This window comes from Elaeis guineensis, chromosome 3 (genome assembly GCF_000442705.2).
Source record: "Elaeis guineensis isolate ETL-2024a chromosome 3, EG11, whole genome shotgun sequence".
Classification (NCBI taxonomy): Eukaryota; Viridiplantae; Streptophyta; class Magnoliopsida; order Arecales; family Arecaceae; genus Elaeis; species Elaeis guineensis.
In genome coordinates, this window is record NC_025995.2 from 110459074 (window position 1) to 110531162 (window position 72089).

Sequence of the window (72089 nt, forward strand, 5' to 3'; positions counted from 1 at the left end):
TCTCGGCATCCGTCGGCCTCATCCTTGGTGGTGTCCCTGCAATACCGACAAGAGCGTTAAAGGCCGGACCAAAAGCTGACCAAAAGTCGAACAAAAAGAGAAGCCGGGGGATCGGGCGATACCTATTCGGGGGACCAGACTCAAGCCGGCGTCATAGAGAGCTTGTTCGGTAACAAGCTCCCTCTGCTTCGGTACCGACATATCCTTCAGTCGGTGGAAGTCCTCCCGGTCGTCCGCCTCCACCCGACTGTTGTCGTTGGCCTCGGTTCGGGGTACACCCCAACGAGAAGGAAAGTCCCAAGGAGAAGAGGAGGAAACAAAGAAAAACTGGTTCTTCCATCCATGAATGGACGATGGAAGACCAGTTATGAAGGCAAGACCCTTCCGGGGGTTGAAGAGCCACCACCCTCGGGCTTTAGGGTGGGGTCGGAGCACAAAAAATGCCCGGAAGAGTGAAACGCGAGGGTTGGTCGGCAAGAGCTGACACAACAGCGCGAAGGAAATGATTAAACGAACAGAGTTCGGTGCCAGTTGCGCCGGACAGAGTCCGTAATAATCAAGTAGATTCCGGACGAACTCCGGAATCGGAAGTCGAAGACCCGCGCGAAGGTCTTCAACGTACAGCGCCAGATCGCCAGGCGGAGGGCTGTTGACCCGACCGCCGGCCCCTGGAGCGGAGAGCCGAAACTGCTCCGGGATGCGATAGTGCTCCCGAAGCCGATCGACGTTCGGCCCCGAAAGCGAGGAGGCCTCATCTTCCGGAGCCGATCGGGAGTCGTCGGTCGGGTTCCCCGACCGAGCTCCCTGGGTCGGTTTCCTGGTCATTATGCAGGAACCGAAAGAGAAGAAAGAGAAGAAAGGGAAGAAGGAGGAGAAGAGGGGACCACGAACCAGATGGACCCTCCGAAAGCAAGAGAGCTCTGTCCGCGACGACTGAGAAATCGCCCGGACAGAGTTTCCCCCAGCAAATGGCAAGTGTGGGTCATGGGTCCGGGAGGTCCTATATATATAGGGCCGACCGACGGCCGAGATGCTTCCGCGCCGACCGAAGACCTGCAGATGCGCGACGCGTGGCGCCCGCCGGTTGGCGGGGGGATTCGGCGCGCTTCGTCCCGGGACGACCGCACCGCCCTCATTTAATGCCGGAGGGGACGCCGGCCAACCACCTTGACACGCGGCACGCAGGGCGCGGCTCCGCATTCATGCGCCGCGCCAACTCACGTTCCCGATGGGACGCCTGACAGCGGCCCACTCTCCCGCGATCGGCGCCGAATATCCGGTCGTCTGACGCCGCATCGTCCGGCGCCCGATCTTCTGACACCGATGTAACGTCTGACGACAACAAGACGTGGCGTCTGACACCTGACGCCGACGTGACTTCTGACATCGACTAGACGTCCGGATCGCTTGGCATTCGTGAGGTGTCTGACATCGGATCAGCCGGCGGTACGGTCGGATCTACGCATGCGACAAATCCACTCCCAGTCGTCCAGAATTGCTATCCGAATGAAAGCATCGATCAGCTCACCACCCGACTTAGGAGTGGAGGGGGGCAACTGTTGGAGGATACCCACCGACCGACCGACCGACTGTCGGAGGGCCCGACCGACTGGCGGCCCGACCGACCGGCTAACGGCCCGACCGACCGACTGGCGGCCCGACCGACTGGCGGCTCGACCCTCTCCGACGGACGACTCCGACTGGCCGACAGACCGACCGATCGTCGGTCGGGGTGACCGTCCGACGGATGCCATCAGCGGCTAACTACCGGCCATTCAACGGTCCATTGCCGATCGGGGGTATGTCGGGCGTATCCATCCCGACCGACTAAACCCAGAGGTCTGGTAGCCGACTCACATGAAACTCGCCGACCGACGGAGGAACCCGACGCCACTCTGCTGGCCACCGACCAAGGGTCGGCCGACTCCTCCGATCGCCGTACAGCCGCCAGACCTTGTCAGCTCTGACACGGACATGCGGCGTGGTTACCTAGTGGCATTGTCCCGCCGAGAGCGTGGTCAACCCTGGTGATTAGACGGCCACACGGCGACATGACGTTTTCACGGCGACTCTGGCCGCCCACAGTGAGTTGACAGTTCCTCACTTGTCCGCGCCATTAATGACGGCGCCATACCGTGCTCTACTATATATACCGGGGAAGGCAACAGTGCAAGGGATCGATCCGCCCATCTCTCCCAAAAAACACAGGCTCGCTCCTCTCTCTCACTCTCTCTCTCAGAGCTCTCTGTCTACATTTCACTGTTGCCCAGTCACCTCTCTGACTTGACCGTCGGAGGGTCTCCACCGAAGCCGCCTCCGATCAGTGCGGACTTTCTTTTGCAGGTGCACGCTTTCCGGCGATCAGGCGACGAGGCGATTGGCCGCAACATATATATATATATATATATATATATATATATATATATATATATATTCATATTATTTAATTTATTTATTTTATAAAAAAAAGTCCGATGCATTTTATTTTTCTGATATCAATGCTCCGGTACAAGACAAGAAATAATAGCAACAACAACTCACATGGCCCGTCGCTGATGTGATTGAGGAGGGATCTCACCGTACCGTACCGACGGCACTTCTTATGATGCACGCCTTTCCCAAAATTTATATCAAATTATAAAGTTGTCAGCAATACGGTTTTCCTTTTTCAGGGAATCAGCAATACCGTTTTTATGTGATAGAAAAAGTTGTTTAGAATCATGCACACCTATGACGGGTGCCATTTGCAAAATATTATTGCTCGCGACACACGAACGTGCCGCAATGTTTGCCATTCCCCACGGAAGAGCTAATCCACTAAACTTGCAATCACCCCCTATGCCCAGAACTTATTGGTTGGATCAGATCCTTGCGGTCCACCCGTCCACCATAAAAAAAAATTTCTTTTTTTTTTTTTTAAATATTGGGAATGCAGTAGCAATACTTTCTCACAAGCTATATATAGAGCCGAAGCTCAAGGCCACGACACTGCAAAATCAATCTCTCAATAGATCTCTAGTTCAGAGAAATTAGTTAGCTCACACATGCAAGCGATGGGACTCATCCAGGAGAATCAGCCGGCCAAGGACACACTCCAAAACAAAGCCCAGCTGTGGAACCACGCCCTAAGCTTCATTAGATCCATGTCCCTCAAGTGCGCCATCGAGCTCGGCATCCCGGACGTTCTGCACAACCACGGCAAGCCCATCACTCTCTCCGAGCTTGCCACCTTCCTCTCCATCCCTCCGTCCAAAACCCCCGCCCTCGGAAGCCTCATGCGCTTGCTCGTCCACTCCGGCCTTTTCGCGAGTCACCGACACCAAGGAGGGGGAGAAGAAGAGAGTTATTTCCTCACGCCGACCTCTCAACTCCTGGTGAAGGAGGAGAAGGCGTGTATCTCGCCGTTCGCGCTGACGGCATTGAACTGGATCGTGTTGGTGCCGGGGCGCCGGCTGGGGCAGTGGTTCAGGGCCGGGGCGGCGGGGGAGACGCCGTTCGACATGGCGCACGGCAAGGGGTTATTTGGGGAGACGAACGCGAGGGCGGAGTTCAACGAGATGTTCAACGAGGCGATGGCGAGCGACGCGCGGCTGGTGACGGAGGTGGCGCTTCTGCGGCGGCAGTGGGAGGTGCTCCGCGGGGTGCGGTCGGTGGTCGACGTGGGCGGGGGCACGGGCACGGTGGCGAAATCCATCGCCAAGGCGTTGCCCGAGGTCCGGTGCATGGTGCTGGACCTGCCGCACGTGGTGGCCACGATCGACGAGGAGCAGCGGGAGGGCGTGGAGTTCATCGGTGGGGACATTTTCGAACGCATCCCTCCAGCAGATGCCGTCTTGCTCAAAGTAGGGTATCCTCCCAATTAGAGAATATTGCATAGTTTGCTTATTATTATAATATATGCTAACGAGCAAAGCTATGGTAATTAATTAATTAATTAATTACTCAGAAAAACCACCGAAAAACTCGCTCGGGTTCTTGAGCCAATCATTTAATAGCACACTTCGCGATGCCAAGCGATGATAACACACCACACCAGTTGAGTGCCCCTTTCGGCGATTGTTTTAAGTTACTTGACTTATTTTACTAAATTAATTTATTTAAAAATGGAGTAAATGTAACAACTGTTGGGACAGCGAGGGTGGGATTAAAGCTGATTGTGGACCGGACCTTGGACCAAAATTATATTCACACAAGATTTATATAAAATTTGATATTTTATATGCCTCAGCTCCACTAATGATCAGCTCTAGCTCATATACAAGGATTTGAATTGTGTCTTTCACACAAAAAAAATAGCCGATCTTCTTTCGTAATGTTCATTGTTGGATAGCACGCCATATAGATCTTATATTATGATAAATTTTTTAATTCATTTTCTGCTCCGATCTTGAAAAGATAATTGCATAATCCAATGATGATGGATTTTTTAATAAAAATAAATCAGTCTTTTACCTGAAAAATATAATCCCAAGCTCCTGAGTTGAATAATGTTAGAACTTATTAATAAGTTGAATCTGACCCAGTCAATCTTTGACTTGATCCAACCTAATCAAAATTTTAGATTCGATTTTCTAAATTAACTAAATATTACATGGGATCTCCTCTACTCTGTCTCTCTCTAGTGTACGTGAGTGAAGCTGTCTCGTCTCCCTTCCCTCACCGATCCATCAAGCAAATCTTCACATGTTCTCTCATATGCACAAATTTTTGTTGTTGTCTTATGATTAGGGGGCATTAATGATGATTATCTTTCAATAAAAATTGTTATCACAATGAAGTTATTGGCTGGACTAGATCCACCATCTTAGTGGTGGATCAGTATAACTATAAAACTGATATTTGATGATCCAAATGGGATTATCGACAATTCAAATCCTAAGATGATCTGATCTTTAGTGATCAAAGATCATTGTATTTGATATGTTATGGTCTAGTGATTAAAGATCCTCAGGCATTCAAGAGTAATATGTTTGATATTCCATGGGAATCCAAAGTTATTGAGCATATAATATCAGAACTACCCCTCGTATATTCCATACAAATATATTTATTAATAACATAAAATATACTATAATAAAATATCAATATATTAATTTTTAATAAATTCTATAAAAATATATTAATTATTATTACAGAATTAATATTATTATTTATACTTATAATATATTATTTATTAATACTCATATTTATTTTGATTAAAATATAAGAAAAATAGAAGTATCATATTAAATAACTTTATTATTTAAATATAAAATATAATAAAATATTGGATGGGATCTCTCCTTTTCTTTTTTTCTATCTTATGTACATGAGTGAACCTCTGTCCTATCTTTTTCTTTGCTGATCTATCAAGCATATTTTTATGTGATTGTTCTTTCACATGCATAATTTTTTGTTGTTCTCTCACATATTTTTATAGCATATTTTTATATGATTTTTTTTATTAAAAATTATTGTTATAATAGAGTTATTGGTTGAGCTAGTGGACCACTCCAATCACAAAGGGATAATCGCTTCCTTTCCTTCCTATTTTCTTTTTGTGCTTGTCCTTTTGGGGTTGAATTGATTTATGCAATCAATAATTTCTTATTATTACATGTCATATCTGCATCATAGGCTTTATCCAACTTCGCAATCCGGTCCAAAGAGAAATTCAAATTTAGTGGACTATATTGCAAACCTAAATCACACTTGTTACGTGCAAAGTATTCATTATATTGGTAATTCATTCGATTGGGTTACTTAGAAACGTGGAAACAAACAAAAACAAAAGATTTAAATTGAAGCAATTTTTTGCAAATAATATAATATGCTATTCTAATTCATTAAAAATTAATGTATTACAGTGGATATTACATGATTGGAGTGATGAGGACTGTATCAAGATACTAAAGCGTTGCAAAGAAGCGATTCCTACTAAGAAAGATGGTGGAAAGGTAGTCATAATAGATGTTGTAGTTGGTGTTACGACTGATATTTCTATTTCAGTTGAATCACAACTTTTTTTGGACATGGAGATGATGATCCTTACTACGGGAAAAGAACGAAGTGAAATCGAATGGAAACGTTTATTCCATGCTGCAGATTTTAGCGACTACAAGATCACACCATCCATGGGTTTACGATCAGTCATTGAGCTGTATAACTAAATATTATATAAAGTGCAGTGATTGGCTTGTATTTTGGATGAAGATGCTTCTATTTATATGCTTATATAGCTATTGCTTTGTGTAAGGGTAAACACCAAATTACCTTGCTTGATATGCTATGTTTTGCTAATCATAAATAATTGCTGCATTATGTCTTTCTGTAATCCAATATTACTTTGCTTATTATCTATGTTTTCTTTGGTTATACTACTACTCCATTGTAAAGTAATGGATATGTTGTTTTATATAGTTTATTGATCTATGCCCCAACGGTTGTTTGGTCCTCAAATAATAGCTGGATGCTTTGGAGCCCTGCTGGATTATGGGAGCTCACGGGTTAAACAATTTGGTGGACGTTTATAATGTGACATAATACGAAAATTAAGCATGAATGAGAAGTAGAAGGCAGCCCGTATTTTCTCTAGATAAAATAAGCAACTAATTATTAAATGTCTCATTAGGATGGAAATTGCTCAAGTTTTTACTTTTGAATGGATATTAGCACAAAGAAATTCAACTCAACATTTTATTTACATCGTATTCATAAAATTGCAGTTAATCTATTGGCGTGGTTGGCCCTTTTTCTTAAGGTACTAATGTGACTTTATTTCACCATAAAAAATATTGATTTATGTCTGATTTTTCCCAGTGGGCCATTTTGGAATTGATACAATGAGATGATACAATAAGCCATCAAACAGTGGAACTGGAGCAAGACCTTTTTTTTTTTTTTTCTTCTTTTGGAAGGAACTAAATCTTAATCATGCAAAGAGAATGGTCTACTCTTTCGCATCAAGCACATAGAGCAATTAAGTCATGAAAAATCCTGGTCGACTGAACAAGCTGTATACAATCGCCTTTGAAGTCCAAGACTGATTCTTTGAAGAATAAAATGAAAAAAAAAAGTTGACAAATTCAAGCATTGAAATGACAACAAATGCCTTGAAATAAACCAAACTATATTGCATTTATCAAAATAAATATTTTCAATAAACAAAAATATAGGTGTTCAATGCACTACAGTAAGAAGGGGGTTTAGCGACCCTTTTTTGCCGACGCTTTTGGAAAGCGTCGGTAGGTTGCACTGACCTGCCGACACTTTTAAAAAGCGTCGTCTTTTAACGACGCTTAAAAGCGTCGTAAAATTTGACCATTGTCAATGCCGACGCTTTTGCTAAAAGCGTCGTTAAATAAAAAAAATGCCGACGCTTTGTTACTCATTATGTAACGACGTTAAAAAGCATCGTTAGGTTCGTTTAATACCCCCAGCCTCCCGTGCCCTAATCTATCTACCGCCGCCCCTTTCCACCCATTCCTCCGCCGACCCCATCTCCGCCGCCGGCACCGCACCCGCCGTCTACGCCGCACCCGCCGTCCACACCGTACCTATTCTTTCATCCTCTCGGATCGAGACATTTGTTTTCATCCTCCCGGTGTCCCATTTTGCTTTCGCCTCTCCTCCCAAAAATATATTATAATCTCTCATATCCTTCGTAGCATCGATTTGCATTGTGAATCGCCCAGGATTTAGCTTCAGACATTTGTTTCAGTTCTTCGTCGCCGGTAGTCGTCGGGCCTGAAAAGATAAAAATTTCAATTTTATTTCGATTCCGGCATTCTTCTCACTGTGATTCTGTTCTATCGGACGCAGTTTTATCGATTTTTTCTGTGGAGGTTGTTGTGATTCTAGGATGAGAGGATGTGGAAGTATTTTATTTTTTTAAAAGAGAATTTATTGTCTTATGAATTTCTTTAAGAAACATATTTTTATGGATTAATCTCAAGATAGAATTAGACTTCCCGTATGTTCCTTCTTTTTTTTGGTTAAATTTTGCTTTCGGCGTCCATTGCTTTATTGCCAGCATGTGTGCGTTAATGTCCATAGTGCATACATTACAGCATGCACAAGTCAGTCGAGAGCAATCTATTTTGAAATTTGAATTTGAAATCAAGGCCATCATAATGTTTATGTTATGATTCTCAAGCAAATCTAAAGTTAAATTTAATATGTAATGCTTACGTTACAGAATCCCAGCTGACTCTCTAGAGGTATTGTTGTCATCTGGCGAAAAGGGTTGGGGCAAATAACCTATATGCATGTTAACCGCCAAGTGTGTTTTGGAGTCTTCTCACTATTTTTAGGACCTATCTGGATACTGGGAGTTCTATATGCTAGCACTAATGCCTTAAGGTGCAGAATGCTTTGAGAGTCAATTGATCATGTCTTTTCTTTAGGTCCTCCCCTTCTATTAGTAGGAGACTTCAATTGCATCCTTCATTCTTCTGACGAAAAAAGAGGCAGACCTGCATCCTTCATTCTTTTGACGAAAAAGGAGGTAGACCCTTTAGGGTGAATAGGGACATTAGAGAATTTCATACTTGCATTCAAAACTCAGGTTTGATCGATCTGAGCTTTGATGGCCCTTCTTTCTTGTTTTTTGATAAGAGAAGGCCCTTCTTTCACCTAGTGTAATAATCAATATGGTCTAGTTAGGGTTTGGGAGCACCTCAACAGAGCCTTTGCATCATAGGGATGGCTCACTCTTTACCCTGAATCTAGGGTTATGCACGTTGCCAGATTTGCACCTGACTATTGTCCTATGTTAATGGCTCATTAATATCAAAGGTGGCACTGCTACCCCTTTAGATTTGAAAAATTCTGGATCTTGTGTAGTGTCCAACATGTTGTAGCAAAAGCTTGGAAAGGACATGATCACCTGCCTCTCGATGATAGACTATCTATGCTTCTAGATAAAATCAAATGAGAGGTTGCCAAATGGAACAAATTTTAAGTTGGTAACATCTTCAACAAAGAAAAGGAATTATACCAACAAATCTTGGCGTTGCAAGCTCTTGATATGGAAAATAACCTTCCATTACAGATAATGAATCATGCACCAGTCTCACCATCCTTCCATTACGTATCAAAATTCATCTCAAGGATACCACAGGGAGTAGGTGTCCAAGAAATAATAATTTAGGCTGATGAAAGTAAGCTTACAGAGTTGCAGATACCTCGGTACCATGGTCTCATTATGTCATTGAACCCATTTTTTTTTCTGGCATCTAAAACTTGAGCAGTAAGTCTGTGAATTAAATTGGATATTTACTTGGGATTGCTCTGCTGACCTTATAGCCATTCATTGCTCTTCAACCATAGAACCCAGCCGACATGGCTTATCATTGTGCTTTGATCTTCTCTTGTCCTTTGATCCATCAAAGAATTGCTGGAAATGTACTATTTAGTTCTGCTTAGGTCATCTTCCTCAATTTGTGTTAAACCAAAATATGTTGAATATCTTCAGTGGCTTGAGGACAAAGTAACAGCAGCAGTTTCGGATTGGTGGAAGGCGCCTGTACACCAATCGATCCTTACAAGAAAGTCTTCCCCAAATAATTTTCCACCAAAATACTTGAACTCGTGGGGTAGCAACTTCCTTCCACACCCAAGTTGCCGGTAGGAGGAGAAGTCTGCAATTGCCCCATTTAATACTTAGCAATTCACCATGGCTTCTGTCTTTAGGTGTTCTATAAATGTTTTATAGGTTAACTCTGATCAGTCAATGTATAACTTCTGGTCAAATTAATGGCTACCAAATAATGCAAGGATAGACTACCTTTGAGTACTTGGGGCTAAATATTGCTTTGTTTCTATCCCCATGTATTTGAAGGATAGGAGACCAGATCTTGGTTGGCTTGGTCCCCTTAATCTCTGCTCATGGGGTGTCTCATGTTCCATTAGTCATTATTCTTTGATGTTTGGATTTTTATGAAGTTGCCAGACACATTCTTCTGGTAGACACCTTCATGATCTGTGTAAGGAATCTAATTGCATGATAGTTTTTTGAATAGATGACAACCGAGATAAATTCTAAGAGTTTGTTCAAATATTTAATGCAATAGGATGCACCAACATTATGGTAGGAAAGGAGGATCTGATGCCCGTGAGGAAGTGCCTCACATATACCCGACATGAACCAAAGAAATGAGTATGTTTTAATATGGTCATTTGTTATGTGTCTATTCTTTAACAAATATCAATGAATCAAAAACTATGTTGTGGCAGAAGTCATGAAAATTAGAATACAAAAAAAGCCCGAAATGAGTCATTGCAATGACAAACATTTGCATCAAAGAAAGAATGTGTCAATATAAAACATAGTAGATATTCCTAAGAACAAATAAGAGCATTGCAACTCATTTATGTCATCACCAGTTGAAAATTTAAGAATCTTAACCAAAAGAATGGAGCATTTGGAATCACATGTAGGTGTTGGCTGTCTAATCCTCTCCTGTATATCATGTCCAAATAGATAATACCACATCATCCAAAGAGGAACATAAGGTCCACCAATTTATTCCTACAGGCATGCATTGAAAACTTTCATAGCAATTGAAAGCAAGGAGTTCCCAACCACGAGGGACAGTCTATCCAAAAATCGATAATAAGTACAATGAGCTAGCTACATAATTCAAGCTGTTTATTCTTTTAACAGACATGTTACATATCTGTCTTGCTTTTCAAATAACTTAGACATCTTATTGATTAAAGAAAAACCTTAGACATCAATCTTTGTTTCTGTTATCACACATATTTGTTTATTTTTTATACATGCTAAGTAGATTTTCATGGATATTTTTGTGATGGTTGTGAATTTCATGCCAGGCAATGTTAATTATGAATTAATTTTAAACAAAATTGCATTGCATAGAATCATAGACTCATCTTTTGATTAATGTACATATTCTATTGTATCCGTACATTTATTTATTTTTGTATGGATAAAAGAATTATGTACATTGATCAATTGATTGTCCAGTATGGACAGTTTAAAAAATGTGAGTAATTCTATAGGTCATTACCATAATCAAATGGTATGCTGAGGGTTCGAAAAAAATTTCGGATGGTATTTTCTTTTTGTTCTTCCTATACGGAAGAACTAAGAGGAAATGCTGCCGAAATTTTTTTCGGCTCTTGTTGCATGTCATTTGATTTCTGTAATTGACCTATAAAATTAATACATTTTCTGAATGGGATAGGACTTTCTTTACCTATTAGTTGATGATAGCAAGCATTTACTATGTAAACTTTATCTAGCTATTATTTTTTTGGATTTTATGAAATGACTGATATTTTTTACTCATTGCATTAATATAGATTGTATAATTTTTTTTATTTTTAGATAAATTACAAGTTCGATCATTTTTATTCTACAATGGACAAAAGTTGGATAAATAAATCAAGAAATAGTAAAGAATATTTAGATGGAGTTCATGACTTCATTAAATTTGGTATGGAAAAAAGTAGTTTGAATGAAAAGATTTTATGTCCATGTCGGAAATGTGTAAATAGTTCTTCTTTAGATCCACAAATTGTTGAAGAACATTTGGTATGGAATGATTTTTTAAGAGGTTATACCGACTGGATTTTTCATGGAGAATCTATGTTGCCATCATCATGTAACCAACCTCTGACTTATTTTGGATCCACTAGCCTACAAGATAATTCTGCAAGAGATAATGATATAAGGGGTTTGATCACAGATGCTTTTGGACTTGGTGTTCAAAATTTAGGAGAATCCAGTAGTATACAAGAAACAGTTGGGATGTTTGATGGATGTACGCATACGGAACGTATGCATGTTGAGGAGCCTATACATATATCTAATGATGAGACAGCTCGTTATCACACCTTAATGAAAGATGCAGATGAAGAATTATATCCGGATTGTACGAAATTTTTTAAGATTTTTTTTCTTGTATATTTATTTCATTTAAAATATTTGAATGGATGGTCTGGAAAGAGTTATACCATGCTGCTCAAGTTATTAAAGGATGCATTTTCAGAAAGCACTCGTTTACCACCATCGTATTATGAAGCCAAGAAAGTAGTAAAGAAATTGGATCTTGGATACGAAAAGATTCATAGTTGTCCGAAAGATTGTATGTTATATCGAGGTGAAAATGCTAATTAAGAGTCATGCAATGTATGTGGATCTTCAAGATGGATAACACAAAAAGAAGATCGAGACGATGTACTGAATGAATTGGATGCAACATGGAGTAAAAAAAATCGACCAAGGTATTGCGTTACTTTTCTCTTATACCTAGATTGAAAAGGATTTATGCATCATCAAAAACAGCTTCATCAATGAGATGGCATGATGAAGGACGTACAAAGGATGGAATGTTGAGACATCCAACAGATAGTCTTCAATGGAAAGTATTTGATGATAGGCATCCTGATTTTGCCTCTGATGTTTGCAGTGTTAGGTTTGACTTAGCTTCTGATGGCTTCAATCCATTTCGGACCCTGAGTTCTACCTACAGCACTTGGCCAGTCATTTTGATACCTTACAATTTGTCACCGTGGATGTGCATGAAACAATCATCACTTATCTTGTCAATGGTTATTCCAGGAGATAAGGGTCCAGGCAATGATATTGATATTTTCCTACAGCCTTTAATAGAGGAATTGAAACAGTTGTGGGAGGGTATTGATGCATTTGATGCTTCAAACAGCCAAACATTTAAACTACGGGCAGCTTTGTTATGGACTATTAATAATTTTTCAGCATATGCCAATTTATCTGGCTGGAGTACAAAGGGACGGGTCGCATGTCCTTATTGTGGAGATTCAACACATTCAATTTGGTTAAAACATGGAGGTAAATTTTGTTACATGGGACATCATCGATGGTTGGAAGCAAATCATCCGTTTCGATTTCAGAAAGATTTGTTTGATGGTACTATAGAATTGGGATGTGCCCCTATTCCACCTTCTGGAACTGATGTTCATAGACAAATGGATGGCATCAATTACAGCTATGGTAAGCACTCAAAGTCCTCTCAAAAAAGAGGAAGGGATGATGTTGAAAGCTCAATGCACGAAGGGTTACCAGAGGAAGTTAGTATCAGTACTATAGATGCAGAGGTGTTTCAAGATCCAGATAATTATTTTGAGGATCAAAATGAGGAAGACACACAGATAGCATCTATACAACAGCCCAGTAAATATTTATGAAAAAAATGAAGTATCTTTTTTGACTTACCTTATTGGAAACATAATCTTATTCGGCACAATCTTGATGTCATGCATATAGAGAAGAATGTTTGTGATAATTTACTTGGAACATTTTTAAACCTTGATGGAAAGAGCAAAGATAACATGAAGGCGCGTCTTGATTTAAAAGAAATGGATATCCAACAAGAACTTCATCCTAAAATGCTTGCTAATGATAGAATGTATGTGCCTCCTGCATGTTACACAATGTCTGCTCGAGAAAAGGATAATTTTTTGAGATTTTTGAAAAGTATCAAAGTACCTGATGGATATGCATCAAATATTTCACGATGTGTGCATCTAAAGGATCGAAAACTTTTAAATCTTAAAAGTCATGATGGTCACATATTGATGCAAGATATTTTTCCAATAGCTTTAAGATCGTCATTGCCAAAACAAGTTGTTGCAATTGTAGTTCGATTATCGTCATTCTTTAAGACATTATGTTCAAAAGTTATTGATCTTCGGGAACTTGATTAGTTAGAATCCGATATTACAATTACACTTTGTCAGATGGAAAAGATTTTTCCTCCTAAATTTTTTACTATTATGGTACATCTGCTCATTCACCTAGCTTCAGAAGTTAAAGTTGGTGGACCAGTACATTATAGATGGATCTATCCTATTGAGAGGTATTATTGCAAACTTTAAATCTTTTGATAATTTTATTAGAAACAACGGTATACTGATATTTTAATAAATATTTAATTCTTGAAGGTATCTTGTGCGTCTTAAAGATTATGTGCGAAATAGAGCCTATCCCAAAGGCTCGATTGCTGAAGCATATATTGCGGATGAATGTTTGACATTTGTTCAAGATATCTTCAAGGTGTAGAGACTATTTTTAGTCGACCTCAACGGCATAATGACTTTGTGGAGAATGCAGAACTGTATAAGTTCTTAACTGCTAGAAAATTCTTGGGAAGAGCTGAAAGTATTGTACTTGATAAAAAATCTTTAGCACAAGCACATCGTTATGTGTTACTTCATAGTGACATAATATCTGACCATCGCAGGTTAGTATATTTAAGGCATGATATCAAGATTTAAATTTTATATTAGATATAATGTTCTAAATAATATATTTATATTTTATGCAGTGAATTTTTAATTTATCAGAGATGAGCCAATCATAACATTCGTCCTAATGCAAGGATTGAACAGCGATGGTTGGTCGAGTTATTTCCTATGTGGCTTTCGAATCAGATGTGATTTATATTTAATTATGAGATACATTAATTTTTGATACATATTTAATATCAGATAACTCAACAGCACTTCGTCATATTATTTTTTTTAGGTATCAAAGATGATGGAGACAAATAATTCAGATGAACTAATAGCTCTTGCTCGAGGACCTAACAAGATTGTGAATAGATATAACAGTTTCATAATTAATGACTTTAAATTTTATACTAGAGAATGGAAGAAATTTAGAAAAATACAGAATAGCGGTGTTATGGTGGAAGCGGATGGAAAATTCTATTATAGTGCACTTAAAGATATCTATGAGTTGGATTATTATGAAAAATTTAAAGTAGTATTGTTTAGATGTGATTGGATAGACATAAACTCACCAAGGGGTTTGAAACAAGATGCAAATAGATTTACACTTGTAAATTTTTCAAGGTTGATACACACTGGTGTGTTATTGAAGGATGACCCATTCATTTTTTCATCTCAAGCTCGTCAAGTATTTTATGTACAAGACACAAAAGATAAAGATTGGTTTACTGTCATCAAAACAAAACCTAGAGACTTATATGATATGGAAAATCAAGTGGAGGATGATGACGATGACACTTATACACAATGTATGCCCTACAATTTTATGCCAGCTGATGATTTAAATGCTACGACGATGTTGATTAGGACAGAATTTGAAGGAAACACTACTGCTTGATTGTTACTGGTAATAATTATTTATGATGTATATATTTTGCATTAATTATTGTGTTATTTTACTCCATATATTAACTGATTCTACCTTTTATTTATATAAATGCTAGGTGACATCATGCGTCGCAGGGGACGATATGCTGGTGTGCAGTTTCAGTTTTCACAGACAGAGGCCGGTACGTCTTCTTCAGCACAGCAGCCTGAGGTCAGTTCAGCTGCACAGCATTCTGAGCCCTGTCCTTCATCATCAGCACAGCACGATCCTCCTGTTCATCAGCCAGATGATGAGATACACGTGCAGGGTATATATTATCTTTTATGTAATTTTATTTTTATTTTATTTTATGTATATTTGTGATATAGTTACTTTTATGTATTTTTTGCAGACGGATCCAGGAGAGTACGCCCCAGACGCGGATCCACAGTAGTACGAGATGTGTGGAGATGCGTGAGGGCGAGAGAATTATTGTGGAGTGCAATCAGCTAGGTCAGCCAATTAAGAAAGCTGCCTGCTTATTGACTTTATTTTTGGAGACTGTTGCTCGGAGGCCTCAGCTATATCCGTTGGGCTATGCAAAATGGAATGACATGCTTCCAACGTACAAAGTTGAGCTCCTCTGAGTTATAGAGGTAATGAATTGATGTTCATACAGTATATTAATTGTTAATCACTTATATAATTTATTTCATTTAACTTTTTTTTTTATAGAGCAAGTTTATTCTCTCTCCATCCACTCATGATTTTGTAATGAAGTCTCTCAACCGCAAATGGAAAGAATATAAAGCACAATTGAAGAGGGACTATATGAGACAGGGTATGACAGAGGAGGAGGTTGCTAGGAATTGTCCTCCTGATGTACCCCCTCATCAATGGATGGAGTTGGTTCATTATTGGTTCTCCGAGAGGGCACAGGTATATTATCTGCTCATTATCTTTTTTTTAAATATTTTATAAAAATATTGATTTATATTATATATTATATATTATACATATAACAAGTTTTTTACTTTATTTTACAGACTTATTCTGCTATTGGTAGAGCTGCACGAGCAGCTCAATCTGTTCCTCATACATCAGGGTCGAAGAGTTATGCACGACTCCGACAGGAGTTTGTATGTTCCTTAAACTTTCATAATTAACTTTTAATTTTTATGTTGAAATATTTATATAACTAATATCATTATATATCGTGGACCATGTCTGTATCATGATACTCATTTTTTTTAAAAATTATTATAACTGTTTCTTAAAATTAAAATTATTTGTGTAGATGGATGAGCATGGGAGGGAATCCGGTAAAGTGAAGTTTTACCGGATGACTCATACTCATTAGGATGATACTTTTGTTCGAGATGAGTCGACAGATTTATATGTACGGTATTATTAATATTCTATTTTTTACAATGATTTTAATTTAATTTTGTTTGCTATTAATGTATAACTCTTGTTTTCAAAATAAATACAGGAGAGGGCTACATCTCTCATTGCGGAGCGTGACGACGAGTCCGCAGCATCTACGCAGCAGAGCCGTATCGAGGTCGAGGTGTTCACAGAGTTGATGGGATCAGAGCGCTATGGTCGAGTGAGGGGTTATGGAGTAGGAGTCACCCTCACTCAGTTATCTGAGGTTAGTAGATATATGCAGCATGCTGCAGCAGATGCTCAGGATTCACGCGTCCGCAGACTCGAGGTGGAGATACAGGAGCTTAGACAGAGTCGTGCCGCGAGATGGAGGAGATGCGACAGAGCCGTGCCGAGATGTAGGCCATGAGGGGACAGATTGATCGGCTTACATCTTTATTAGAGATGTATGGCCCATCTCAGGTAAACACATATTATTAAATATATATTTTTATATTAATTTAATGATCTATATATTTTTATTTATAGATATGCAAATCATGTTTTTGATATGTTTCTTATAGGCTCCTGGCACATCAGGAATCCGTCGAGACAGCGGCACGTCACGTGGAGACAGCGACGACCATCCGCCTGCAGATTCATATTATTTTATTTTTATTATATTCTTATATTTATTTATATTACTCTTGATTGTAATGGACGATTAGTACTTTATTTTTATTTATATAAAACAGTGTCTTTTGGTTTGGTTAAATTTGCTATTGAAGTTTACTTTTGGTGTGAATGGTGGTGACTGTACAGGTTTATGTTTGAATAATTGATATAATTTTGTATAGGAATGTATGTATTTTTTTTTTGTATATAAAATCTGTATATTTTTTTTTCTGTTACAAAAATTAACGACGCTTATAAGCGTTGTTAATACACTGTTTAACGATGCTTATAAGCGTCGCTAATGACTTAACTGCCGATGCTTCGAAAAGCGTCTTGGTAAAGTGGAGGATGCGTTGTTTTTAACGACGCTAAAAAGCGCCGTTAGAAGATAATTTTACGATGCTTTAAAGCGTCATAGAAAATTATTGCGATGCTTTTAAAAAGCATCGGCGCTTTTTGTCTCCACTCTTACATAGACGACGCTTTTTGAAGCGTCGTAAAGCTTGTTAATGATGCTTATTAGCATCGTAAAATATCTTTTATAGCGTCGCCTTTCACCATTTTCACTGTAGTGATGTGATTTATGAGTTCGAAGATATTTATGTTCAAAAAATTCTCAAACATTTGGCGAATGTCTTGTTTGTGCATCTAGAATTAAATGGTACAATATATCGGATACGAGACAAATTGATGAATAAATTTGGAGTTCTAAAACGTATGATTGCTGGTGCATAAGCATTTAATTAGTCTGGTAAATCATATCAAACAATTCCATTTTCATATTTTTAATTGCTCATAACATCAAATTTGATAACGGATGTGTTTTTACAGCATGTGTATACTATAACTATACTAAAATACCTATGTATGTTCTAGTAAAGGGAAGTTGGATGACGCAAAATGTACAAGAAATGCATAAGATCAATGCCAATAACCAAGACGGTCCCTACAGACACCCATCCATGCTGTAACTAAATCATATCGGCAAGGTAAGCTGGACTGTGCTTTTTTTTTTTTAGGTGAACAAGCAGCAAGAGAGAGGTTAAAGACATCAGAAGGATGTAGCAGACGCATCCGTCACAACAAAACGGCTAAGATCGAGAAGCAGCTCGATAGTTCTGAATCTTTCTATCCGGGTGATAGAAGCTTCCTTTGCCAAACAATCCGGCACTTGATTCGCTTCTCCAAACATATTGTTGCATGAAAAATATGGAGAGTTCTGGCAATAGTTTTGATCTTCTTGACTGGGTGTGAAGAGCAAGTGTCTCCATTTATCCAACAAGTCACCGTAGCAAAACCACCTTGCAAAATCAAGCAATCAGTCTGGAAGTCCTGAATACCTCCAAGTCCATGCCAGGCTACCGTCGCTTCAACAAGTAGAACAGGGATCAGCCGTACGGGTATTGAAGCACGCAGAACATGACCTTGGTAATCTTGGATAACGTATCCCATTCCAGCCTGATTATGGATGAGTGGTCCATCGAAGATTTATTAAAAATTTTTATAAGATAGATTTTCATTGATTATAAACTGATTTCTTATCTTGATTTATTATCAAATACGAACTAAGTTGTTATTTGAGTGAATGGTTAAGAAGTCCACGATTACCAGTGATCATATTATTATTTGGGTCCTATTGTCTTAGTCATATGATTTAGCAGATATCGGTGTATTTTTGACTCGATTAATAGACTTTGTAATGGGTGTACTCATTAGTGTTACTAATTAGACTAAGTTCCCATTCTGCTCCTATATATATATCCACCCATAGAGAAATCCTAGGACATCAAAATCTCTATGTTTCTAGGCAAATCTATCTCATTAAGAAAAAGTGGAGATGGGGAGCAAGATCTATCCCATCATCGATTTTTTTTTTTTTTGCAGGATGCTGGTACGATGATCGTTAATAGTCGTTTACAAATTTGAAGGTATGATTGATTTTTATTTGATTTCTTTGAATGATTTTTTGTGTTCTAATCTTTCATGGGAAAATTTCCCAATAAGATTATCTTCAAAAAGCATGATTGTGGGGGCTGTTTTGAGATCAAAATGTGTTAATTACAATCTGCAAAGAGATAAAGTGTCACGCCCTAAATCCAACATCCGGATCGGATACGTAATGGCCGCATACTCCTTAAAGCAAACCCTAAAGAATATGCAAGGCCAAAAATATTTCATTACAACCTCAACAACCATTATATCTAATTTCAATAATTAGTAAAATTTACATAATTATAAATTAAATTCTTTTAATCCTCTAATCCGGTATCATGATACTCTATCTATATATCTGCTACCCGTAAATCCATACCACAGCCAATCATGAGTATTCTGTAACTCTTAAAAAAAAAAAAAGATGAAGGGGTGTGAGCTTTACAACCCAGTAAGAATTTTCATATCACACTGATATAATAATATATTCTGAAAATAAGGATAAGTAATAAAATATAAAATTTCATGTTCAATATTCGGAATACAAACATCTATAAATTATCTGTCTTGTCAAAAGAAATGCATCATCATATGTTAACAGATGAAATACTTTTGTTCAACAATTGTTTCATTTCTTATCTTTCATTTTTCTTTTCATAATCACATGATTTTTAACCTTTTCTTTTTGATTCTGGACTAACTAAGTTTATACCTCAGTCATCATCTGAATCAATTTTCACTTAAAAGCCTTTCAAGGCTGTCTCAGGATGAGCTCCTGGCCGGCTGTCCCACGTACGAAAGTCTATGAGAGGTTGTCCCAGATATAAGCTCCTGGTGGACTGTCCCAAGTATGAGCTCCTGACCGGTTGATCCACCTATAAGCCAGTGGGAGCTGTCCCAGGCATAAGCTCCTGGCAGGCTGTCCTAGGCATAAGCTCTTGGCTGGCTGATCCATCTATAAGCCAGTGGAGGCTGTCCCAGACATAAGCTCCTGACGGGCTGTTCCATATGACAAGGCTAGTTCATACCATGTCTCTCTTTTTTATTTAATCATTATGTGATGATTTCATCAAATAAATTTCGACTTATATTATAATCAATTTAGATATGTCATATCTATATAATCATGTCATCAATCTCTGATACATATATATTGATATAACATACTCATGCTCAAAATCATATAAGCAAATAATGGTGTCTCGGATATAGCAAATTCATTGATCTCAAATCCAACGATGCAAAATCAATGATGCAAGATCAATGATAAAATAGCATATATAATAATGATTATGTACAGGGATTTTTATTTTTACCGGTGACTGATCCAAGCATAGAAATCAATGTTCTTCTTTGATTTATGAATTTTGAAAACAAGACATTCTATTCGACATTTTATGCAAACAATCGTATCTCTTTGTGATCTTGATTAAATATAAAAAACATATATGAAGAAATTATCGATAATCGATCCTAATAACACAAATCTAGGACTTCTCTTAGGATTAACCAAAATTAGAATTTGTCTATGTATCAGGACCCTCCATTGGTCTACAAAACTTTTAGAGAGAGAAAATCCATGAAGAGAGAGAAAATTTTAGAGAGAGAAAGTGAATAGAGAATCTTCGTATCCTTCAGATAAAGAAATTATGATTGAGATCACCAGAGGTTATATCAGGATGACTCAATATGAATTAACTATAATTGATGTTATCAATTCCGAATATGGATCGGATCGGGATCTAATCTACTGTATGAATTTCGGAGCAAGTTCAGATCATCATATTTTCATCTCAAGTTTATCTTAGGATCCTTGATGCAATCAAAAAGAGAGATTGACTTTAGAGAGATAAAATCCATAAAGAGAAAAAAAAAATCTAAAGAGAGAAAATAGAGAGAGAATCTAGGAAGAGAAGATAGATAGAGAAAGTAGAGAGGAAAGAGAGAGAAAGGAGAGAGAAAATTCTCTCATTCTTTTTTTTTCTTTTTCTCTTTTTCTTTTTCTTTTCCTTTTTTTCCTTTTCTTTTCTTTCTTCCTTCTTCTTCTTGGTCGAACAGGGGGAGGATCAGAGGGAAGGGCTCGGTGGCTCGAGCTTTGGTGAGGGGCGACGGTGTCTGATCGACGGCGACAGAGTAAGGGGAGGCGGGCGGTGAGGTTCAACAGATGAGAAACTCAAAGAAAATCAAAAAAACATGAGATTTTCTCCTTACCTCTTATTTTTCGATCATTGATCGATCGCCGGCAGTCAAGACCCACAGAGAAGGAAGGCTAGGAGGTAAGGGTCCTATCCTAGGGGTTAGACGCCGCAATCGACGGCGTCGGTGGCTGAAAAAGAGAAGAAAAAGTCTCGATAAAAATAGGGGTTTACCTGTCATGGACTTTCCGACGAGCTCGATGGCCGGCGAGGGTGCACCGTGTCACGTCCCGAACCCAACACCCAGGTCGGATACGTGATGGCCGCACACTCCTTAGAGTAAGCCCTAAAGAATATGCAAGGCCAAAATAAATCATTACAACCTTAACATCCATAACAATTAATTTCAACAATAATTCATAAAATCTTACATAATTATAATTTAAATTTCTTCAATTCTCTGATCAGATACTATGATACTCTATTTATCCTTCTGCTCACCCGTAAATCCAAGCCATAGCCAATCATAAGCATCCTGTAACTCTGAGAAGAAAAAAAAAATGAAGAGGTGTGAGCTTTACAGTCCAGTAAGAATTTTCATATCACACTGATATAGTAATATAATCTAAAAATAAAGATAAACAATAAAATATAAAATTCGATGTTCAATGTCCAGAATAATGTAAATATCCATAAATTTTTTGTCTTGTTAAAATAGATGCATCATCATATGTTAACAGGTGAAACACTTTTATTCAATAATTATTTCATGTTTTATCTTTCATTTCTCTTTTCATAAGCACATGATTTTTAACCTTTTCTTTCTGGCTCTGGACTAGTCAAGTCTATATCTCAGTCATCATCCGGATCGAATCCACTTAAAAAGCCTTTCAAGGCTGTCTCAGGATGAGCTCCTGGCCGGCTGTCCCACGTACGAAAGCCCGTGAGAGGCTGTCCCAGGCATAAACTCCTGACGGGCTGTCCCAGGCATGAGCTCCTGGCCGACGAGCATGCACACAGGCATGGAAAGGAAAGGGGAGAAGAGAGGAAGGGGAGGGGGCTTACCTCCGACGCCGGCGAGGTTTTTCTGGCGAGCAATTGGATGGGCACAGGGATGGGTCTCTGCGGAGGTTTTCCGACGATTGCCACCGACTGGATCTCGGGTCTTTGGTGGAAGGGAGAGAGGAGGGATCTCCTCCTTAAATAGAGCCAGAGGGGCTCTAATCCGACTCCGATTGGGAGCCGATGAACGGAGGAAGAAGACTCCCTTTGGGAGTCTTCTCCCCTGTTTCTTTCTTTTTTTTTTGTGTTTGGGCTGTGGCTGATTTTGGGCCCAATTGGGTCGGGGTGTTACACACCGTGCCGTGGAAAGGAGGGAAAGGAAGAGGGAAAAGAAGCGAAGGGCTTACCTCTGACTCTGGTGAGGTTTTCGACGAGTATTTGAGATGAACACGATGAGGACATCCGTGGCTTCAACAAAAAAATTCGAGAAAAATAAAAAGAGAAATTCGGTGCTCGTCGTGGCTAGCCTTAGAGAAGAAAAGGGAGATTTTATAGAGGTGATTTTTTACCCCTAATCGGACTCTATCAATCCAATTTTGTCGGAGTTGGAGAGAAAGAGGACTTCGGTTAGGAGTCTTCCTCCCCCTGTCGGGCTTCTTGTTGGGCTCTGCAGGATTTGCCATGCCCAAGAGCCCAATGGGCTGGGCCGTGACATTCTCTCCTTCTTAAAATAATTTCATCCTCGAAATTAAGTTATATTTTTTTTAGATATATATTTTAAAATATATATTCTTCATATCATTCTCACAGTTACGATAATGTTTTACATATTATTTATTTCTCATGATCTTGTTATAACAAAAATTATTTGAAATCTCAAACTCATCTCTTCTTATTGATTTCTTAACTCTTTTTTTTTTCGAAGAACAGTAACATTTTGACCTTGTATTAACACACCACAGTTATTTGTCCAATACATTTAACTTAGAATTCATAATTATCTCAGACTACCTATGATGGAAAAATAAAGAAAGGTCAAATATTGGGCACTCTTCACAATCATCGATTTTTTTCTTCTTTTGACCTTCCAACAAATTTAACAGGTAAACTTTCATTTTAAGAAAATCTCAATCTTCTATGTCATTTCGAGTAATAATATTAAATTTAAAAAAATATGAGATCTGTATCAAGATATTCTAGGTTTGCACTAATAACAGAACTATCAAACTATAAACTTGAGATATCTAGTTTTTCTTGACATTATCTACAATAAAATAATCTACTAGCAAAAATTACTCGACTATAATCTGATTATGTCAAAAATCTATAGCATCTTTTCATTATCAATAAAATTCTTCCTTATTTATCATTAATATATTTCATAATATCTTTTAATTTAAAATATTAATATTTTTAATCTATTTAAACTACTACGCTTTTGCTACGCACTCTGATCTTAATTTACTAAATTATATAGATTTATCAGAAGATAAGAATATCCTTATATGTTAAATCAATCAAAGATAGATCCAACCTTTAAATTTCATATAAAACTTAAAGCAAAACTTTAAGTTTCTTTGTCTTTATTGCTCCTTGTGCATAGCACATCAAAATTAAATCTTGATCCACTTCTTATATTTGAAATCATTGTATAAGCTTCATCATTCTTCAAGAATCTAACATGTCTAAAATTAATTAGAGTTAATCTTAGATTTATCTTACAATTATTTAGATAATTTTTAAATTAATTAAAAAAAAAATTAACTCCAACTCGAACAAACTAGAAAAACTCAAGTCAACATCCCTGTACGTAGAATCAACTTGATTATTTCTTGTACAGCTTTCTTCATCATAAGCTCCTGGTGGACTATCCCAGGCATGAGCTCCTGGCTGGCTAATCCACCTATAAGCTAGTGGAGGCTGTCTCAAGCATAAGCTCCTGACAGACTGTCTCAGGCATAAGCTCCTGACCGACTGATCCACCTATAAGTCAGTGGAGGCTATCCCAGGCATAAGCTCCTGACGGGCTGTTCCACATGACAAGACTAGTCCATACCATATCTTTCTTTTTTATTTAATCATTATATGTTGGTTTCATCAAATCAATTTTGATTTACATTATGATCAATTTAGATATGTCATATCCATATAATCATGCCATCAATCTCTGATACATATATATTGACATAACATACTCATGCTCAAAATCATATAAGCAAATAATGGTATCTCGGATATAGCAAATTCATCGATCTCAAATCCAACGATTCAAAACCAATGATGCAAGATCAATGGTAAAATAGCATATATAATAGTGATCATATACAGAGATTCTTACTTTTATCGGTGACTGATCCAAGTATAGAAATCAATGTTCTTCTTTGATTTATGAATTTTGAAAATAAGATATTCCACTCGATATTTTATGCAAACAATCGTATCTCTTCGTGATTCTGATCAAATATAAAAATCATATATGAAAAAATTATCAATAATCGATCTTAATAACATAAATCTAGGACTTCTCTTAGGATTAATCAAAATTAAGATTTGTCTATGTATCAGGACCCTCCATTGGTCCACAAGACTTTTAGAGAGAGAAAATCCATGAAGAGAGAGAAAATTTTAGAGAGAGAAAGTGGAGAGAGAATCTTCATATCTTTCAGATGAAGAAATTATGATTGAGATCATCAGAGATTATATCAGGATGACTCAATATGAATTAACCATGATTGATGTTATCAATTTCGAATATGGATCGGATTGGGATCTAATTTATTACACAAATTTCAGAGCAATCTCAGGTCATCATATTTTCATCTCAAGTTTATCCTAGGATCCGTGATGCAATCAAAGAGAGAGAATGATCCTAGAGAAATAAAATCCATAAAGAGAGAGAAAAAAAGTCTAGGGAGAGAAAATAGAAAAAAAATCTAGAGAGTTAAGATGGAGAGAGAAAGTAGAGAGAGGAGAGAGGAAAGAGAGAGAAAGGAGAGAGAGAAGAGAGAAAATTCTCTCATTCTTTTTTTTTCTTTTTTTTTCTAATTTTTTTTTCTCTTTTTCTTTTTCTTTTCCTTTTTCTTTTTCTTTTCCTTTTTCTTTTTCTTTTTCTTTTTCTTTTCTTTCTTCCTTCTTCTTCTTGGTCGAACAAGGGGAGGACCAGAGGGAAGGGCTCGGTGGCTCGAGCTCTGGTGAGGGCGACGGTGTCTGATCGACGGTGACAGAGTAAGAGGAGGCGAGCAGCGAGGTTTGACCGGTGAGAAACTTAGAGAAAATAAAAAAAACAGGGGGTCCGCCCCTTACCTCTTATTTTTCGGTCATTGGTTGGTCGCTGGCAGTCAAGACCCATAGGGAAGGAAAGCTAGAAGGTAAGGGTCCTATCCTAGGGGTTAGACGTCGCGATCGACGACGTCGGTGGCTGAGAAAGAGAGGAAAAAGTCTCGATAAAAATAGGGGTTCACCTTTCATGGACTTTTCGATGAGCTTGACGGCCGGCGAGGGTGCACCGTGCCATGGAAAGGAGGGGAAGGAAGAGGGAAAAGAGGAGAAGGGCTTACCTCCAACTCCGGTGTGGTCTCCGACGAGTATTTGAGATGAACACGATGAGGACATCCGCGGCTTCAACAAAAAAATTCGAGAAAAATAAAAAGAGAAATCAGGTGCTCGTCATGGCTAGCCTTAGAGAAGGAAAGGAGGATTTTATAGAGATGATTTTCTACCCCTAATCAGACTCTATCGATCCAATGTTGTCGGAGTCAGAGAGGAAGAGGACTCCGGTTAGGAGTCTTTCTCCCCCCCCCCATCGGACTTCTTGTTGGGCTCTGCAGGATCAAGAGCCCGATGGGCTGGGCCATGACATAAAGAATGCAACAGCTTTAGATTTGTTGAGTTCCCTTACAGCTTTTTATAATTGCTTGCCTTGTACGTTTTGTTGGCTGTGTTTGGCATGCAGCTTTTGGTATAGCTTTAGCTTATTTAAGCTACAGTATAGCAATATTAGTATTTGATAAAGATAGCTTAAAGTCCATAAGCTAGCTTTTGTTAACAGCTCCCTCATCCAAGGGTTCAAAAGCTACAGCTAGCTGTGCACTTTTTAAAATTTTCTCTTATCTTTTTTTAAAATTATTCATGTATTTAATGTTTAAGCTTCCCCCTCTCTCCTCTATTCTTCTCACATCCACCTCTCCCCTCTCTTCTAAAATTACTCATGTACTTTTTGTAAACAACCTCTACCCCATAGTAATAGAAATTTTTTATTTTGTTATGAATTAAAATTTTTAAAATTTATCTACAAAAATAATGCTATGAACAACAATATGACTCCGTTAATTTTTAATTCAAATTTAAAAAATATCACATGATTTTTATTTTTATTATTTTATAATTTATTTATTTTATAATTTTGTAAAGTTGATTTTTGTTACATCTATTATATTTAATTGAACTGGAGTGATGTTAAAAAAAAATAAAATGAGGTTACGTCCTTTGTGTTATTTTGTATATGACAGCTTACTGACATAGCTAATTTTTATCAAATATTTAAACTAATATAGTTACAACTACAGCTACAGCTCACAGTTTAGGCTACAGCTACAGCTCAACATAAGTATGGTTATAGAGCAATGAATACTTGCCGTCATCTGAGTTTTTCCGATAGAGCATTGGAACGGAGAAAATGCTTTGCCTAGTTAGAAGATCCAATCGGAATGCTTAAGAAGTTTTGTACAACTCTGCTGATTCATTTGACTGCCTGCATCAAGCACGTATTGGAGGGATTGTTTTACCTCGGGTGGAAGGGAACAAACCCATCGGAAATTTACCTAGTGTAAATCTCCATAGAAACATCTATACTGCACTATGGTTTTTAACTTTCTGAATGTTGGGGTGTCGTGTATTGTCTTGTTGAACCGTTGAAGAATACACTTCATTCACCACCACTCTCTTGTTATAACATTCTCACCGACGTAGCCTATCATTTTGATTTTGTACACAAAATCGAGTGCTGCATATCTAATCTGTAACTTCCTGAGGAAAACATTGTGAAATAGTATTGTGATTCCAAGTTCTATTTTCATAATTTATAAAAGTGGCTGACTGTAGGGTAGTTAGTAATTGTATCAACATTACAGGATAGTGGCCTTCTACAAATTGCTTCTCCAGAAAAGCATGGGTCTGAGAGCATAGTAACACCATCTCCTCCACCCATGGACCAAATTAGCTTGTCTGAACCATGATGAGCACTTTTTTTTGTGAATGATTTTCCAAAGTGCAGATGTATTGGTGGGTGGATTGTAAAAGCACCAGTTGTCATGAAAATTATAATTTGCCCTCAATATCTAAGATAGAATAGAGTTCGACCTGCTACTAATAAGAGGTTGCCGCCAATACTCATATTTGGTGTTTCCAAGCCACCATAGCTTCTAGGCTTGCAAATGGTGTCCCCGGCCACCATATGTATTTTTCTACCTCTCTGCTCATGCCTCGACACAGCTAAACAAGACTATATGAAACCATTTGAAGAAGACTGCTGGAACAACAGTGAATCTTCCCACCATTGAAACTATTCTCCATTTCCAAGTTTGTCGTTTGTCAGTAATCTTATCCTTCACTCCCTTTAAATCCTGCATTTTCAACCTTTATCCAGACACTGGAACCCCAAGATAAGAACCCAGGCTATTGACCCATCTGACCCTAGGCGATTGACATATTTAGCAATATTAGTAGGAGGGTTTTTGGGGCTGAACATAATCTGACTTTTTTAAATTCACAGCTTGTCCAGATTGAGCACAATAAATTGAGATAATTCGTTTGAAACTTCTACAATCCTTCAATTTCTTGCTGGATATTAGGAGGTAGTCACCGGCAAATAGTAAATGGTTGATTGCTGGACCCCTTCTTTCCAGCCTATACCCACCCATAGTGGAAGAGAACTTCAGTAGTGAACCATTCACCAAGGTAGCAAAGTTAGTTCTCATGCATGCCTGATACCACATAACAAAATAGCTTTGTCAAATGCTCTCTCCATGTTAAGTTTAATCAGTATCAAAAGATTGGCTGTGGAGGCTTTGTTGGGTGAAGAAACTCCAAGGCTAGGATAATGTTGTCAGAGATGCTTATTCCTTTCAAAAAAAAAAAAAATTGGCTACACACTAGAGCTTAATTTATCCGTCGCACTTATCAATCTTAGAGAAAAGATCTTTGAAACCAACTAATAATTGGTATTACAAAAGCTAATTGGATGGAAACGAGTGGGGTTAGAGGGATTTTTGATCTTGGAAATTAGAGCAACAATTATTCTTTTCCAAGCATCCGGCAACATACTCGTGTCAAAGAATTGTATCGCTTGCAACGATAGTTATATATCTCAACCATGCCGAGCAAGCAAGTTTCAGATTCAATGATCCATTATTAAATCAACTACGAAATTTCTGCTGCTTATCCGTTGCTCCTAGGTCTTTGCTGGAGCTTGTACCCATCTTGCTCCAGCTAGAGTCAAGAGAGTAGGCTTTTCTGGCATGTGTTGCAGGGCGACTCTGGGTAGCTCGTAATGAGCGATTATTTCAGCATTGCGGTGGAGGTGCCTATAAAGTTGATTTGGCATGTTCTAGCTTTCGTGCTAGGTTCCATTGAATCTAAGCCTTTGATATCTCCATCAGGGAGCTGGGGTGGTTCTTAATCCTCCTTACCATCTCCACAAGTGGTCTATTGGTCAACCCCTGCCCTTGGAGTTCTTAAAATAAACTTCGATGCAGCGGTACAAAGAACAAAGTGAATTGTGGGTTTTGTTATTCGTGATTATATTGGAGCTTTGGTTAAGGCACAAGGGAAAGCAATCCATGCTACATCAGTACCTCTGGCCGAGCTATCAGCTGCTTGGTTGGGAATCAAAGTGGCCGTTGGTCAACTTCAATCTCTTCTGATCAAACCCATTCTCCTCTTCTTTCTGATATCAGGAATTGACTATCATGTCGGCCACTGTCAAGGTTTCTCATATTTGTCATGAAGGTTGTTGTGCACACGTGCCAAGCAAGTCGTCGGAGTCAACCACGCTCTGCCCTACGAAGTATTGCCCGCTTTGGCTAGGTCCAGACAGGGAGCTGTGCCCCATGGTCCCCACCGGGGGTTGTCCTTGGAGCCTCTGATCGGGCCCCACCGGAGATTGTACCTCTCCGACCCAGCGTCACGCAGATGGCCTCACGGTTTTGTCCTTCGCCCTTTGGACAAAAGGCGCCTCGTGAGGGAAGGTGTGCTCGTATCCCTCTTAAGCACATGCACACACCAGAGTTGCCCGATGTGGGACTATTAAGGGAGGTCCCCCCACGGCCTGCCCACAACATGCCCCCCACTCTGGAGGGTGCATGTGCAGACAGGGGGTGGGTGCCCCCTTCCTGGCGCGCCACTGTTGTGCACACATGTCAAGCAGGTCGTCGGAGTCAACCACGCTCCGCCCCACGAAGTATTGCCCGCTTTGGTTAGGTCCAGACAGGGAGCTGTGCCTCATGGTCCCCACCGTGGGGTTGTCCTTGGAGTCCCTGATCGGGCCCCACCGGGGGTTGTACCTTCCCGATCCAGCGTCATGCAGACGGCCTCACGGTTTTGTCCTTCGCCCTTTGGGCAAAAGGCGCCTCGTGAGGGAAGGTGTGCTCGTATCCCTCTTAAGCACATGCACACACCAGAGATGCCCGATGTGGGATTATTAAGGGAGGTCCCCTCACGGCCTGCCCACAACATGCCCCCCACTCTGGAGGGTGCATGTGCGGACAGGGGGCGGGTGCCCCCTTCCTGGCGCGCCAAACTTGTTGCGGTCAATCCCCTCGTCGTCTGATCGTCGGGAACGAGCGCTTGCAAAAGAAGTCCGTACTGATCGGAGGTGACTCTGACAGAGACCCTCCGACGGTCAAGTCAGAGAGGAGACTAGGCAACAGTAGAAAAGAATCAACGAGCTCAGCGAGAGAGAGAGAGTAAGTCCAAGGGTTTCGAAGGAACCTCCTCCAGCACTGTTGCCTTCTCCGTTTTATAATAGAGCACGGCATGGCACCGTCATTAATGGCGCAGACAATTGGGGAGTTGTCAAATCATCGGGAGCTGTCAAAGTCAAGTCGCTGTGGGCTTGTCACATTGCTGGGGTTAATCTATGTCCTTGGCAGGACAATGTCCCAGGGCGGCTATGTCGCATGCCTTTGTCAGGACGGCGGGCCTCAGTAGTCGTACGATATTTGAGGAAGCCGACCGACCATACGTCGGTATTTGGTTGTGGGATGTCGGGTGAAGACCCAGGAACACCGTCGGCCGGTTTAATGCCTCGCTGAGGTCGGACGTCGGCTGCTGCCCCCGACAGTGAGTCGGTGATTTGGGCTCCACCGCTCAACTGGTTGGGAACAGAATGGGTCTGCCCGGCCGACACTCCTTCAGTCGGATAATGTCGGCAGCTACTATCGGCAGTCGTCGATCAATGCGGTCGGTAGAGTCGGGCGTCGATCGGAGTCATCCATCGGTCGTCGGTCAGATCGATCCGAGGGTAAGTCGACATATGGGGGTCAGTCGGTATATCCCAACAGTTGCCCCCCCCCACTCCTGAGTCCGATGTCATGTTGGCTCGCGTGAACACGTGGACGATGGCTTCGGGCAAAAGAAGTGGTTTTCCGTCATATCTTGCCCCGACTCTGACGATCGCATCAACGAACGATCCGATATCGGTCGTCTCGATAGTAGGTCGAGCATGCACGTCAGATCGGAGGTCGGCCAACCTCCGAACGTTGCTCGTTGACACGATCATTCCGCAGAGTCTGATAGTCGAGTAGCGTTTGACGTATTTAGATAGGATAACGATGGCAAGTCGAATATCCATTATCCGGTCCCTGGGTCGGACGTGGACGTCGGGACGTATGATAAACAGTAGCAAGCCAAATATCCTTCGACCGGTCGTGACCGGGTCGGTATGTCGCAAGTCGAATATCCGTTGACATAGCATGTCGAGTCGTATGATAGATGGTGGCAAGTTGAATATCCTTCGACCGATCGTGACTGGGTCGGTATGTCGCAAGTCGAACTGCAGTCGTCTTGGTGTTTTGCCGCTCTTAGTCGAAGCTAAGTCGGCAAGTTAGCCAGCCGCGTTGGTCGAGGTCTTTTGCCCTCAGAGGCATAGGCCGTCGATTCGACGATCGGCGATCGAGCCATGGATTCGGTGATCGACGATCAAGCCACATTGGTCGGCGATCGAGCTGTTGGTTCGGCGATCGGCGATCGGGCTGCGTTGGTCGAGGCCCTTTTGTTTTCAAAGGCCGAGGCCATCGGTTCGGCGATCGGGGATCGAGCCATTGATTCGACGATCGACGATCGAGCCGTGTTGGTCGGAGCCTTTTGCCGTCAGAGACTGAGGCCGTCGGTTCGACGATCGATGATCGAGCCATTGATTCGGTGATCGACAATCGAGCCGTGTTGGTCGGAGCCTTTTGCCTTCAGAGGCTGAGGCCGTCGGTTCGGCGATCAGTGATCGAGCCATTGATTCGGCGATCGGCGATCGAGCCGTGTTGGTCGGGCCCTTTTGCCTTCAGAGGTCGAGGTCGTCTGTTCGACGATCGATGATCGAGCCGTTGATTCGACGATCGACGATCGAGCCATGTTGGTCGGGGCCTTTTGCCTTCAAAGATCGAGGCCGTCGGTTCGGCGATCGGTGATCGAGCCGTTGATTCGACGATCGACGATCGAGCCATGTTGGTCGGGGCCTTTTGCCTTCAGAGGCCGAGGCCGTCGGTTCGACGATCGGTGATCGGGCTGTTGATTCGACGATTGGCGATCGAGCCATGTTGGTTGGGGCCTTTTGCCTTCAGAGGCCGAGGCCATCAGTTCGGCGATCGGTGATCGAGCCGTTGATTCGATGATCGACGATCGAGGCATGTTGGTCGGGGCCTTTTGCCTTCAGAGGTCGAGGCCGTCGGTTCGGCGATCGGTGATCAGGTCGTTGATTTTGCGATCGGTGATCGAGTCGTGTTGGTCGGGGCCTTTTGCCTTCAGAGGTCGAGGCCGTCGGTTCGATGATCGGTGATCGAGCCGTTGATTCGATGATCGACGATCGAGCCATGTTGGTCGAGGCCCTTTTGCCTTCAGAGGTCGAGGCCGTCGGTTCGACGATCGGTGATCGAGCCATATTGGTCGAGGTCCTTTTGCCTTCAGAGGTCGAGGCCGTCGGTTCGGCGATCGATGATCGAGCCATTGATTCGACGATCGACGATCGAGCCGTGTTGGTCGGGGCCTTTTGCCTTCAGAGGTCGAGGCCGTCGGTTCGACGATCGATGATCGAGCCATTGATTCGGCGATCGACGATCGAGCTGGGTTGGTCGGGGCCTTTTGCCTTCAGAGACCGAGACCGTCGATTCGACGATCGATGATCGAGCCATTGATTCGGCGATCGAGCCGTTGGTTCGACGATCGACGATCGGGCTGCATTGGTCGAGGCCCTTTTACCTTCAGAGGTCGAGACTGTCGGTTCAGCGATCGATGATCGAGCCATTGATTCGGCGATCGACGATCGAGCCGTGTTGGTCGGGGCCTTTTGCCTTCAGAGGCCGAGGCCGTCGGTTCGACGATCGGTGATCGAGCCATTGATTCAGCGATCGACGATCGACGATCGAGCCGTGTTGGTCGAGGCACTTTTGCCTTCAGAGGTCGAGGCCGTCGGTTCGGCGATTGGTGATCGAGCCGTTGATTCGGCGATCGACGATCGAGCCGTGTTGGTCGAGGCCCTTTTGCCTTCAGAGGCCGAGGTCGTCGTAGATACTCCGCTCCTTCGATCTCTATCAGGATCTGCGCACGAGGAGCGGGGAGAGGGGTGTAGGAGTCATACCTGCGATGCGTCGGTCTTAGACTCCATTATCGAGACGAGACCCATCTATCGGTGAGGCTCACTGGGTTCAGTAGGAGCTTGATTTTTTTTCCGCTTCTCCTTCTGACCCGTGCCCTCGGTCAGGCATCGGTCGGAAGCTCCTTCGTCTGCGCGTATGTATTTGTACGCGCGCTCCAGTAATTCGGCATACATTCGGGGGAGGATCTTGTCCAAGGAATAGGTGAACCGAGAGCCCCTTAGTCCCCTATTCATGGTCGAGATAGCCATGTCTTCGTTGAGGTCCCGGACCTCAAGTGTGGCCGCACTGAACCGGGCCACAAAGTGTCGTAGAGACTCATTTTCTTCCTGCTTGAGGGAGAAAAGACTGTCTGAGGTTCGCGGCGGCTTCCGGTTGGTGCTGAAATGGGTCACGAAAGAATGTTCGAGCTGTCCGAAGGAGTGGATACTTTCCGAACAGAGGCCGGAGTATCAGGCCCTGGCAGCTCTGTGGAGTGTGGCGGGGAAGCCGATGCAGAGAAGGACATCGATTGTCCCTTGGATTGTCATGAGAGCCTTGTAGCTCTCCAGATGATCAATTGGATCGGTGGAGCCGTCGTAAGGCTCTACGTGAGGCATCTTGAACCGACTAGGGATCGGTTCGTCGAGGATGAATCGGGAGAGAGGTTGGGTGGTCTGAAAGTCGACGTCGTTCGACGACTTCTGTACATCCGCCTGGAGCTGGGCAAGCGGATGGTCGATTTCTTCAAATTTGCGCTCGTAGTCATTTAACCATCGGTGTTGAGAAACTCCAGAAGTCGATCCTCCCGATGAGTTTGAGAGTGAGGCGGACGGCGTCCGCGGCCGCTTCTCCCTCCTCGCTCGCTCTAGCTGGGAAGGGGAGGGACGTCGAGACCAGCGGGCGTCACACCGTGGCCGCCTCCCCCCTTCTCGGTGGGAGTGGTGAGACGGCTGCTCCTGAGGAGGGGACGGAGACCAATGCGGGTGTCGACGGCTGCTTCTGAAGGGCATCGGGTGTGCCACTGGTTGCTCCGCCGGCGAGCACGGCAACCAGATTGGTTGTTGTTGAAGGCTCTTGACCGCGTCCGTTAGCACGGTCATCTGCCGCACGATTGTCGCGATCTGCGCCTCCGTGGTCGCCACAGGATGCGGAGAGCTAGGTTCTGCCATGGAAGGTGGAGGAGAGGCCTCTTCCCGATGGGAAGAGTGCCTCGCCGATCCGGTGGTCTTCGATCGCTGAGCCCTGGTTCTTATCATTTCGAAAGGGTGTTTCGAGTTCTGTGGGGGTCGTGTTCCCTGCTCTCCCCTACCTGGCGCACTAAACCTGTTAAACAGTGGCGCCTCGTAAGGGAAGATGTGCTCGTATCCCTCTTAAGCAATGCACACACCAGAGTTGCCCGATGTGGGACTATTAAAGAAGGTCCCTCTACGGTCTGCCCATAAAAAGGTAATCAGATTGCAGATTTTATGGCCCGTCAGACTTTGCTTGGTGACTGTACTTATAACACCGGTGATAAGTTACTTTCTGCTCTAAATGTCCTGTTACAGGCTGGTTGTGCTTCGGTGGGTTTCTTAAGGAAGCACCGTTCTAAGTTTTGTGTTCTATGGCTCTCACTCTAACATATTCAAGACTCTTATCTTATTGCTTCTGTGACTGTCATTTGTTACTCTGAAGTTGGGTCAGCAACACCGCCATTTCACCGAAGATTCCCTTGCACAGGCCGAAATTCTGGACTCTTAGGCCTTATTAATTTCCTTCGCTATTTCTTCTCGCCGCATATGTTTATCCTTTCTTGATTGTCATAAGATTATTATCTGCCTATGGTTGTTTCTATTCAAATCACATCAACTTTTTGTGGTTAACACGCATCCTCACTACCTGCTATTTCATCAGTCAGATATCAAGTTGCATGACAGGGGGCCCGCCAAATGATTTCTCTCGAGCATCTCTTCGTATCAGGGATTTCTTTTATACTGCTGCTGTTCTTCTTACTACCTCTTTTACATGATATTTCTGATTGCCTACTGCTTCAGTGGGACTTGCTTCATATTATATCAGATTTTTGATTTGATCATCGGAGAGTTCTTGTCGGAGCCAATTTCGATCGGAATTTATTTTGCAGAAATACCGTTTCGGTGGTCTCTAGCCTACTCCAGTCGTATCCGTACACAGTCAAAATCTGTTGTGGAAGATTTCCGACTGTGTATGGATATGGTTGGAGACCACCGGAGCTGTATTTCTGTAAAATAAATTTTGATCGGAATTAGTTCCGATGAGAATCCTCCGATGATCAAATCAAAAATCTGACGCAACACTTCAATATCGAGCTTTTGAAGGATTTGCAGCATTGCTTGCTACCAATGAATTTCGGCAAAGTTTTAACACAGCTGCAAAGTTTAAACACAGACTGTGGACTTTTCTGGGCTGCCCACCGTCTATCAACGTGCTATCCAAGAGTTTGTTATCTGGTTTCTAAAAGTCTGTTGTTTTGCTGTACCTTTCTCACTTTACCAGGGCCATGGATGAAGATGTTTGTTCTCCACAGGCTCACCTCTTGGTTAATACTGTGTGTTACCCCGTTGAATATGAATATAATAACTTCTCCTTACCAAAAAAAATGGGTACACAAGCATTGAGCTTATTTTATTTTATTTTATTTTGAAGGTACACAAGCATTGTCCGAGAGCAATTTTTGCCGCACAGGCTAAAGCTGACATTTAGCCAATCCATAATTTGGTCAGGCTACTTTGTAGCATAACAAACTTGGGTTGGAACGTGTTAATTTTTGATAGTTAGGATGGATCATGTTAATTTGATTTCAAGTAGGTTGGGTTGAGATGGAAAGTTCAGATAATCCAACTAGATTTTTTATTTTCTCGTGCTAAGAAAGAAAAACAAAGTTTATCATATACTTCTCTAATATAAAACGTAACGAAAGGATAAATGATATCGAGGTACGTCAACACTGGCCTTCTTACTAACTTGGCATCCTCACCGAACCAAATTATCTATAGTAATGCGTTGATTGAACTTAATTAATTCAGCCTTTATCTATATTTCCATGGTAAGCTTGACACTAATGTATACTAATTAATTCTGGCTAAAGACGTAAAATCATGATAACAAATATTGCTAAAATCCAGGGACTTTCTACTTCCATCGCTGATGCTGAGGCGAACCTAGAAAGTATGCCGACAAAAAATTTGCTAGAAGGAATGGGATAATTTGTAGATTTTAGCTGACATATAACTTTCAAATTTCTAAGATATTGGTTTGTGATGTGGCCTAAATTCAACATGCCTATCATAGGTCGATACGTAGCATGCGGGAAGACTAATTTCTGACAGGTTTGGAATCTGGGCAGATTAAAGGGTTCCAAATAAGGACAGTTACAGCTTGTCTACTGATTTCAACCTCCAATCATAATGAAATGATGCCTTCTCTTTTATGTTGATAAGATCAGGAGACCCCTGTACAACATTTTATAGCTCATTTATCAGTTCATATCTTCATCTGCTCTTCTTTCCGTATGTATAGGTCAAAGCTCTTTCTCTCATGCCTCCTTTCTGGTTCTCCGAATGTCCCTAGAACTCTCTTTTATCTGCGTTTAGAAAGTGAAGGAAGCAGAAAGGAAAACCCAGCCTTATCTCTTCTTCTTTTTTTTTTTCATCTCAAAAAAAGTTCAAAGCTCTTCCTCCCTGAGCATATCTACCATGCAACCGCTCTCATACCATAGTCAATTTCAGAGGACCACAACCTCAAAGCACCAATGTGAAATCTGCCCACCTTTTGAATTGAAGTCGGCAAATTTATTGCCCATTTTACTATAAATTTTTGAAAAAAAAAATTAGTATCGAAATAAGAGAGATCCCGATCCCCTGCTCAATCTTAGTCGTCTGATGATAAGGCCACCAAACGGTGGCCGGTGCATGATCCTCGAGCAGGAATGAATGGCCGACGGCCGCTGGAGGCCACTGTAACCGGCAAAAAAGCCCCCTACTACAAAAACGACCTATGGTAGACCGCTACTATAAATAACCGCTGCCGTTGCTAAAGCTACGGCAACTGCAGTGGTTATGCGCTATATCTTTTGATCGGTCAAAATGGCCGGCCGGTGGACGGTCACTGGCAGATGGTCAAAGAACAATATTGCACGATCAACGTCTCTTGTGGGATTCAAACCTAGGCCTTTACTCGGGTTCGGTGCTTGACTTCACCAAAGAGCTACCCCTCCCATTCAGCTATAATTTTTTTATATATATTTATATTTTTCCCACTTTCTATCGAGATCTATACGATTGCAATATGATTTCACAAAAAAAATGTTGTTTCACCTCTCAAATTAGAGTTTTAATAAAAATTAGTTGATACTTATAAATAATTTTAGATGATTACGTGAGTCTGTGATAGTAAAATCGAATTTTAAATAAGATAATTTTTGATTAAGATAATTTTTTAGATAAATGATCTTTGCTACTATTTTAATTATTTATACGATGGTTATTGTAAAATTCAAATTATACTTATATGAACAATCTAAAACTATATGTAGCTTGCTACTCATTCTTAAATTTTTTAAGTAATTATACTTATGCTTTTATAAAATATGCTCAAGTAGATTCCAATATATATGCATGATTTAAATTTTATAATCACCACCATATAAATGATTAAAATACTAACAAAGATCATTTATCTAAAAAATCATCTCAATCGGACGTCGATTGGCCTTGTGATTAGTTATTTTTTTTTTAACAGTCAAAATTATTTCATACTAAATTGATCATGCTAATAAAGTTCGATTGAAGTAAGATTCTGATAGTATGCTATAAATATCATCTAGATCATCGTCATAAATTTTTAGATCCATCGGTAGTCTCTATCTATTAGATCATCGTACAGTCATTCATGACTGTCGAAATTAAATTTTAATGATCGACAAAGCTAGAACAATCAAATTGAGGTGATTTTTTATGAGGATATTCTAGCGATAATTATTTAGATAATGAATGGTAAAGATATACTTGAAATTTGATTTCACTATTATAAATTTACACAATCATCTAAAATTATTTGTAAGTATCGATTAAATTTTTTTAAAACTCTAATTTAAGAAGTAAAATGATATTTTTTTGTAAAATAGTCATCATAGCCATGTAGATCTCAAAAAATTATATAAAATCAAAAAAAATTATCAAAATCTGATCTCTAGATCAAAAGTTATGGTATGACAAAGTTTTTATCTAGGGTATCATTTATTGTAACCGCTGCTATAGGTCCACGGACCTACGGCAGTGGTTATCACATTGGTTATTGTAACCATTGCCATAAGACTTACGACAATGGTTATGTTATTGTAATCATTACGGTAGTAATTTTTCAAACCGCTGCCACATCCCTTTTTTATACTAGTGACCGGTCTTATCCTTTTCACGATCATCTTCAATTTAAACTCCACCTATGATCAAGCTGTCATCGAAGCCTTTTCCCACCATCTCTCCCTCTCTTCCTCATCCCTGATAGTTGCTGTGCCACCACGGTCAAGCACTACCGACCAAAAACCTACCTTCCACTTCTAAAGCTCCAATTCTCCTTTTGCTCTATTCCTCTATTTTGAGCTTGATCGGCCTCCTTCAGCGTTCGAAATCGGCCCAGCCAGCTATGATCACTACCATCGTCATCTTCGGTGAGGCTCTCTCCTTCCCTTGTTTCTCCTTTTGGCCTTGTAAGCTACCACCAAGGTAGTTGGGGCGATGCCCCTTTCCTCTTGCCTCTTGGGTTTGACCGAACTACTATCCTAGGTTGCAACCACGTCACCGTAGGCCGTGGCTAGCATAGGCAGCACCACTTGCACCACCACCAAAACCCACCTCCCTTTTTCCTCCTCTCTATTTTTCTTTTTGAAGGATTGAACCCCCTTGGAACCTCTATTTTGGCATGAGAAAAAGAGAGAGAGAGAGAGAGAAAGGGAAACCTATTAGCCCCAGATTAGACCTAAACCAAGTGGATCAAGCCCAATTAACCTAATTAGCCTAGATCTAGTATTTCTCTCCTTTCTATTTTAGTTGATCGATCCAAATCAAGCTTAAATATTTATTTTTTCTTTAATTTATGAAATTAGATCTAACTTAGAGATTTTAATTTGATCAGATAAAATATAAGGATCTAGGTAGAGAAAAGGTGTGATCACAACCAAATCCATCTCATATAAGTAACCATGAACTTCACTTAAATATGCATATTGGATAATTATTAGATCCAAGGGTTGATGTTAGGCCAAATTTGGTGGTCTAGACTAGAACCTGCTATTAGATAAATCAAACTATTTAGTACTTTAGAGAAACCTAATAAGGTGATTAATTATTTTAAGTTTTGGTTGATCTTTCATGATTAATGAGTTTCACAAAATTCTAGGATGGAATTGTAAGTTACCTCAAACCCTAATGTATTTTATCGTATATGAGATTTAATTTCTACATTTATCTATTACTATAGCATTTTGTTTAAATTAATTATTTTACATGCTCTACATGAAAATAATTTATGAAAATGTTTGATCAAATATACATGATTTAGTAAGCATACATTGTATTTCATTGCATCAAAAATGTGTTGCATTTATATATTGGTTCTACTGCTCTCCAGTCTGACTATGATCATATGAAGTTAGGATCTAATCTCATGCCAAATCTTTATGGGTTATCACTGATGTACATCGGCTGGCGATGTATTGTAGTCAAGAGCTAGTTTTTCTATTGGATCTAGCTAGACGGGATAGATCATTGGCACGTACTATTGATAGTATATTTTTCTATGTGATATCAGAGTTAGTTTTTCTTTCAGATATTGAGCGGAGAGATTACTGATGCATGACTGATGGATGACATATCGTAGTCAGGATTTGTCTCTTTCAGGGCTAGCCATGGGTCAATTGTGGTCATAGTTAGAGGGACCACGAGAATGAAAGTAGAAGGTTGATCCTTGAGTGATTAAAAATTCAATTTTGAACAAAATACATATTTCGAATCTATGGTGATCAATATGGCATGCTTTTGTACTCATTTGAAATATTTTTGTGAAAAATTATGAAAGTGAAATTTTATTTTTCTATATAAATATTTAAATGAATTAAAGCTTCTAGTAACTTTGGGCTTGTAAAGCTCATTATATCTTTTTTTTTCGAATGCTGCAGAATAGATGGGGCTTGGATTCGAGTAATGAGGAGCTTAAGATTTAGAAGACTTATAATTAATAGTTCTATGGAGAAATTGATTAGACTTTCTCATTATTATTAAATAATTATAGATTATTCTTGAATTAATGTATTTTAGCTTTCTATCATTACCTGAGGTTAAAATGATGTAAATGTTTGAAGGAAAAAGACACATCTTGTATGTCCTATAGGATCAGACTATAAGGACATGTAGGGTCTATCGCATGCTTGACTTAGGCCTCGGATTGGGTATGACAACCAACCTTCCATGTATGGATAAGCTGACCTCCTATAGGTCGATAAGCTGATCTTATGTAGATGGATGAGCAAATATCCCACAGGTGGGTAAACCATATTCTTGCAGGCCAAATAAGTAGTCTTTTGCTAGGGGACAGTGGCTGATGGACGAAGATTTGATTAGATAGGAGATTGTGAGCTTCTTTAGATCTCGATGGACTACTTAGGGAGAGCTGTCGAGCTGGACCTTCCAAACCTCTCCTCCAAAGAGTGTGGTCATGGAGCAAGAGAGCAGCAATCTCATTAGATCAATGAGGGAGGATGAGATTTAGAAGATGTTTTGGTCGATGGTGGAAGACAAAGCCTTGGGACCTGATGGCTTTTCTCTTTTTTTCTTTAGGTGATATTGGCCTATCATTTAGTCGAGGTTGTGGTGGCGGTGCAGGAGTTCTTTACCACTAGTTAGATACTTGGGACGTGGCAATTGACTTTTATAGTCCTTATCCCGAAGAAATAGGATGCTTCTGAGCCTGGACACTTTAGACCGATCAGCTTATGTATAACCATGTACAAGTTATGCACCAAGCTGATGGTCCGCAAGATGAAGCATGTTCTCTCTCATTTGATTTGTTTGAAGCAGGGGGCATTCGTCGACAGCTATAGTATCTCCAATAATATTCTTATTGCATAGGAGTTCATATATAATCTCAATCATGCTCCTCTCTATCGAGTACTCATGACGATCAAGCTGGACATGGAGAGAGTCTTATGTCGGATGAGTTGGTGATTTCTTGAAGACACTCTACTATGCTTCGGATTTCATTCCCACTGGATTGGCTGGATGATAGCATGCATCCGAAGACCTATATTTGCCATCTTGGTCAATGAGATACCCTCACAGTTCTTCTGTTCCATGATGGCGTTGAGGCAAAATTGCCCTCTCTCTCTCCCTATTATTTTATTATTTGTACTGATGTCTTATTAAGAGCTCTTTAGGCTGCATCCTTGAGATCGATGGTAGCCCCCTATGTGCTAACACCAGAGGCCCAACCGATTTTGCATCTTCTTTTTGCAGACGACTGTTTATTGGTGGGTTGGGCCATTGTCCGAAGTGCAATCAGGTTTAGATGATCCTGGAAGACTACTGTGGTGCCTTAGGATAGAAGGTAAATCTTCTCAAGTCAGCATGCACTATAGTCTGAGGATATCGATGCAAACCCATCGCTCTATCTTGGAGAGACTGGGTGTTGCTGAGCATGACAGTATTCTACAATACTTGAGAGTGCCCATCTCTAGATATAGATTGAGGGGGATCGAGGTTGAGGGGGCAGAGCACACCATTCGAGAGTGGTTGGAAGGCTCGCAGGCCCGAAACCTATCGATGATGGGTAAGATTATCCTGATTAGGTCAGTGCTTAATTTCATGCCTGTCTAGCTTCTTTCAAATGCCATCCTACTTAAAACTACAGTGCTGAGGATTGAGCAACTATTTTGGAGCTTTTTCTGGGGATCGTGACTTAGTGGAGGTGTGGCCGTGGATCTTATGGCATGATATGTAGTGTGCCAGTCTCAGTAGGAGGGTGGAATGGGGATCCAGTCCTTAGTCACTAGGTGGGAGCCTTAAATTACTAGGTATGTTTTGAGATTTCTTCTATACTCGGATTCCATATGGAGTACGATGATGAGGGCGAGATACAACTTTTGGCTAGTGGGTGGTAAGATCCAAGCCAGCCAGAGGTCCTCTGTTATGTGGAGGGAGATATGTGCATGGACTCTGGATGTCATTCCTCAGACAAAATGGATGATTGTGGTTGAGCTGTTAGTCATCTTCACAACTCTTGGATTGCAGACATGCCCGTGATCTAGTGGCCAACTTTTGTCAACTTTGAGGTGACTAACCTGATGAGGGTATGCGATCTCCTCCACATAGATGGCACACAATAGGATCCAGTTGCAGTGACTCATTTCTTTGATTAGCAGTTGGGTAAGCTGTGATGTCTTTGGCTATTCTCCTTCAACAATATTCGGGCATTAGGATGTGGGGATCCTCCACTATGATGGGACCCGTAATAGTGGATCTTTACTATTTGTACTAGTCGGAGGCCACCAGGCATCTGGATGGTGGATTGATTTGGAGATTGGGTGTGCATCCAAGAGTGAGTTTATTTTTTAATTTGGAAGTTCGTTTGGGGAAGGCTTCTGACTAAGACCATTTTGAGGAAGAGATGTATGGATATTCAAACTATCTACCCTAGTTGTGGTGTGGAAGAGGAGATGGTGGAGCATATGCTTTTCCTTTGCCCATCTACCAGATGAGTCTAGTTTGGCAAGTCCGCAGCATCGGCTTGTTTAAAGAGAGGATCCAATGGGACAGTCATTGACCTCCTTAGGTAGAGGGCTAGGGGCGATGTGTCCAGGGAGGTCACTATTTGAGCTGCATATATTGCTCAATATATTTGGTTGGCAAAGGATAGTGTTGTTTTTGAGTCCAAGAGGTGCTCAGGATCACCTTTGAGAGAGCCCTAATTCTAGCCCAAGAACTGACTGATGTGATGTTGAGACCTCGAAGATCTGAAACTTCCATCCTACTCATGTAGCGACCCAACGGATGTTCATTGCTTGGGAGCCTCCACCTCTAAGTTATCTGAGGTGAATTTTGATGGGAGCATCGGGGACAGAAGGGGTGGCATCGGCGTTGTTATTCAAGGGCCTGACTCCATGTTAGTGGCAGCAGGAATTCAACATCTGACTGAGCCATCAGTTCCTATAGCCAAGTTACGTGCAGTCTAGGCTGGTGTTCCATATGCACGGACGGTATTAGGTGCGGGCCACATTGTCATTGAGGGCGATTAGCGGTTGTGGTGTCTTGGATCCAGGGGTGTTTGCGGGGGCCGAATAAGCACCCTCTTCTACGAGACATTTCCATCTTCTTCTCTGGTTGTACTGGACTCACTGTCAGACATGTCCTTAGGGAGGCGAACTCTACAATAGACTGGGTGGCGGCATACGTCGCAGAGCATACTGGAGACTTTTTATAAACTTTCTTGGGATCAACCCAAAGGAGATTAAAGATATTTTATTTTCTTATCTTCATGGATGTATTCATACAAGACTTATTTGAATAATCCATCTTACCTAAAAAAAAAGATAGTCTTTTATTTTAACTCAACTTTGAAGAATCCCAATCGAGTGAGAAGACTGCTCTATAAAATAGGTTGGCACCAAGTATGCACAACAAATTATTCATAATTTCCTCTCCCATACTATTATATAAGAAAGGCAATTAGAACTCTCTCATTCCCTTCCTATTCCCTTCCTATTGATAATTTTGTCTTTTTTCTCATGCAAAACATGCTATTTCTACCTTTAAGTACGAGAGAGTTTGCTCGAAGACAATTCAGTGTCTCACATCAAAATGCAGACTTTAAAATAGGACCGAAAATAGATCGGAGATCATCATATTTATATCCATATCTATATTCATATTTATTTTATTTGACGAATATAAATACGGATACGGATATTATTCGGATACAAAAATTTATATCCATATTTATTTTAAACAGATATGGATACAATTTGGATAGTAAAAGTATGAATATAATTATGGATATTACTTAGATAATTGAACATTATGACTACAGAATCAAAGATATTACTAAATAGATGATAAATCAAGTTAATAACATATTTTTAAAAAATTAATAAGTACTATATAAAATTATATAGGATTATATGTAGATTCGGATTTTCAGATACAGAATGGGTAGTTGTCTATCCATATTCATATTCATTTTTCTTTGACGGATATGGATACGGATATTAGTCAGATCCTTAAATTTTTATCCATATCTGAATTGATTCGGATATAAAAATAGATATAGATAATATCCATACCACTTTCATCCCTACTCTAAAAAAATTGGAGAACCGCATATTGCATGCTCGAGAAGGCAAGTGGGTAGCTGACGGGTGGCGTTGTCCTATTAATTATAATGAGCTGTAGCATACCATGGGATGTCTTATTACCTTATCTCTGGTTGGAACATGTTAAATTACAGGATAATGTGGTGATTCACGAAAATTATTTATCTAAAGAAATAATTATTATTATATTTGGTTGGTAAAAAAATTATTTTGAAAAATAACACTACAAAAAGATTACTATATTGATTGAAGATAACATTATATAGGAATATGATGAAGTTTACAAATATACCTTTCAATATAAAATATTTTTTTAATACTAAGATAATATTATTATCTCTAATCAATTTTTATATAATAACTATAATTGCATAGTTCTCTGCATAATATCATCTTCATCTTAATTTTTTTATAAAAAAAATTTATTAAATAAATTTAAAAAAATATCAGAATAAATTTAATTATTATATACAGCTTTATTAGAGATATTTTTGTTAAATATAGATTATCACCGCTCAAAAATTTATTAAATATTAAATCTCATAATATTTATTTTATATTTTCTCTTCGAAAAATAAATATAGATCTACTATTTTTTTACTATCTTTCTTTTATTTTTCATACTAAATAAAATAATTTGACATGAGGTTTATTTTTTTATATAGATTATCTCCGATCAAATAGATTCTTAAATTTTTGTTTACTATTTGACACGCATCGCGTTCCTATAGCTCTGCTGATCACAACCCTCTGGTCCGCATCAAACGGTGGCAATGACCGTGGAGAATGCAAGCGGCCCAGTCCGGGAGCCCAGGACTCCGCACGCAGCAATGAAAATTCAAATGAACGGGGCGAAACGACGAAAATATCTGGAGAATGGTGGCAAAAGTTTCGAACCTGCAGCTTGGCAGTTTGATTTGATCCAGAAAAATAATTAATATTATTTGTAAGAGATGGAACATAAAGCTTGGTCAAATAAAGCACCAATTGTAACGTGCCGTGCAGCACGCTGGCTATAAAGCGGGCAATTTTTTCCTGATAAGATGCCATTTCACGTTTCAGTCTTCTAGAAAGCCATGATGTCACCACTGACTCAGTAAATGAAGTAGTTCTCAAATTCCCATATTTATATTTATTTTTATTTTTATTTTTATTTTATATGCAAGTCCTCTGAAAAGTATCTTTAGGGTGCTATTTATTTCCGAATCGGCTAAAATTGATAACAGTTAATGGTGTCGATGATAATGATCTCCGTCTTTGGTTATATTTAAAAAAATTAATTTTTTTATATAAATAAAAATTTTTGGCAAAACAAGTTACGAATGAAAAGTAATAGTTGAGGAGTTAATTATTTTGATTATCATTATCATCGTGGCTCGAATAAGAAAGAGAAAATAATAGTAAAAATTTGCTATATAGTTACTGAAATTTGATGCCATTTATGAATATGATTGAAATCGGATCAAATATAAATTTGATACTAATCTATCTATATCCATATTTATTTTGTCTGACTAATACAATATGAATATGGATATTATTCAGATATAAAAATACATATATATCGATATTTATTTTAAATGGTTGTGGATTGGATTGTGGATATAATTATGGATATAAGTTAGATAATTAAATTTTATGACTACATAATGAAAAATATTATTAAATAGATGATACATCAATTTAATAATATTTATATGATTATATATTTTTTAAAAAAATTAAAAAAATTATATAAAATTATAGATAGATTCGAATATTCGATCATTATTTATCTATATTTATATCTATTTTTTTAATAAATATAAATATAAATATAGATATTAATTAGATCTTCGTATTTTTATCTATATTTAAATTAATTCAGGTACGAAAATAAATTCAACGTACATAATCTAAACCACTTTTACGTTTATTTAGGAGGGATCATAAGGTATCGTCACCACTTCATACGATGTACGTGCTTTCTCAGAATTTGTATTATTGTGATAATGATAAAGTCAGCAGAATACTGTTTTCATATCATAGTAAATTTTGTTTAGAATCATGTACGATGAGGGCCATTTGCAAAATATTACTGCTCGTGACCCACGAAGCCTCCGGTGGGGGGCCATTTGCAAAATACTACTGCTCGTGACCCACTAGCAGACACAATCTATTCCCATCAACCAGCTCAGGGGTCGACCCCAATCCAACCACAAAATGACATGCACAAATACGAACGAAAAAGAAATAGAAGGCGAAACGAAGCAAACGTGCCTGTGCACAATCCTGCGTGGTACAGTAAGAAATATTATTATTTTATTTAATTTGGTACAGCAGCAACCACTCTCTCTCACTGGCTACATATAGAGCTGAAGCGCAAGACCATGGTACTGCAAAACGTATCTCAATTACTCAATAGATCTCTAGTGTAGAGAAATTAGTGAGCTCACACGATGGAACTCACTAAGGAGAAGCAGCCAGCCATGGACCAACTCCAAGACAAAGCCCAGCTGTGGAACCACGCTCTAGGCTTCATTAGATCCATGTCCTTCAAGTGCGCCATCGAGCTCGGCATTTCCGACGTTCTGCACAACCACGGCAAGCCCATCACTCTCTCCGAGCTTGCCACCTTCCTCTCCATCCCTCCGTCCAAAACCCCGGCCCTCGGAAGCCTCATGCGCTTGCTCGTCCACTCCGGCGTTTTCGCGAGTCACCCACAACAAGGAGGGGGAGAAGAAGAGGGGTATTTCCTCACGCCGACCTCTGAACTCCTGGTGAAGGAGGAGAAGGCGTGTGTCTCGCCGTTCGCGCTGCTGATATTGAACTGGACCATGTTGGTGCCGGGGCACCAGCTGGGGGAGTGGTTCATGGCCGGGGCGGCGGCGGAGACGCCGTTCGACATGGCGCACGGCAAGGGGATATTTGGGGAGACGAACGTGAGGGCAGACTTCAACGAGCTGTTCAACGAGGCGATGGCGAGCGACGCGCGGCTGGTGACGGAGGTGGCGCTTCTGCAGCGGCAGTGGGAGATGCTCCGCGGGGTGCGGTCGGTGGTGGACGTGGGCGGCGGAACGGGCACGGTGGCGAAATCCATCGCCAAGGCGTTGCCCGAGGTGCGGTGCATGGTGCTGGACCTGCCACACGTGGTGGCGACGATGGACGAGGAGCAGCGGGAGGGCGTGGAGTTCATCGGAGGGGACATGTTCGAGCACATCCCTCCGGCGGATGCCGTCTTGCTCAAAGTAGGATATCCTCCCAATTAGAGAATATTGCATAGTTTGCTTTTTATTATAATATACGAACGAGCAAAGCTATGGTAATTAATTAATAACTCAGAAAAACCACCGAAAAAGTCACTCTCGGTTTCTTAAACCAATCATTTAATGCCACGATTCGCGATGCCAAGCGACGACAACACACCACACCAGTTGATTGACCTTTTTCGGCGATTTTTTTAAAATTACTTGGGTATTTTACTAAATTAATTTATTTAAAAATAGAGTAAATGTAACAACTATTGGGTCAGCAAGGGTGATGGCAGGCTCAGTCAGATTAAAGCTGATCATGAACGGACCTTGGACCAAAATCATCGAGCATAAAATATCAATACTATCCCTCGTATATTCTATAAAAATATATTTATTAATAATATAAAATATATTATAATAAAATATTAATATTTATTAATAAATTTTATTAAAATATATATTTATTAATCCTACAAATTATTATTTTTATAAAAAAATATTACTTATTTTTATAGAAATAATATTGTTATTTATACTTATAATATATTATTTATTAATACTTATATTTATTTTTAAAAAAATAAGAAAAATAAAAATAATATATTAAATAATTTTATTATAGAAATATAAAATATTAGATGGGATCTTTTCTCTTCTTTTCGTCTCTCTTGTAAAGATGAGTGAACCTTTCTCATATCCTCTCCTTACGGATCCATCAAGTATATTTTTATATGATTATTCTCTCACATACACAATTTTTTCTTATTCTCTTATATATTTTCATAGTATATTTTCACATAATTTTTTTATTAAAAATTATTATTATAATAAAGTTATTGGTTGAGCTAGTGAACTAGTTCAATGATAAAAGGATAATTGCTTCTTTTTCTTCCTGTTTTCTTTTCATCTGTTCGTGTTTGTGCTTGTCTTTTTGGTGTTGAACTAGTTTATGATTGAATTGATGGATTTGATCTAACTAATAATTTTTTATTATTACATATTATATCCGGATAACTAGTTTTATCCAACCTTGCAACTCAGTCCAAAGAGAAATTCAAATTTAGTGGACTATATTGCAAACCTAATTAAATCACACAATTGGTATGTGCAAAAGTGTTCATCATATTGGTAATTCATCCGACTGGATTCCTTAGAAATGTGGAAGCAAACAAAAACAAAAGATTTAAATCACAGCTACTTTTTGCAAATCCTAATTCATTAAAAATTAATGTGTTACAGTGGATATTACATGACTGGAGTGATGAACACTGCATCAAGATACTAAAGCATTGCAAAGAAGCTATTCCTACTAAGAAAGATGGTGGAAAGGTGATCATAATAGATATGGTAGTTGGTGTTACGACTGATATTTCTATCTCAGTTGAATCACAACTTATTTTTGACATGGAGATGATGATCCTTACTCCAGGAAAAGAACGAAGTGAAATTGAATGGAAACGTTTATTCCATGCTGCAGGTTTCAGCGACTATAAGATCACACCATCTATGGGTTTACGATCAGTCATTGAGTTGTATAACTAAATATTAGATGAAGTGCGGTGATTGGCTTGTATTTTGGATGAACATGCTTCTATTTATATGCTTATATAGCTATTGGCTTGTATAAGGATAAACACCAAATTACCTTGATATGCTAGGTTAATTTGGTTAATCATAAGTAATTGCCGCATTGTATGTCTTTCTGTAATCCAATATTACTTTGCTTATTATGTATGTTTTCTTTGGTCATACTACCACTTCTCCACTGTAAAGTAATGGAAACGTTATGTTATATAGTTTATTGATTATGGGAGTTTACAAGGTTAAATAACCTGGTGGACATTTGTAATGTTACATAATTTGTGAAAATTAAGCATGAATGGGAAGTTGAAAGCAGACCGAATTTCCTCGAGACAGAATAAGCAACTAATTAAATGTCTCATTAGGATGGAAATTGCTCAATATTTTATTTTTGAAGGGATATTAGCACAAAGAAATTGGACTTAAACATTTTATTTACATAGTTAATCATCTTTTAGTAAAATTGCAGCTAATCTATTGCTGCTGGTGGCTTTTTTTTAAAAAAAAAGGTATTAATGTGATCTTATTTGACCATCAAAAATATTGGTATGTCTAATTTTGCCCAGTTGGCCATTTTGGAATTGATATTATAAAATACCAAAGAGCATACGTGGTTTTTTTGAAGCATGAATACATACATACATACATACATATTATATATATATATATATATATATATATATATATATATATATATATATATATATATATATATATATATATATATATATATATATTGAAAAAATATATTTGAAAAAAAATTTGGGCTGCCTTCTATAATTCCAGATCGAACAACTATTTTTTGAGTAATTTTAGGATATTTCTGTGGGCGATAATGGACGCTAGATTGAAATGATCAAGTCCTACCTTCCGCATGCAAATAAGTAATGAATAGATGTAGATTGTGAATTAAATGTTGATATGTCTACTTCTGGATTACAATATAATTCCACCAGCAATTTCAGATGCAAGTAAGCAACGAAGCAAGACATTTGAGATACTTTTTGAGTGCTTCTAAAACCATCACATTGGTCGGTTACATGGACTAGATTAGAGATTTGGACATCTCTGATCCGGTGAGAGAACGCCGGCCCTTATTTTCGGACTGAAATCCTTGCTTATTGGGATTTGGATTGGCGAGGTTCTGCATGTGCGGCGTATGTCCCCGATGGAAAAAATTTCGTTGCAACAGTGATACCACATCAAATTTATCACAACCCAATCAGAATGCTTATATTTCATCGATTGTCATGTATTTCATCGATTTTCATGATGATATTCCACACTGTCGTATCGATTTTCAATTTTTGATTGAGTTGCTATAAGTTTGATATGGTATCACCATCTCGATCTCGTAATTGGTTCGTTGGTCAATGTGCATGACCTGAAGCATGATGAACCATTGCGAAGATCACGAACGGTCCATGATCGCATGCACGCTGGACTTGCTATCCCGCTCTTGGATAGAGAGGATCCAAATCCCATTTTATCGCTCCCATAGATGATAGGATTTGATTGAGGTTTGATCACTCGGTTTTTGCGGCGGTTCTCCTCAAGCCATCCTTGACAAAATGAAACAGCCCACCGGAATTGAAAACTTGTCGCAACATCCCAAGATGTTTGAACACGCATCTGTACTCATCCGTGTACTCTGAGCCTTGATTCCGAAGCTCCAGCCATGCATCTCATCACGCTATAAATAAGTGTGCGTAGTTTCCCAGTGGAGCAGGCCATTAACCTTTAAGCAAAGTACTCGCCACAACTAGCTAGTATCATGGAGCTCACCAATGGCCAGAGCTTTGGCAAGCCTTTCCAAGCCCATACCCTTCTTTTGAACCAATCTTTCAGCACCGCCGGGCTGATGTCCCTCAACTGTGCGGTTGAGCTCGGCATCGCCGACCTCATCCACAGCCACGGCGGCCCTATGCCCCTCTCCGAGCTGGCCAGATCCATCCCCATCCCTCCCGAGAAGGCTCCTCTCTCCGCCGCCTCATGCGTCTCCTCGTGAGCCATGGCGTCTTTGCGGTGCAACCTGATGGAAACAGTGAAAACGAGACCGCTTACCTCCTCACTCAGGGCACCAACCTGTCGCCCTTCATCCGGGTCAACTCGGATCCGTCTTTCTTGGGCACCAACCTGTCGCCCTTCATCCGGGTCAACTCGGATCCGTCTTTCTTGAAGCCATGGTTCCACATGGGCGACTGGTTCAAGATAAAAGGATCGAGTCCCTTTGAGGTGGCCTACGATGTCAAGTGCGTCTGGGAGCTCACCGCGCAGCGGCCCGAGCTCAACGACAAGTTCAACGATGCCATGTCGTGCGAGACGTGCTGGGTGATGAAGGCGATGGTGACGGAGTTCCCGCAGTTCTTCCGAGGGCTCAAGTCGCTGGTGGATGTCGGTGGAGGGACGGGTGCCTCGGCAAGGATGATCGCTGAGGCCTTCCCGGACCTGAAATGCACCGTGTTCGACCTCCCTCACGTCGTCGCCACCTTGCCGGAAAGCAAGCTGGTCGACGCTGTCGGTAGGAGTATGTTTGACTCCATTCCACCGGCCAATGCGGTCTTTCTCAAAGTAAGCACTCTTTTTTAAATCTCGAAATCGCTATAGATCTATCTATGCATGGCGATCTGGTTTTACTTTGCTAAACGACACCGAAGTAAACCTATATACGCAGGTTGCTCTAACTCGAGCAAGTCATGGAATTTGAGTTAATCGTCGGCATCCAATGTTAGCTGATGTACGTTATTCATGAAGACTCGACGCTTTCGAGCAAAGCGGATGGCTGCCGTCACAGGCCGTTACAAGCCATTATGAAATAAAACGACGGATGATGAGAGCGGAGATAATTACATCACAAAGTCCACCAACTTTTCAATATCATGTCGCTAGCATGATTTAATTAAATATATATCTCCACAAACCTGCGCACATGCGCGCAGTTACACACACTATAATTCTCAGTTTCCATGCCATCAGGGCCACCCGCCACGGCCTACATATTTGTTTAATTTATACATGATTATAAATGGGGCTGCCGGCTTTATAGAGTTGCCTTATTGGTTGAAGGTCGTGGAGCAATCTTCCAACAGCCCTTCCAACAGACATGGATCGCTTAAATAATCATTTTGAGATCAATGCAAATTGATGAATAAAAAAGCCGGTAGCCTTACGGTGTATGTAGCACAATCCAATAATTGACATTATGACAGAATATCAATTATTCCTTTGTATAACAGCTATAACTCAAATTCTTTTCTAACAATTAATAATTTATAGTGTTGATGGTTATGCATATCCCAAGAATATATAGTGCTATTATAGTTACATTAATTACATAAAACAATGGAGGATCTTAAGTTATATATAATCCAATTTTATGCCTTAAATATAGAAGCTCTAGATTTTATGCTTATGATGAATTTATGGAGTCGCATTGCACAACAGAAGGCACTTAACATTGATAGCAATATTCCACATATAAAAATTTGGATATTTGTTGCATTTGGCCTCGCATTTATCTAATTGTGTATTTGTAAATTGTATGCTCACAGAGTATTCTTCATAATTGGAGTCATGAGGATTGTGTCAGGATACTAAAACGGTGTAAGGAAGCAATTCCACCTAAAGAAGAGGGTGGAAAAGTTATCATTGTGGATATGGTAATAAACTCGAATGATGCAAAAGTAAATGAGACACATCTCTCCTATGATGTCTGTATGATGATCGCCGTTGGAGGAATGGAGCGCAAAGAATATGAATGGCGAAAAATTTTCAACGATGCTGGATTTAGTGACTACAAAATTTTTCCATTATTAGGTGTATACTCTATCATTGAGCTTTACCCTTAGCCATGTGATAGCATGAAAAAAATTCATGCAAAACTTATGATGTTTTTCAATAAATGTCTTGCACTTGATTATTAGTGGCTTGATACTCATATTCGTCTTCAGTCTATTTAATGCAATCCAATTAGTTGTCTAAAAGAGTTTGAGATTTGTTTCTTGTGTGTTTTTATGAGGATGGTAATTTTTCATTTCAGAGCTCAAATAAAAATTTGTGTACACCATCCAAAATTTGTATACCTCATTAAATAAGCTGAACAAGTGTCCACCTCAAAAATTATAACTCTAGATTATTCTGTCATACCATACTCAACGATAAATAATCATCAACCATGCATCACGAGGTCAAAAGTAATATTTCTTAAATTACCCGTGGCTACGCATGCTGTCGTTGCAAAATGTATCATGAGGTCAAAAGTAATATTTCCAAAGCTTTTCTTTTCATTTATTTATTTTTAGAAAAATGTGCAAAAGCCTACCAAAATTCACTTCGGTCAGTATTGAAACGAGCAAAATATCTTTCCCATCTAGTTACCGTCTTTCTATCTTTCGCGCGAAAGAGATTCACCTTCCTCCACACTAAACTACCGTTGAACCGCCCACTGCACAGCTCTTAAAGCACGCCGAGCTCCGTCATTCATCCATCGGCTTGGATCTCAAAGCAAGCAGCTGATGATCCAACGGTGGATTCGCACGAATAATCCTCCTTTTGCGCGATGGGCATCTCCAGCGGCATACTTGTACTTGGTTAAACTCCAAAAGATAAGTCGGTGGGCCACGCGGGCTCCATTCAAACTTCGGACCAAAAACCAATTCTTTACCCGAGCCTGGCCCGCCCGGAATCTGAAATGACAGTTCCAATTGATCCAAAACAGGATCTCTCTCTCTCTCTCTCGATCGATCGATCCATCGGTAACCAAAAAAAGGCCCAGCTCTGTAGATTTTAGGCTCAATTTAGACTTTGTCACCTACCTATTGTTGAATATAAGCTTGACATTTCTGGGTTAGGCTGGTTGGTCTTGCCGTCCCATTGACATTGAAAGTATAAGAACGTCTAAAATAGAACTTAAGGTACAATTGGTTGAATCTATGCAAGATTACATCCGCTTTGAGAATTTTGAGAGTGGATGCCGACGCTACTTTGAATCAGTGCTCTCCTACAGTTGCTGCTGCCCACCTTAAAAATATTATGTTATATTATGTCAATGGCCTTGCCGTCCCATTGGCATTGAAAACATAAGAATGTCTAAAACATAGCCGAAGGCACAATTGGTTGAATCTATGCAAGATTACATCCGCTCTGAGAATTTTGAGGGTTGATGTTGATGCTGCTTTGAATCAGTGTTCTCCTCCAGTGACCGCTGCCCACCTTAAAAAATATTATGTTATATTTTTTCAGTTTTCATTAAAATATCTTTTTGATGGAAAATGGAGGAAGCGAGATGCTTCCCCGACGGTGGTCATTAAAACGACAAAAACGTGGACCTGTTTGGTACTGCTTATTATTTATCATTTTGTTTTCAGAAATCCAAGAACAAAAATGAAATGTAGACCGAAAAAACCATATAATGGAGTTCTTTTGTTCTTTGAAATTGATTAATTGTAAAATCCTAGAGCTTTTGCTGACAAATACTTATTGCTTTCATGAAAGGGTGAATACAAAATAAAAGCAAAGAATGCAAGAAGTTTAGTGAAAATGCTATCTTCAACATTAACTTAATTATAATTTTCATTCAAAAAAAAAAACATATATATATATATATATATATATATATATATATATATATATATATATATATATATATATATATATATATATATATATATATATATATGTATAGTTAGTTAGTTAGGAAATGCATGCAATTTTATGGGACATTGGATATGGAAACTTAAGTCTAGTTAGGCCTGCAAATGGATTGGATCTCCTCAACTTGGGTCAATTCTATCCGGAGCAGCTCGGTCCTCCCATCAATCCAAGCCATAAGTACAACCTCTGCCTGTTTCATAAAATAAGTCGGATGAATTTAGAGTTGTCACACCCCGAACCCAATACCCAGGTCAGATACGTGATGGCCGCACACTCTTTAGAGCAAGCCCTAAAAAATATGTAAGGCCAAAATAAATCATTACAACCTTAACATCCATAACAATTAATTTCAACAATAATTCATAAAATCTTACGTAATTACAAATTAAATTTCTTCAATCCTCTGATCAGATACTATAATACTCTATCTATACATCTGCTCATCCGCAATCCAAACTATAGCCAATCATGAGCATCCTGTATCTCTGAGAAAAAAAAGAAAGGTAAAGAGGTGTGAGCTTTACAGCTCAGTAAGAATTCTCATATCACACTGATATAGTAATATAGTTTGAAAATAAGGATAAGCAATAAAATATAAAATTCGATGTTCAATGTCTAGAATAATGCAAACATCCATAAATTTTGTCTTGTTAAAATAGATGTATCATCATATGTTAATAGGTGAAACACTTTTGTTCAACAATTGTTTCATGTCTTATCTTTCATTTCTCTTTTCATAATCACATGATTTTTAACCTTTTCTTTTTGGCTCTGGACTAACCAAGTCTATACCTCAGTCATCATCTGAATTAATTTTTACTTAAAAGCCTTTCAAGACTGTCCCAAGATGAGCTCCTGACCGGCTGTCCCACGTACGAAAGTCCGTGAAAGGCTGTCCCAGACATAACCTCCAGACGGACTGTCCCAGAGATGAGCTCCTGGCCGGCTGATCCACCTGTAAGCCAGTGGGGGCTGTCTCAAGTATAAGCTCCTGACGGGCTGTCCCAGGCATAAGCTCTTGACTGACTGTTCCACATGACAAGGCTAGTCCATACCATATATCTCTTTCTTTTCATTTAATTATTATGTGTTGATTTCATCAAATCAATTCCGACTTACATTATGATCAATTTAAATATGTCATATCCATATAATCATGCCATCAATCTCTGATACATATATATTGATATAACATACTCATGCTCAAAATCAAATAACAGTATCTCAGATATAATAAATTCGTCGATCTCAAATCCGACGATGCAAAACCAATGATGCAAGATCAACAGTAAAATAGCATATATAATAGTGATCATGTACATGGATTCTTACCTTTACTGATGACTGATCCAAGTATAAAAATCAATATTCTTCTTTAATTTATGAATTTCTCTAACAAAATATTTCACTTGACATCTTATGTAGACAATCATATCTCTTCATGATCCTGATCAAATGTAAAAATCATATATGAAGAAAATTATACGATAATCGATCATAATAATACAAATCTAGGACCTCTCTTAAGATTAACCAAAATTAGGATTTATCTAAGTATCTGGATTCTCCACTGATCCATAAGACTTCTAGAGAGAGAAAATTTTAGAGAGAGAAAATAGAGAGATAAAGTGGAGAGAGAATCTTCGTATCTTTCAAATGAGGCAATCATGGTCGAGATCATCAGAGGTCCTATCAGGGTGACTCAATATGAATCAAATGTTATAAATTTCGAATAGGATCGGACTGGGATCAGATCTACTGTACGAATTTCGGAACAATCTCAGATCATCTTATTTTTATCTCAAGTTTATTCTAGGGTCTATGATGAAATCAAAGAGAGAGAGAAAGATTCTAGAGAGACAAAATCCATAAAAAGAGAGAAAGGTCTAGAGAGAGAATCTAAAGAGAGAAACTGGAGAGAGAAGGTAGAGAGAAGAGAGAGGAAAGAGGAAGAAAGGGGAGAGAGAAAAAATTCTCTCTTTTTTTTATTTTTATTTTTCTCTTTCTCTTTTTCTTTTTTTTTTTTTTCTTTTCTTCTTCTTTCTTCTTCTTTTTTTTTTTCGTTTTCTTCGTTCTTTCCTCTTCCTTGGCCGAATAGGGGAGGACCAGAGGGAGGCTCGGTGGCTCGGCTTCGACAAAGGCGGCAGCACGATCGGAGGTCCGACAGTAGGTGGAGGCGGCGGTGGAGCCAAAGATGACCGATGATGAGGTTCGGCCGGCAGGGGATCTAAAGAATTTGAAAAACAGGGGATCCATCCCTTTTCTTTTTATTTTTTCGGTCATTGGCCGGTCACCGGCGGCCAAGACCTTCAGGAAAGAGGGATAGAGACATGAGGGTCCTATTCTAGGGGTGAGATGCTACAAACGACGGCGTCGGTGGCCGAAAAAGAGAGGAAAGGACCCGGCCGAAACAAAGCAAAACAGGGTTCACCCTTTTTATGGATTTTCCGACGAGCTCGACGGTCGGCGAGGGTGCACCGTGCTGTGGAAAGGAGGGGAAGGAAGAGGAGAAAGAGAAGAAGGGCTTACCTCAAGCTTCAGTAGCATCGTCGGCTCCAATTTTCGGAGAGCATGGGTACGGGAGGCCTTGACTTCAATTGGAGAAAACAAGGAGAAAAGAGAGAGAGACCGGTGATCATCGTGGGTTATTTAGGAGGGGGAGAAGGGGTCTTAAAGAGTGGAGGGGAGGTCTAATCCTCCTCAGATTCGACTTCTTCTCCGGTGATTTGGGTGGAAGAAGACTCCCAGCGGGAGTCTTCTTGGTTCCATTCTCTTTTTTTTTTTTATATATGGGCTTTGGGCTTTTGGGCTTGGTCCAGAGCCCAAATGGGTCGGGTGTTACGAGAGTAATTTTCTTCTTCCTGACCAGTGTCTTTTCATGGGTTCAACACAATTCTCCATGTACAAAAGATGATAGGGCTCAGCCTATATGATCGATCCTTTGTTTCTCAAAAAAGAGTCCTACCACACCTTGGCCGAGCTACAGAATCTTCAAACCTAATTGTCCAAATTAGTGCATAATTTGAGATCTACAATTCAAGTTAATATTTTCTCAGAAAGATCAAATTGCAAAAATGCATCCCACTTAGAAGAATATATGATAAAATTCTTTATACCTAAAGAACATGTGAGGGGGGACTTATACAGAGACAGGTTTGTATATGTAGGCCATGCATGCTTTATTCTCCTGTCCACAGATATATTTACGCACCAGCACTAGACCAAGTAACTGCGCTTGCACTTGCGAAACACTCTTCTTTTTCTCCCTCGCTCCTTGTTGGAATAACAATGGGAGCAGCACTTACTCTGATTATCTAAGTTAAATACTCATCTTTATGATTCGAATGGTTGCTTTGGCATGTCATTACCCATTTGTAATTAGCTAATCTAAGAATTCAACCTGGGTATGGTTACAATGGACTTGGATTAACTTGTCTATAGAATATTGTGAAAAGCTCACGTTTCAACCACTGGATATTGTCCATCAAAAAATATATATAAAAAAAACTACTGGATATTGAGCCACCTCAGACAACCATACAACGAGTATTGGGAATGCCATGAGGGGGTTGCCAAAACGTTTTTTTAGCTTTATGGACTCCTCGCTAATCGACAGGTTGTCCAGCATGTAAGCAATGCCCATTGTTTTATGAAAGGAGAAAAGAAAAATCTAGCAATCTGAGAACACTAAAATTAATGAAATCCAGCTTATACAGACATCCACCCAGGAAGAGATGGAATGAAATAATAAAGCTAAAAAGAGGGTGCTCTTTGCCTGCCCCACCACACTTTTTCCAAAACTAAAGCAGCTCCCCAAAAGAGTGCCTTGAGTCCTTCTCCCGAGTAATATAAAAAAAAAAATTAATTATTAAAATAATTTAAATTTAAATTTATTTATCGATTTGATGTAAAAATGATAAAACGCCATTTTGTCATGCCACGTCACCTCCCCATTTCCCTCCCATTTTCCACGTTGACAAGGCGGGAAAAAAAAAAAAATAGAAACGCCATTTGGTATGGCGTTTTTAAAAACGCCATTTCAAACCACATTTTTAAAAACACCATACCACTTGGCACTTTTAATTATTCTTCCAAAAAAAAAAAAAATATTAAAAAAATTAAAATTAAAATTTTAAATTTATAAAAAAAAATTTATAATTTTGATAAAAATAAAAATTATCATTTCAAATTAGTATCCCCATTTGAAATTATTTTTTTTAAAAAAATTATAAAAAAATTATAAAAAAATTAAAAATATCTTAAAAAAGCATTGAAAAGAAATAGAAATTATAATTCAAAATGTTAAAAAAATAAAAATTTTAATTTTAATTCAAATAAAAATCATCATTTCAAATTACAATCTCCTTTTGAAATTAACTTTTTTTAAAAAAATATCATAAAAAAATTTAAAAAATTATTAAAAAAATAAAAAAAATTACAATTTTGAATAAATTTTTAAAAATAAAAATTTTAATTTTAATTAAAATAAAAAATAAATTTAAATTATTTTCTTCATTTAAAAATAATTTTTTAAAAAAAAAATATGTAAAAAAATATTTAAAAAAATCTTAAAATTTTTAAAAAATAAAGAATACCATAAAAAAATGAGAAAGAAAGAAGAAAAAATAAAAATTGTAATTTTGAATATAAAGAAATAAAAATTTTAATTTTAATTCAAATAAAAACCATCATTTCAAATTACTTTTTCCATTTCAAAATATCTTTTTAAAAAATATCTGAAAAAAATTGTTAAAAAAAAATAAAAATACCATAAAAAAAGAATTTAAAAAAAATATAAATTATAATTCTAAATTTTAAGAAAATTTTTATATTATAATATTTCTTAAAATTTAAAAGAAATATAAAAGAAATATAAAAGAAATATAAAAGAAATTTTAAATTTAAAAGAAATATAAATTATAGTATTTCTTTTAAATTCTTTTTTTATGGTATTTTTATTTTTTTTTCAACAATTTTTTTCAGATATTTTTTTAAAAATATATTTTGAAATGGGAAAAGTAATTTGAAATGATGGTTTTTATTTGAATTAAAATTAAAATTTTTATTTCTTTATATTCAAAATTATAATTTTTATTTTTTCTGATTTCTTTCTCATTTTTTATGGTATTCTTTATTTTTTAAAATTTTAAAGATTTTTTTAAATATTTTTTTAAATATTTTTTTAAAAAAATTAATTTTAAATGAAGAAAATAATTTAATTTTTTTATTTTAATTAAAATTTGAATTTTTATTTTTAAATTTTTTTTCAAAATTATAATTTTTATTTTTTTCTTATTTTTTTAATTTTTTTATGATATTTTTTTAAAAAAATTAATTTCAAAACGAGATTGTAATTTGAAATGATGATTTTTATTTGAATTAAAATTAAAATTTTGATTTTCTTAACATTTTGAATTATAATTTCTATTTCTTTTCAATGCTTTTTTATGATATTTTTAATTTTTTTATAATTAAAGTTTTGAATTAAAATTTTAGGTATTTCATGAAAACGTAGACCTGTCAATTGAGCAATGTAGAATATTCTACGATATCCGTATAAAATATATATTTGATTATATATTTTTGTATGGATACCGTAAAATATTTATATTGGTCAATTGATTGTCCAGTTTGGACAGTTTGAAAATTGCTAGATTATTTACGATATCTTGGATTCTATAGAGTATATCGGATCAGTCGTATACAGATGAATGTTGGTCTTATTACTGTTTTGTGCTTGCGATTGCTAGGATTTGAGCCCGACGCACATTTTTTCGATCATTCACGACTCAGGATTGAGTGTTTGGATGATCGTTATCGACATTTTAATATTGCGGATGATGCACCAGAGGAGATGGTGCAGCAGTATGTTAGGGGTCAGGTACTGCGGTTGTTAGGTGGTGTCTTGTTACCTGATACTTCATCGAATAAGATGAAGTTGATATTTTTGCCATTATTAGAGGATTTAGACTTCGCTCGTAGACTCAGTTAGGGCAGTGCAGTACTAGCTTGCCTATACAGAGCTATGTGTCGGGGTTCTTATGCTGATCAGAGCAAGATTGGTGGTTATCTTGTATTATTACAGGTATATGAATTATAAATTTTTATTTTTAATATTTATATTTCATATTGGGTATATCATGTATGATTGTTTTGAAATTTACAGATTTGGATATGGGAGCGTATGCCGACTATCAGTCCATTACGACGTCAGTTGCTCGAGATGTCATTAGAGCAGCATGATCCTGATATTCCATTCAGACTAGACGGATCATTGGGATATAGATATAAAAATATTATTTTTATTATTTGAAATTTACTGTTTTAAATTCGATAAAATTTATTTAACATGAGTAGATTGTGAAATAGATGGAATGTTGCATTCAATGTTCATCACGTATCGACGAGAGTGGCACGAGTTTATAGGTGCTAGTTGGATACATTAGTTGATACATATAGACGGATAAATTTCAAATTTTTTACAAATATCATTTTACCGTTGTCATAATCTATTAAAATTTTAGCTTACTAATTTTTTTTATTTTAACTCTATCAATTTTTGTGGGAGCCATATACAGATGAGATATTGGCTATATTACCGCAGATGTGTACAATTGGATATGACATATGGACTGCTAGAGTGCCACTTATTTATTTTGATGTGGTAGAGTGGCATCTTTCCGATCATGTCCTGCGGCAGTTTGATCAGATTCAGGGCATCCCAGAGCAGTTTGATACCAGCGAGGGACTTCATCGTATTGATCGACGAGGTAGAGCTCGTATTGACTGGGGTATCAGACATGCAGCGTATATCGATATTTGAGATGCACGTCGAGATCACATTGTTCATGATGATCCTATTTTGAGAGGCCGTTCATATATCGATGACTACATGGCTTGGTTTTTTAGTATTACAGTGCGAGTCATTGGACAATCTCGGTATGCAGTTTCTGGATACGAGGGCGAGAGTTCTGCTGTGCGTCTTTTGGTAAGACTACAAAAATTAGTTTATGTTGTTTGTGTTATATTTTTATTTTATATTTTACAGTATATTGACTGTTTTATTTTTATTTTGTAGATTGATTCTATGTCGGATCTTGTGTTGGATGCTCGTCGTGCTTTATCTACGACTGATAAGGACGAACGGATTCGGATACTACATGAGATAGAGAGAACAAGTTCTGGAACATTGGTGGCGATTGGTGTTGATCCATATAGCTGTGCGCCTTGGTATGGAGCAGCCGATACGTCTGATATGAGATATACGCCGTCACCATATGTTCCACATATGCCATCACCGCATATTCCGCAGATGTCATCATTAGATGCTGCACAGATGCCACCGGGTTTTGATCTACAGATGGCAGCGCTTTCTTTTTCCTACATCCCCCAGATAACATCACCGGATACCAGTTAGCCACATGAGTATAATACTTTCTTTTCAGGCCCATCTGTGTATCCAGATGAGAGGGTTGAGCGGATCGTTCAGTCCGTAGATGATCCGACAGCATCAGTTATTCCTGAGCAATATGACCAGCAAATCTCTTCTACTGATATAAGGGAGGAGCCGTCACAGCAGGAGCAGGAGCAGCTAGCGAGGACCTTCCTGAGAAGGTCCAAGCGACCACAGGCACCACGACGTCCTTGTAGGACTTAGACTTTTTTAGATTTGTACTTAGTATTTTTGTAATATTTATTGTACTATTTTTTATACGTTCGATATTTTTATTCTATTTAATATTATTAAATATTAATTTTATTTTATATTATTTAATTTCAAGTGATCGGATATTATGCTTTGTGGATATGAATACACATACTCGAATGTGTCTCAGAATATCAGGAGGAAAAAAGTTATGCTAAAAGGGCTATAGAAATTATAACGTAAAGTTATGCTAAAGTAATTTCAAGTGAGGAATATTTTCTCATTTTTTTCTCATTTTTTACTTTTTTGTTTGGAATATTTTAAAAAAAAATAATTTGAAATAAAAAAATAATTTGAAATGATATTTTTTATTTTAAATAAAATTAAAAATTTTATTTTTTTTAAATTAAAAATTATAATTTTTTATTTTTTTTCTATTTTTTAAAATATTTTACTTTTTTATGCTATTTTTTTAAAATTTTTTAATTTTTTATATATTTTTTAAAAAAATTAATTTGAAATGGGGAAAGTAATTTGAAATGATGTTTTTTATTTGAATTAAAATTAAAATTTTTATTTATTTATATTTAAAATTAAAATTTTTATTTTTTCATTTTTTAATTTTTTTATGGTATTCTTTATTTTTTAAATTTTTTAAGATTTTTTAAGATATTTTTTTAAAAAAATTAATTTTGAATGAAGAAAATAATTTAAAATTATTTTTTAATTTTAATTAAAATTTGAAATTTTATTTTTTTAAATACATTCAAAATTGATATTTTTATTTTTTTTATTTTTTTCTAATTTTTTTCTTCTTTTAAGATATTTTTTAAAAAAAATAATTTGAAAAGGAGATTGTAATTTGAAATGATGATTTTTATTTGAATTAAAATTAAAATTTTTATTTTCTCAAAATTTTGAATTATAATTTTTATTTTTTTATTTTTTTATGATATTTTTAAATTTTTTTTTCAATAATTTTTTTTCATATATTTTTTTAAAAAGATAATTTGAAAAGATATTTTGAAATAAAAAATTAATTTTTATTTTTATCGAAATAATAATTTTTATTTTTTTAAAAATTTAAAATTAAAATTTTTATTTTTTGATCATTTTTTTATTTTTTTTTAAAATTTAAAAGTACCAAATAATATGGCGTTTTAAAAACGTCATTTGGAATGGCGTTTTTAAAAACGCCATAGCAAATGGCATTTTTATTTATTTATTTATTTTTTATGTGGTCTACGTGGAAAATGTGAGTGGGTGACGTGGACGATAAAATGCCATTCAAAACGGCATTTTATCGTTTTTGCATCAAACCAATAAATAAATTAAAACTTACATTATTTATATAAATAATTTTTTTTTTATATTATTTTGGAAAAGCAGTCTACAACATTTTCTATCCTGCAAAATTTGCAGAAGTGTAGGTTCTCCGTATATCCTTCCTTTTTCTCTCAACAACTACGCTTTCTATGTGTAGGTTTGTAACATAGGAGCCTAAGAAGTCTCAGATCCATCCATTAATAATGAGGGGCAGAGGGTTTGCACTCCAACACCTAAGAAATCCCTGGTCTCTCCATCTCCTTCCAGATCATCCTTTAGAGAGCTGCGGTGTCTTTCGGCGAACATATCGTTTGATGCAGTGAAACCATTTACAATGTTCTCTAGATTGCTCGGTTTGAATTGACTAATCCATCATATTTTAAGCTAGCATCTTCAATCCGAATATCTTGGCACTTTGATGGCTCAAAACTCCCAACAAATGGGATGGTGGAAGTCACACCAATTTGGGTGGCTTTTTGAAGCAATGCCGTCGCAGACATTTCTGAAACTGGTGCTCGATGGTGCTGATGTTGAGTGCTAAACAAGGAAGGAATGCTCGTGAGGAGAGGCTGCGAGCTGTCGACCTCCTTCATGGTGGTTGTTGGAATGGAGGTGCCTGTTAGCTCGCAAGTGCCTGTAGGCCAGAGCTTGTTGCCACACAACCAACTTAATTGAGTGTCGAGTTGCTGGACATTTGAACATGAAGTGAAGAGATCATCGTGCAAGGTTCCGGCACCCACTGGTCCAATTTGATTGATATCAGAGAGACTGGGAGTTCTACCTAAGGGCTCACCGTTGTGAATGCCATGGCCCATCCACAACGAAAGCCCGGGTCTAGTCTGATCATTGGCTTCGCAGTTGGATGTATGAGGCTTAATATTGGAGGAGAAGTTCTGCGACGTATTAGATCTCATCAAACTGCCAGTGAAAAGATAATCGGCATCACCGATCGGTGCCATGTTGTTGATGTTCGATGTTGCAGCAACTCTTGCGGTCTCTTCAGCTAAGGCATCACAGAAGGCCCTGTGTGTTATAAAACTGTCGCTCCTGTTTGCGAAAGGAAAAATCCATATCATTAGTTGAACTAGCAGTGAAGATGACAATGGTAGCAGTAACGATGGTACTCAGAACTCATGAGTCCATCCTATCATCTTCTTTCCATTTTATCTTTTTGGTACTAAAAGCCAAGTGAAACAAAGGAGAAAAGGAGAGTGGTCTTGGTGGTCATAGTCATCAAAACAAGCTAATTAGTTACTATATAAAGCATGACCTACTTATCACTTTAACACCATAGAGTTTCCTCTTCCAATAGGCTAGCTGATCCATGGGCACAGCCTTACTAGCAACCAAAACACCAGACTCTAATGTGGAACAAGCACCAACCAGTGGCCTAACAGTAGTGGTACCACAAAATATACCTGGAGAAAAGGATGCCACCACAGTCGCAGCGGTGTTCCCTCGTGCCGCAGGTCTTTGAGTGCGCCTTCCAGTCAGACTGCACCGCGTACCGCTTGGAGCACTTCTCGCACTTCCACTTCTTCTCGCCATGCTTCCGGCAGAAGTGCTTCTTTATTCCGGTCCGGTCTCCAAGCTCTCTTGCTGGATTGTGGTGGATACAGCTCTTCTCGGGGCACACATGGACCCTTTTTCTCGGCTCTTTGGTGCTTCTTTGCCTCAGCTTCCATGGGAGGTTGTGCCCCCGGCGGTGTAGCTGGAGGTTCTGGTCTCGGTGGAAGCCTTTGCTGCAAATCTCGCACAAGAACCGATTGGTGGTTAAGAGCGTTCTTGGAGACAAGGCAATAACCTCTGCTTCAGGATCTGCTTGTAAGAATACACATACAAACACCACTATTAAGAGCTAAAGAAATGACATCCTGAAAGGAGAAATAAGGAAAGTTAGAGGAGAGGAAAAAGAGAAGATGTTATATTTGGCTCCAAATCATATTTCCATATTCTTCTCCCGTGACAGTTGGGAATACTACATCGGCTCAAACTCTATTTTTGAGAAGGTTTTCTTCCTTTATAAGGAGGCCACTGGCATCCTTTCTTGAAAGAACAGAGGAAAGAGCGGGCGGAGATTTTTCTAGAGCTTCTTGTGCGGGATTTTTCCTTACTTTCTCGTATGCGCAGGCTCTGTTCTTGGGGTCGACCTCTCACCTGTGAGTCGACCTCTCACCTGTGTCTCTTGTGCGCGGGTCCTGTTCTTTGGTCGATCTCTAACCTGTGTCATCTCTTGTGTGCGGGTTCTGTTCTCTGGCCGATCTCTCTTGCTTGTGCTTCGGTGCTGGCCCGTTCTCTGGCCGATCTCTCGGCTGTGCCTCTTGTGCGGGTTGCTTTCTGGCTTCTTTCTATTGGCCTTCGGTTGGTGATCTACCTGTCTTCTTCTTTCTCAGTTTCACGGACACCTTGTGCTGCTACAGCTGGTAAGGAGGTATCATCTTGATTTTTTGCCGAGGGTTGAGGAAGGTATCTTCATCTCAGGTATTGTTTTTTATCTTGATCTATTGCCGAGGCTGAGATTGGTTGATCCTATTGGATCTTGGTTGCCTTCTATTCGATATTTTGTTGCCTTCTTGTTGGTTTCGGAAAAAGGTATTTTATACCTCATATTGTACCTAAATTTCAGGACGGATATATAGTGGATTGCTCCTCCTTCCCGTGGATGTAGGCCTTTTGTGCCGAACCACGTAAATCTTGGTTCTTTGTCTTTGTTTATTTATGCCTGCAATGTGTTTGGTGAATTGTCTCAAAGAAATTAGATATTAGATCACAAGTCCAGATCGATCCAATCCAGTGCGCGTTGCTCCAACAATTGGTATCAGAGCTCTTGGATGGCTGGTGACAAGAAACCAAGTTTCTCAATGGCTAATGATCCGGTATCTGTCTCTCACTCCACCACCGTCAGGCATGAAGTGGCCGTCTTTGATGGCACGGGAGATTTTTCACTATGGAAGGTAATGATGAAATATCTGTTAGTTAAAGAAGGTGTTGCAAAAGCCCTTAAGGGTATAGATTCAATTCCGGGAGATAATGAAGCTGTTAAAGAAGAGATTAATGAGAGAGCCCTAGGAACCTTATTTTCAGGTTTAAGTGATAAAGTCCTTCGTAATGTTGTGGAACTAGACACAGCCAAAAGTGTATGGAAAAAACTAGATAGTTTATACATGGCAAAATCCCTGACCAATAGATTATATTTGAGGGAAAAATTACACACATTTCGTATGACAGAAGAAACTTCACTTAAAGATCACTTGGATGAGTATAATAAGCTCCAGCTTGATCTAGTAAATGTTGGTGTCGATGTAGATGAAGAAGATAAGGCTTTGATTCTAATTTACTCTTTGCCCAAGTCCTTTGAGCATATTACCACTACCATGCTTTATGGAAGAGAAACAATAAGTCTTGAAGAAGTAGAAGCTACTTTGTTATCCAATGAACTTAGATTAAAAGTACAGCTTCAGCATCAGGCTCAGACTTCAGCTCAAGGTCTTACTGTTAGAGGTAGAGATGAACAGAAAAAGGGTGGACAAGGTAGGAGCAAGTCCAAAAATAGATCAAAGTCTAAGCCCAAAAGATCAGGTATTTGTCACTACTGCAAAAAGCCAGGTCACTGAAAATCTGAGTGTAGACTTCTACAATCTAAAAAGGAAAAGGAACAAAAGGATAAAGGAACAATCTTTGATATAGCATCAATTGCAGTTTCTTCAAGAAGTCATAGCAGTATATCAGATGATGCAGTATTCACAGCTGCCTGCAGTGTTAGTCATACTGACACTTGGATAGTGGACTCTGGAGCATCTTTCCACATGACACCTCACAAGGAATGGTTCTCTTCCTTTAGATCTTGTGAAGGTGGTACTGTTCTTCTTGGAGATGATGGTATCTATAATATAGAAGGTATTGGAACAATTCAAATTAAATCAAATTCAAATACCATGGTGATATTAGATGATGTTAGATATGTTCCTAAATTAAAAAAGAACCTTCTCTCAATACATGCCTTTGACAGAGCAGGATATGAGGGCAGATGGGGTAGAGGATCTATAACCATCAATAAAGGAGTATTAACTTTATTGAAAGGTAAATTAAGTGGAACCCTTTATTATCTGGATGGCAGTACAGTTGTTGGTCAGGCATCAGCAGTACAATCTTCTCTTGAGCAGTTGACACATTTATGGCACCAGAGACTAGGACACATTTCAGACAGAGGTCTACAGGAGCTGAGCAGACGTGGTCTGCTGAGAGGTCAGAAGATTGGTGCACTTGGATTCTGTGAGTACTGCATATTTAGAAAACAACACAGAGTCAGCTTCACTACAGGCGTGCACAGGACAACTGGTATATTAGACTATATTCATTCTGACCTATGGGGATCTGCCCCAATTATATCCAAGGGTGGATCAAGATATATCTTACTTTTATTGATGATTACTCCCGAAAAGTCTGGATATACACCATTAAAAATAAGAGTGATGTATTTGAAACATTCAAATGGTGGAAGTCTTTGGTCGAGAGGCAAACTGAAAGGAAGGTGAAAACTTTTCATACTGATAATGGTTTAGAATTTTGTTCTATAGAATTTGATGACTTTTGCAAGTCAAAAGGCATTATTAGACATAGAACAACAGTAGGTACACCTCAGAAGAATGGTGTGACAGAACGCATGAACCAGACACTGTTAGAGAGAGTCAGATCTATGCTATCTAGTTTAGGATTAAGTAAAGATTTTTGGACAGAGGCCGCTCACACAGCCTGCTATATTATAAATCGATCTCCAGCATCAGCATTAAGCATGAAGACTCCCGAAGAGATGTGGACAGGAAGACCTGCAGACTATTCAAAACTTAGAATCTTTGGGTGCCCAGCTTATGCATATGTAAAAGATGGGAAGTTGAACCCTCGGGCTAAAAAATACATATTTATTGGATATGCATATGGGGTAAAGGGCTACAGATTATGGTGCACAGAACCTGGATCTCAAGGATTTCTAGTCAGCAGAGATGTGACATTCCATGAGACAGCCATTGATTCAAGGCAGCTACAGCCTAATTCTTCTCAAAGTGATCAGGATCGGGGTCAGCAGGATAGGAAGGTTGTAGACATTGATCAGACTGTTAAATCACAACAACAACAGACAGATGCACAGATTCAGACTCAGGAGGAGGTGACATTACAAGATCAGGATCAGATTGAGAGTATTGCCACTCGCAGACCAAAGCGTCAGAACAGAGAACCTCAAAGGTATGGTTTTGAGGATTCTGCTTGTGCTGAGTTAGTCTATTATGCTCTGAGTGTTGCAGGCACCAATGGTGATGAGCCGACCATATTTCAGGAGGCCATTAGTAGTTCACGAGCTGATGAATGGACCATGACTATGGTTGAAGAACTTCAGTCTCTAGAAAAGAATCAGACTTGGGAGTTAATCAAATTACCAAAAGGTGAAAAGGCAATTGGCTGCAAATGGATCTTCAAAAGGAAAGAAGGAGCCACTCCTCAAGACTTTAGATATAAGGCCAGGTTGGTAGCAAAGGGATACAGTCAACGAGAGGGTATTGATTACAAGGAGGTATTTTCTCCTGTAGTCAAACACTCATCTATTCGTGTATTACTTGCTTTTGTTGTTTCTCAAAATCTGGAGCTGGAACAACTAGATGTTAAGACAGCCTTTCTTCACGGTGATTTAGAGGAACAGATCTATATGCAACAACCACCTGGTTTTGAGGTTCCAAATAAAGAAGATCATGTATGCTTACTCAAGAGATCATTATATGGTCTCAAGCAGTCTCCAAGACAGTGGTACCGTAAATTTGACAGATTTATGGTTGACCATGGATACAGTAGATCTCCATATGACAGTTGTGTGTATCACCAGCAGCTTTCAGATGGGTCCTTTTGTTATTTGTTATTATATGTGGATGATATGCTAATTGCAGCCAAAGACATGACAATCATCCAGAAACTGAAAGCCGAGCTCAGTACTGCATTTGACATGAAGGACCTTGGACCGGCAAAGAAGATACTTGGGATGGAGATTATTCGTGACAGGCAGTCAGGTAGATTTTTTCTTACTCAGCATAGTTATATTGAAAAAGTCTTGGACAGATTTGGTATGTCTACAGTCAAGCCTGTCACTACCCCCTTTGCCAGTCATTTTAGACTTTCTGCCAGAGACTCTCCTCAGACTGAGGATGAGGAAAGATATATGTCTAGAGTGCCATATGCGAGCACAGTTGGCAGCATCATATACGCGATGGTCTGCACTCGACCTGATATTTCACAGGCAGTAAGCGTAGTAAGCAGATATATGGATAAACCTGGGAAGACTCACTGGTCAGCTGTGAAATGGATACTTAGATATCTGAAAGGCACTTCTAAATTGGGATTGATATTTTCTACACAGAGTAATTGTATAGTTACAGGATTTTGTGATTCAGATTATGCTTGTGACTTGGACAGGAGAAGATCTTTGACTGGATATGTGTTTACTCTTTCTGGATGTGCAGTTAGTTGGAAGGCTACTTTGCAGTCTACAGTTGCTTTATCTACCACTGAAGCAGAATATATGGCATTGACAGAGGCAGCAAAGGAAGCTATTTGGTTAAAAGGGTTAGTACAGGATTTGGATCTCAAACAGGATTATTTAGACATTCATTGTGACAGTCAGAGTGCTTTGCACCTTGCTAGAGACCAGATGTATCATGAACGAACAAAACATGTAGATGTCAGATATCACTTCATCAGAGATCTAGTAGAGAAAGGTGATGTCAGACTTCAGAAAATACACACTGCCCATAATCCAGCTGACATGTTCACTAAACCAATCCCTGCAATTAAGTTCAGAAATTTTCTGAACTTGATTAGAATAAACATTTGGTAATGCCCTGCGGGGCTTGTGGTGAGGAGGAGGTTATAATTTTTTTTTTTATATCTGATATAAAAGGTACAATATTTGTCGCAAGGAGGAGGATTGTTATATTTGGCTCCAAATCATATTTCCATATCCTTCTCTCGTGACAGTTGGGAATACTACATCGGCTCAAACTCTATTTTTGAGAAGGTTTTCTTCCTTTATAAGGAGGCCACTGGCATCCTTTCTTGAAAGAACAGAGGAAAGAGCAGGCAGAGATTTTTCTAGGGCTTCTTGTGCGGGATTTTTCCTTGCTTTCTCGTGTGCGCAGGCTCTGTTCTTGGGGTCGACCTCTCACCTGTGAGTCGATCTCTCACCTGTATCTCTTGTGCGCGGGTCCTGTTCTCTGGCCGATCTCTAACCTGTGTCATCTCTTGTGCGTGGGTTCTGTTCTCTGGCCGATCTCTCTTGCTTGTGCTTCGGTGCTGGCCCGTTCTCTGGCCGATCTCTCGGCTGTGCCTCTTGTGCGGGTTGCTTTTTGGCTTCTTTCTGTTGGCCTTCGGTTGGTGATCTACCTGTCTTCTTCTTTCTCGGTTTCACGGACACCTTGTGCTGCTACAGCTGGTAAGGAGGTATCATCTTGATTTTTTGCCAAGGGTTGAGGAAGGTATCTTCATCTCAGGTATTATTTTTTATCTTGATCTATTGTCGAGGCTGAGATTGGTTGATCCTATTGGATCTTGATTGCCTTCTATTCGATATTTTGTTGCCTTCTTGTTGGTTTCGGAAAAAGGTATTTTATACCTCATATTGTACCTAAATTTCGGGACGGATATATAGTGGATTGCTCCTCTTCCCCGTGGATGTAGGCCTTTTGTGCCGAACCACGTAAATCTTGGTTCTTTGTCTTTGTTTATTTATGCCTGCAATGTGTTTGGTGAATTGTCTCAAAGAAATTAGATATTAGATCACAAGCCCAGATCGATCCAATCCGGTGCGCGTTGCTCCAACAGAAGATATGTTGTTATAATTCCTAGCCTGGAGTTCCTGGTAGGTTTCTCTTCTTCTTTACAACTGGAGGAGGATTGGGATCCTGACATGCATTTAGTGGGAAGGCATTTGAAATTGCTTGTCCAGCCATTTCTTCTGGTTCTTCCTTCCGAATAAGAAAACTCACTGGTCTTCTCTTTGGTTTGGCCAAGAAAACTGAGGCTAGTATTAATGGCACAAGGAGAGAATTATAGCTCTCTCTCTCTCTCTCTCTCTCTCTCTCTCTCTCTCTGAACTTTTGAAATCAATAGAATAATATTTGTTTTCAGCAGGGGCGGTGTGAAAGGTGAAAGTTGAAGGCGTTGGTTGACGGGCAGATGTGGATGATGACACATATGAT

The 72089-nt window shown here is 38.9% G+C and overlaps 4 protein-coding genes and 3 pseudogenes across 5 annotated transcripts; 5 read left to right on the plus strand and 2 right to left on the minus strand.

Annotated features, from left to right (window-relative positions):
• Positions 1-2967: 2967 nt before the first annotated feature.
• LOC105040966 (trans-resveratrol di-O-methyltransferase) lies at positions 2968-6354 on the plus strand. The gene is made up of 2 exons (XM_010917732.4): positions 2968-3842; positions 5847-6354. The coding sequence occupies exons 1-2, from the start codon at positions 3045-3047 to the stop codon at positions 6147-6149; spliced, it is 1101 nt and encodes a 366-aa protein (XP_010916034.1). The 5' UTR covers positions 2968-3044; the 3' UTR covers positions 6150-6354.
• A 5431-nt stretch (positions 6355-11785) lies between these two features.
• On the plus strand, positions 11786-14424 carry LOC140856322 (uncharacterized; annotated as a pseudogene).
• Positions 14425-14521: 97 nt separating this feature from the next.
• Positions 14522-15103, plus strand: LOC140856323 (uncharacterized; the record flags this gene model as incomplete). Its single annotated transcript, XM_073253431.1, has 1 exon — positions 14522-15103. A coding segment is annotated over exon 1 (582 nt), but the record flags the coding sequence as incomplete, so codon positions are not given.
• Positions 15104-46764: 31661 nt separating this feature from the next.
• LOC105040965 (trans-resveratrol di-O-methyltransferase) lies at positions 46765-49378 on the plus strand. Of its 2 annotated transcripts, XM_073254377.1 has the most exons (3): positions 46765-47642; positions 48888-48977; positions 49078-49378. In XM_073254377.1, exons 1-3 carry the CDS (start codon positions 46854-46856, stop codon positions 49195-49197), a joined length of 999 nt encoding a protein of 332 aa, XP_073110478.1. In that variant the 5' UTR covers positions 46765-46853; the 3' UTR covers positions 49198-49378. The 2 variants fall into 2 exon arrangements, with proteins under 2 accessions (XP_073110478.1, XP_010916033.1); XM_010917731.4 differs by having other exon boundaries at positions 46766-47642; positions 48888-49378.
• A 1592-nt stretch (positions 49379-50970) lies between these two features.
• On the plus strand, positions 50971-53292 carry LOC140856127 (trans-resveratrol di-O-methyltransferase-like; annotated as a pseudogene).
• A 10744-nt stretch (positions 53293-64036) lies between these two features.
• Positions 64037-64963, minus strand: LOC140856128 (zinc finger protein MAGPIE-like; annotated as a pseudogene).
• Positions 64964-65242: 279 nt separating this feature from the next.
• On the minus strand, positions 65243-66082 carry LOC105036408 (zinc finger protein MAGPIE-like). Its single transcript, XM_029262201.2, has 2 exons — positions 66010-66082; positions 65243-65670 (listed from the first exon to the last, which is right to left on the minus strand). Exons 1-2 carry the CDS (start codon positions 66080-66082, stop codon positions 65243-65245), a joined length of 501 nt encoding a protein of 166 aa, XP_029118034.2.
• Positions 66083-72089: the final 6007 nt, after the last annotated feature.

What these genes read in the sequence shown, in the direction of transcription:
- LOC105040966 (XM_010917732.4), top strand. Translation starts at nt 3,045, where the DNA reads ATGCAAGCGATGGGACTCATCCAGGAGAATCAGCCGGCCAAGGACACA. An exon ending in CAGATGCCGTCTTGCTCAAA is followed by an intron (nt 3,843 to 5,846) that starts GTAGGGTATCCT and finishes AATGTATTACAG; the next exon opens with TGGATATTACATGATTGGAG.
- LOC105040965 (XM_010917731.4), top strand. Translation starts at nt 46,854, where the DNA reads ATGGAACTCACTAAGGAGAAGCAGCCAGCCATGGACCAACTCCAAGAC. An exon ending in CGGATGCCGTCTTGCTCAAA is followed by an intron (nt 47,643 to 48,887) that starts GTAGGATATCCT and finishes AATGTGTTACAG; the next exon opens with TGGATATTACATGACTGGAG.
- LOC105036408 (XM_029262201.2), bottom strand. Translation starts at nt 66,082, where the DNA reads ATGACACAGGTTAGAGATCGACCAAAGAACAGGACCCGCGCACAAGAG. An exon ending in GGTGAGAGGTCGACTCACAG is followed by an intron (nt 65,671 to 66,009) that starts GTGAGAGGTCGA and finishes TCTTACAAGCAG; the next exon opens with ATCCTGAAGCAGAGGTTATT.